General features: G+C 37.5%; 3 protein-coding genes across 5 annotated transcripts; all 3 read left to right on the forward strand.

Moving 5' to 3' along the window:
• Window positions 1-232: 232 nt before the first annotated feature.
• Window positions 233-31306, forward strand: LOC139970768 (CAAX prenyl protease 2-like). Of its 2 annotated transcripts, none has more exons than XM_071976737.1 (9): window positions 233-387; window positions 10460-10565; window positions 11362-11442; window positions 18682-18742; window positions 22637-22707; window positions 23337-23445; window positions 23980-24051; window positions 25518-25580; window positions 25820-31306. In XM_071976737.1, the coding sequence occupies exons 1-9, from the start codon at window positions 233-235 to the stop codon at window positions 26035-26037; spliced, it is 936 nt and encodes a 311-aa protein (XP_071832838.1). In that variant the 3' UTR covers window positions 26038-31306. The 2 variants fall into 2 exon arrangements, with proteins under 2 accessions (XP_071832838.1, XP_071832839.1); XM_071976738.1 differs by lacking the exon at window positions 233-387 and adding an exon at window positions 6906-7158.
• A 9388-nt stretch (window positions 31307-40694) lies between these two features.
• LOC139971099 (cyclin-dependent kinase 2 homolog) lies at window positions 40695-46157 on the forward strand. Its single transcript, XM_071977298.1, has 3 exons — window positions 40695-41763; window positions 42318-42468; window positions 43238-46157. Exons 1-3 carry the CDS (start codon window positions 41269-41271, stop codon window positions 43822-43824), a joined length of 1233 nt encoding a protein of 410 aa, XP_071833399.1. The 5' UTR covers window positions 40695-41268; the 3' UTR covers window positions 43825-46157.
• Window positions 46158-46876: 719 nt separating this feature from the next.
• LOC139971804 (carbohydrate sulfotransferase 15-like) lies at window positions 46877-55248 on the forward strand. Of its 2 annotated transcripts, none has more exons than XM_071978547.1 (8): window positions 46877-47586; window positions 48500-48835; window positions 50686-50884; window positions 51514-51615; window positions 52312-52456; window positions 53012-53180; window positions 53994-54062; window positions 54553-54765. In XM_071978547.1, exons 1-8 carry the CDS (start codon window positions 47578-47580, stop codon window positions 54628-54630), a joined length of 1107 nt encoding a protein of 368 aa, XP_071834648.1. In that variant the 5' UTR covers window positions 46877-47577; the 3' UTR covers window positions 54631-54765. The 2 variants fall into 2 exon arrangements, with proteins under 2 accessions (XP_071834648.1, XP_071834647.1); XM_071978546.1 differs by having other exon boundaries at window positions 46882-47586; window positions 53918-54062; window positions 54553-55248.
• Window positions 55249-56562: the final 1314 nt, after the last annotated feature.

The following is a 56562-nucleotide window of genomic DNA, read 5'->3' on the forward strand; positions in this document are numbered from 1 at the left end:
CTCTGTCGTGTGCGATTGGCAATCTGCAGGGGTTCTGGAAGAGCCTGGCGACTGATCAGAGAGCCAAGATAGTGAGGGGCAGTGCCATTTATAATATAATATTTTATTAATATTATTATTAATTATTAATATAGAGACTTGAATTCGATCCTTGCGGATTATAATACAATATGTAGCCGTTATATATTGGTCGTATACATTGCAGGACACTACGAAAACCGAGTCACTAAATATGCAGCACGCCATCACCATAGTGAACAAAATGGCGACGTCCATGAACCTCGTAAGATTCGATTGTACGGGTGTCTTTCGAGCTTGTTTTAGCTGCATTTTACTCGCTGCGGCTTACGTTGGGAGTCTTTACCTATGGCGAAGTGGGCTACCAAGGTATTATTAAAATATAGCGTCAAATTTTCTTTAAACTTGGAAAACCTTGGACTGTATATTTTACCACCAGCGCTAGTAACTTGTTACTTCTAAGTTATAGTGTTACTGTTACTAGGCCTAAACTGTTGTTATTTTGTTAACGATAATGTTATGAATATGATAGCCTAGAGTAGACCTTGCATATGCCCCATGAAGTAAGGTAACGCTTGACATGCCAAACGAGTAACGTTATTGAAGTCAGTGCGTTGATTTTGAATCAGGTTTCGTTAGCTGCTACACAGTCAAACACATTCTTTTATCCACAATTGCTTATCCTACAGAATCCAGGGTGTTCACAATCCCATCTTACAGTAAGGCTTACTACTACTACTACTACTAGTACTAGTAGTAGGATGGTGACTTCGAAGTTCGCCCACTTAAGACTTAAAACACCCCAAAACTAAATCTTCTGGTATAAATCATTTGAAAATATACTTCATATGGTGGGAGAATTTTGTTATAGTACGATACACGGCCAAACTTTCTTTCCTGCAAACTGTTTTCACGTTGTTTTCCAAGAAGATTCTTCGTGATTGTGGAACTGGTATTTCTTGCTAGAGTATTGCGAATTTCGGCCATGCAACCTACAGTGTGGCGCTGGTAAAAATTGGTGGCGCTGTTGCTCTTTCAGTAATTATAACAGACTTCATAGATCTTCGTCATTTTATTGACAAATATGTAAGTAATTTCTTGCACACGGGTCATTTTGGAGAGAAAATAACTGTAGCTTCGTACTTTTTGGTGAAATTTGGCTCTTCCTGTAGGTTTTCATGGTGAAAATCGTGTATTTCTTAGGGTGCCCGAACTTCGCAGTATGGCGAACCTCGCAATACTGACTATACTACTGGTACTACGCTAGCTCACATGTAGCCTCAATTTTACCTTGGTCAATTGCACATTGTCCTCTCATCTGTTGTATCTTTTAACAGGAAAGGTGCCAAAATTTAGCAAACTGGCTACCATAGTATTGTAATTAATGTTTTAAGTTCTCTCTGCTGAAATAGTAATTATTGTTATGTTTTCTAATATTGTGAGCCTTCCTCTTCCACACTGGAATATATGCATGAATGAACTGTGCTTACAACCAAAATGTCCAAATCAGTATTAAAACACTGATGCTAATATCCTTGATGAAAAGGTGAATTTAGGTATAGCCTCTGCCATGGATAAATTAATATTTTACACTCTTTCTGGCCTATATCTTGTAAGTTCCGTCCTGATGCAGTCACATGTGAAAGAAGCCTAACAGCTTATTACTTAATATTTAACCTTCATGTCAGGTGGCTATCCAGTTTACATATTTAGCTTAGTTTGCATACTTTGCAATTTGGAAGACCATTCCATATGGAAAAACTGTGGATTTCTCGTTGGATGATACAACCCACTCGACTTTGGCAGGCCGGAGATCGAAACCACAACCTCCCATATGTAAGGTTTCATGATTGAGCTCTAATGCCACGGCCTTTGTCCACTCCGGCATAGCATATGTGCATCGTCCAACCCTCAATTCAACCATTCAATTCCATATCAGACAAATCTTTCACCAAGAATAGCTTTTTTAATATCGAAACCAGAGCTTCATCCTGATTTTTACATTTCATTTTCAAAAAAACAAGTTATTAAGGGAATTTAAAAATTTAAAAATTTTTGTGTGTGAATTTCACTCTCTGATATATATGGCAACTTCGTCTCGTCAAGTATTTTTTTTGTGCCTATTTCCTGTTGCAAACCTTTACCTTTTCAGTAGATTTTCTGACTTATCTATAATTAGCCACAGCCCCCTGGAATGCTAGCCTGACAGCTATACAGCAATGAGAGCACAGGTTCATGGAAAGGATGCATGCAAGTTATACAATAATATTACAGTACCATAGAAATGCTGTAACTTTCCTTTAAAACATGTTTGGTTTGCAGAGTATACTGTAAGCTATCTCTCATTGCTGAATTATTTGAATTTCATGCAGATGTACTCCAACATTTAATTTAAAGAAATCTTCAGTCATGTAAAGCAGCTTTTAAAAAGAAGTTCAGTCAAAAGTAATACCTCTGAGATATACACTCTTGCAGGTTTCAAACTTTTACATAGATGACTAAAGTTCAAACATGAAGGTTAAGCATCACTTGTGTTGGTTTTTAAATAGCTGTTGTAGGATACTGGTAGTCATTATAGATGTGTGCCTTGTAGTATACATCAGCTAATTGATGAAACAAATAGTTGTTCACAGTCTTTCAGCACGCTGCACACAACACGACCGATCGGGACCTGACGCAACTCGACTGCCGTGGTGTCGTGGAAAATCATTTTTAGTCGGGCAGTGTGGGTTCCAGATTACGACTGATCACAGTATTGCCAGTTCTAAGTTGTAAAAGCTTCAGTCAGGAAACTGAAAATGTTCTCACGACTGACAGTCATCCAGTGTGCATTGGGTCACGATTAAAGCTGCCCATCCCTAACAAATATAACCAATCACAGGAAAGAAATTTTGCATTTGACCTGAACGACCACCGATCCTTATAAATAGAAAGCAGTCATGTGGGCTTGTCAGTTGTTTGGTGTGTAGGGGTCAGTCATTGGAAAATTAGTCTTCACGACTTAAGGTTTTTCCACGAAACGACAGTCGAGTTGCATCACTTCATGGACAGTCAAGGAACTTGACTATTCACATAACTGTGTATATACTGTAACATTAGGCTTATATATGCAGTGCAATGCCTTCAGTAGTGTCTGGTTTTATATGTTGAAGGAGTACGGGAGCAGATTTTTGGGGTTCTTGTATCACTATTAAAGATGCTAATGGCATTTGCAGTGCAACATAATAACAAGCAGAAAATATGTTATGTTATGTATATATGCATACATGTCACAACAAAGTGGCTGAAATGTTGACTAGGTTTGTTTACTTAATAGCAAACAAACATAAACAATCAGCTTAGGCCTACCACATGTTTGAGTAGCAGATAGGTGCAGACTAACTTACTTTGCATACATACAAACATCAAAGTTAAAGAGCTCCTATTATGATGGACTCATAGCTTCTGAAATGTGGGTGAATTCTATATAAAGTGCAATGTTAATATGAAACTTACCTAGCCACTTTCAGAACTTTAATGTGTGTTGTGATTCGAACATCAAAGTGCAAAAGCAGTTGAATATTAATAAATGTTAATATCAGTAATTTTAGATATGCAACTTAGCAATTCAGGTATTCATTTCTCTTTCGACCACTCAAACCGGTGACTTGAGAAAGTTTACCACACTTTATGAGAGGACAACCCAAGGAGATGGAATATATTAAATAAGTATTGTAATGAAAGAAGTATATGCTCTGTCATCAGCAAGGAAGAACTTACTCCAACCCTGGCATTAAAGAAAAATGTTTTCCATTTTAATTGTATCAGTATTTCATGTTTGGAATTTCCTGCAAAGTCTGCGCGACATGATATGTTAAAATAACAGTAATTTGCACAATACTTGCCACAGGACTGAAGTATGATATATTTATTATACTACCATGTACAGGTACAGTAAGCCAGACTGTAGTGTATCTTTAATTGGGATCTGTTATGTCTGAAACCTACATGTTGTGACTGACACATGGATTTGCTGATTCAATTGAGCAGAAAGGTGTAATATTTGTGGCTAATTAAGAAATATATGCTTTGTAACATTCCAATTTTTTAAGCTGGATTTTACATCCTGTTGTGGCATTGACAAAGCTTTGTAGTACTTTGACCTGGTTGTATGACTTGAGGAAGTCTTAAAACATTTGTAATTATTTGAATACCCTTCAGGTTTTGGTTTCGATGATAATCGTAACGTATGCATTCATGATGGCGTATAATGTGTGTGTGAGTGCGTTTGTGACGCCCAGCTTGTAAACATGATATCTCAAGAAGAGAAGGTCAGACCAATTTCATATTTAGTGTGTAGAAGAACCACACTATGTACAAGAAGCATATTGTTTTTGGTAGAGGTCAAAGGTCATCAGAGGTCAAATCTTGAATCCCTTGTAAACATGTACACCCTGACTATACATTACGTCAGATTCATGAAGAAAACTGCTCATGTTACATCATCGAAACCACAATGCATTTTTGCATTCTGGTTAAAACTATGAGATCTGTGAACCATTTAGCTGTGCCAGATTACTGAGTCAAAAACTGTTTAGTTTTAAAAGGCAAGCAATTTTTCCTCTCACAAACTTAACATATTGTAAATAGTTTATGCCTCATAACATTAATAAATTTGTTTATTTGATCTTTCCTGGTATGATTTTGGTAAATTAAATTAACAGATTATGTTTTCTTGACCTCATCTTTCCTTTAATGAATTATGATCACAGTTTATTGTATAACCAGACTGTGATTAACTCCGAGTTGGTTTGAGTGCTACATTGCGACATAAATACATATATGCCAATTTAATCAGTGTAAAATGTTAACAAATTCAGGTTTTGCCATTGAAAGGAAAATAACTGTGATTTTTTCCCAGAAAGTTTGTCAGTTGCCCTAGCCTCTGGATGCATTTATGTATGGTGCATGTTAATATTATTACCAAAATAAAAATTTTTCCTCAAACACCAAGACTGCCCTTGAAAAAAAATATATTGTCGTAAACCACTGACAAGCATATCATGTAGAGGAATAGTCAAACTTTTGAATGGCTCTTGTCTTCATGTCAACCACATGTCTCTATTTCATTTTTACATGACAAATATAAGGTACTTCCAAAATCAAACACGTAGTCTTTATAAAAATTGTCCAATATAATGAAATAAAAGGTTTGAAAATATATTAATTAATCATTAAAATATTGTGTTGTATTTATATCTTCTCTCTCTTTCTCCCTCTCTCTCTGTCATATTTTCTGACATTCAGTTAATATAATATATTAATATAATAATAATCATAACCTATTAAATAGGCCTGCATATATATGTAGGCTTATTACATATTGATGAAACAAGTTGAATTCTGGGGTTTTCCCCTTGTGGATATTTGTATCAACTACTCCAAACATTTTGCTATTAAAGTAAGGTTGAACATCTCAAAATTCCCAGCTTTTTCAAATCAGGGCTTTGTTATGGCCAGATATTGTCATCGAGTCACTCAAATTAAAGCTGAAATTTGTCTTTCACTTGATATTTGTATATTTTGGTTTCATATTTCTCTTTCAATATTAACTTTTGATTGCAACATTTGCAACCATATTATGAATGCACTGAGGTCAAAATGCATTATAAGTACAAGGTACAAATCAGAACAAACCAAACACTATCAATTATTTAGTAAGATGTTCCTTTTAATGAGTCCAAAAGGATAGATTATGTTGATAAATATTTTGGTATAACTATTAAAACGAACAATAAAATTACTGTTTAACAAAGATTATAACATACAGAGATACTGTACCGCAACATGTTTAGTGGTTGCTGTACTCAAATTGAAATCAATAAAGTTCTGTTAAATGTTAATTTTTTTTATTAGTATGGATCTCAATTTCTGCCCGAAACTAAACATGTTTTCTTGCGCATAACAGCCTCATAGCCAGTGTGAATAATTAGCAAGTAACAATAAAATATGTTTTGGCTTTATCAGCAAAGTTGTTTACTAAAGATTCTATAGATCAGTACACCAAGTTGTTTGTTTATCTTCAGTAGACAGCATTCCTCTTCCTCTCTGTGTTGTAATTAATCGATAGAATTGTTTTTCTTGTACAGTGCTACACGAACACCTTTCATGCCACCAACTAAGGACTACACTGCTTTCATATTTAGTACTTGGTTGGTGGAACACAGCGTTTTGTATTTAATCCTGAGCTCACTCAGTCGAAGCCTGGTGTAGCAAAAAGGGGTCTTGATCTTTCAAATTTTGCAACACTTGCAGAAGGGATGAAATGAAAATTCTGGGACCACTTTCTATTGTAAGTGACCTTTTTGAACGTTTTTCACAGTCGTCCACATACCTTGTAAACATGATAAATGCTTAAGTATTAAAGCTTAGATGAATGTCATACTTGCAAAGTGGATCCAAATAGTGACTGAATTATCAATGAATTAACTTGATGCTAGATATATTACGGTCCACCCTTTAGCGCCAGACCCTTGTTGATCACTGAAAGTCAAGAATGGTCAAACACTTGAAATATTGGTTACTACTGTACTGTACTCAAAATGGAATATTAATATAAAATGTAGCAAGCAGTCATCATGTCCAGTGATTTCCTGTTTAATTTATAGCCAATAAATCTTATCTGAAATTATGGTTTCTATTTACATCTATAAATGGATTCATTACAAGATCATGTTACATTTATATATTGTGTAGACAGCTAGGATCTCGTTCCATAAGTTTCCTGGTTTCCACTTCTCTATAGATAGTAACCATAGCAGAAATGAAAAATAATGCCTTCTCCACTTCAAAAGGATAAGTATTTATAAAGCTGACATATATCAATTTCACATTTAAAACGATCATGGCAAGTTTAACGGGAAATATACTGACAATATATTAATAAGGCCTAAACACGCATGTATGAGTGTGTGTTTGTGAATCCTTTCAGGAGTTTGTTTAATGTGTTAATCCTGAGCTGTTTAATTGGTCTGTTTAAATGGCAGCCTCTGTGTGCTGTGTAAAGTTCTCATGTCAAGGAGTATTCCAAGCCTGCTTTTTCTGTTCACTGCTAACTGCTGTGTTCGTGGGAAGCCTTTACATATGGACTCCCTTACAAAGGTACATTGCCACTTTTTTATAGCTTATCTAAGCATAGCCTTTGTTAAGGCGTATTGGCCAAGTTTTCTTAGCCTAGTGGGCTGGGTCGATCCATACAATTCATCAAACTATGAGCGATTCGTTCCTGTGGTTGCGCTGGCCTCTACGCCTTTGGACAGGCGCTGTAATTTATTCACAAATGAAGAAACAAACCCAGCATGGTGAATGACGTAACACATATTGAAAACCGATGATAGTGTTCACACAATCACTTCTTCGTAAATGGTACTGTCAATTTTTAGGGTTATCTGCTTTAAAACTACAAGTTTACTATTTGAACATTCACATGTTGTGACAATTAGTACTTAATACAATTATGTTGTTACAAAGTTTAAAATTGTGCTTATCAAACATTAAGGTGTCAGTTACTGTGTTTAGATCAAACTAGTTCACATAGATATCTTGTGCTCACCTACGAATGGTAAGTTCCATTGCAGAAACGTACACAAAGTCGTAGTTCAACAAGTTTAATTCATTTGTGCTGTATGTTCTGTACGAATAATGTACACAATGTTCATGTATAATTATGCATTATGTATACCAGGGCAGAGATACGGCTCTGCAAAAGGGATCTGTATGTAATGTTCAACTCCCTAACAGTACACTAAGAGGACTAGGTGAGAAGCCTGATTAAAAACTTTTCGTCTTGAAGATGATGGTTGTAGCTGAGACGACTATTCCAACCGAACAGAAGTCTCAGTAATATCGATGTGGCTGGGAATTGAATAAAGTTTGTTTCAAACAAATAGTCCATCTGAATATTCATGTTGTATCTATTTTAGGAGAGCTCTGATTGGTTTTCAAAATTACTACCAAATTCGGTAGTAGAAATATATAGTGTGTGACTAATGAGATCTTCTGTCCAGAGTCTGTGAAGCGTATGTAGAAAGTAGCGGAAAATATAACAGCCGTAACATTTTCCTATTTTAATGTGAGGAGACTCATTCGCGTGGCTGAACAGATTCAGTCGAGTTTAATCTGAGCAGAGGGTAACATTACATCATGACAGCAGCCCTACTGAGTGTGTGGACCTCCTGCCCCCTCCCTCCCCCTCCCCCTCCCCTCCTTCCCCCTCCCATTACCTGTCTCCTCTCAACTGTTGCAATCTAGACGAACAAGTTGGTAACATTTTTAGTGATGTTCATCCTTTTGGTGAATGTTTGTTATAGTAGGGAGAGATCCTTTAATTAAGTTTTTACTTGTTGGAAAGAAATTTTTCCTTTGTAAGTTCATGTTTTTTAGGTGTATGTTTGTAGGTCAGAGGTCAGAAATGTGCATTACATGTAGCTTATTTTGTGTCCTTTTTTATTTTTATTATTATTTTATATATATTAATTACTTAATTAATTAAGTTATTTATTTATGTTCTATATGCACAGCAGATTCCAGCTATTCAGTAGGTTTATTTTTTTTACTTCCATTTATTTATTTATTTATTTTTTTACTCATTATTATATTTAATTTATTATATTTTGGTGGAAGGGGACTCATTAAACAATTTAAAATTTGTTGGATAATATTTTATTAGGGGAAGAGGATTCTAACCAAATAAAAAACTTCAATGCCTTCTTCTCTAATTCCTAGTGGCTAGTGCTTAGTTCATCTTTTAGGGGTAGGGGAGAGCATTTTAGTCTAGTGATTAGGGCATTATGGACTTGTGATCCAAGTATTACAGGTCTGAGTCCTGGCCAGATCTTTACTTTGTGTTCTGTAAGGTTACATGCATAGTAGATATGTTACTTTGTGTTCTATAAGGTTACTTGTACAGTAGATGTATTAAACTGAGTGTGCCAGATTATGGCAGCATCCTATGGACTGTCTTCATGGGGATGCTTACATGTGGCAGACTGTAGTGCCCGGGGAGGGGGGGGGGAGAAGGGGAACTGTTTAAATTGTGCACCATTTTGTATCACTGTGTGACAATTCACCAGTGACCTAGGGTCAATCATGTGAGAAGGTCCTGGCCTTATCTATCGGATTCTAAACTATAACAAGGTACAGCTGTGTAGTGCCAAGCCAATTTCCAGTACAGAGCATAAACTGTGCTAAAGTTGTTTTGTGTGTGGAATTACAGTAGTATAATTAGCTCAGTACTTTGGCAATTTGTGTTAGTAATACAATACCAAATCGAAGGACTCTCCCAGGCGCCAGCCAGTAAATAAACTCCAATTCAAAATGGAAGCCTATTGTTGTGAATTAAATAGAATAAATACTTGGCTTTGTAGTAATTTGAGAACTCTCCTGCGATGTACCTGTGAAGAACTCAACACACCTACCAAAATACATGATTTTTTTGTCTGTAGTCTGCTTTGTCATTCATATTAATATTCAATTTTTGTACCAGAAATAGCCATGACAAGGTTGAGTAAACTTAATTCTTTTTTGGTTGTTTTTATTGGTGCAAACAAATGTAAAACAGACCTTCGTGGTATAATTGTATCTCAACCAATTTTGAAACTGAATATATCATACTGCTTTTTATTTGATAGAAACTAGTGAGTGTTTAGTGGTTGTGACATGTCATCCTCAGTCATAAAGCATGTATTGCACTGTGACGATTTGTTGGGGGCTACATTAGGGTCAAACACATGTGTAACACTTGCTAAAATATTTAAAGTTTTATTAAAAATGGCCCTTATTCTATTGAAAATCCCTTATCCCTCCCTGCCACTCTTTTAGGTTGTACATATATAAATGGGCTGTGATGAATGATTTCATGGCAGGATATGCAAGGTACAGTGATTTCTTATTGGCATTCCCTCCCCTATCACCCCCTCCCCTCCCCCAAAAACATGAATGGTTAATATAGATGGCCATCAATTAGATAGATATAAGCTCATTTAATGAAGCTGAGAAATTGACATTCTAGAGTACTCTGGATCTTCTCGCATTCTGGCGAAAAGTTATTCTTGTAGCAGAGAAGCAAATCTCTCAAAACATATTTGTACTTCAAATTTTTGTATTTATGCACCAGTTATCACAGTAGAGAAGTTGTAGTGTATGCAGCGCTGTAGGTTTTTTTTTGTTTTGTACTGTACAGTACATATGTATGTAATTTGATATTTGCAGTGTGCAGTAATATTGTAGTGTGTAATTAAATTGAGGACAGTGAATAATACAGTAATGAATAGTACAATAATACAATGAATAATTTAATTGAGGACAATGAATATTCATACAGTAAGTCATCATATGGATCTTATTAAATATGTCAGATGTTATGATTATTCTCATTTTCTTAATTTTGTGCCTATTTTTCCAGAGACCATCCAGTGACCATCAAACAGAGAATTGTTAGTGTTCTAGCTGTGTCGATGATGTGCCCGTTTGCTTTGTTTTTTATAGCTGAGGATGCTACAGAATCTCAGGTAAACAAAAACAACATTAAAGATTAGTGAAGTTAGCAGATTAACTAAGTTAACAGATTAATAGCTAAAATATGAGATTATTTAAGTTAACAGATCAGCTAAATTAATTAACAGATTATTTAAAGTAAAGTTCTGATTATATATGTTTTTCAGTTACGTTGTCGTTCCCCTAAATTTTAACTGTATGCTACCAAGTCGCAAATTCTGTGCAATATTCTGTTGCGTCCTTTCTTTTGTTTTTCGTATAAACAAAGAGTCTAGCTTTGGAATTGAGTAGGCTCATTGTAAATGCAAGTCAAGCAGTCTTCTAGTAGGTTACAAATGGAATGTGTTCAACTCATTGACACATTCCAAGACCATGGGACTGTGTCTCTTCTTTTCTAGTTCATTCAATCACACACTCTGCAGACGTATCTGAATGTTTGAGTGCAATATTGACGTAGCCGACAATTTCTACCGTGCTTATTTTATAAATTGCTCGTAAGAGCAGAAAATTGTCATCCAGGGATGTCTATTGATGTCCTCATCCCAGGAGTACAAGATTTCTGCTGTCATACTACCGTGCTGGTACGTAATTAAATACGCAACCGAGCAGAAAATTGTAGCGACAAAAAGAAACAGGAACACGTCATCTTTGCACGGTAATGTTTAGTAACGTGCAGACTCGACAAGCCTGCGCGAACCAATAAACTGTCTCTTAAGGCTGTATTGGAATTTAGGAAGTGTAAAAGTATTTGTAATTTGATTTTTCTTTTCCCAGTCTTGTCACTTGTTGGTTATTTTTTTTTATTCCCAGGGTTATTCCATGTGGCAATATCTGGGCTTGAGAAGAGAAGCAATCATACCAGCTGCAGTACTACCACTTTTAGTTACAATGGTAAGTGAGACAGTTGGGGGGGGGGGGGGGAAACAGCACCATTTTTCTTTAATTTGCTCCAAATGTGTTCAATTATGCTGAATACTGTGAAAAATTCTCTATGTACAGTAAGTATGTAGGTTAAATCACGGCATCTTCACTCCGGTTCTCATTTGGTGATACATACATGTACAGCCTCCTGTGGAAGTGTTTACAGATCTTTCGGTGGTCTTAGTTCTGGTCCCTCTAATGCCTGTATGTAAATCACCGATCTTACAGATTAGTTCAGATTCACCTTTCAGAAAACTCTATTTGCAGGCCTGGTCTGTCAGTCTGCTTTTCAAATGTGTAAGTGCTGCTGATGAGTGCTGAATGATTGCCAAGTCAATATAAATACTTAGAAATATCAATTAAAGTCAAGATGGGTCAAAGGTGATACTACTGTAGCTCAAAACCTGAAGTATGTGTGGAAGAAACACCCCCCAAATCTTTCAAGAATACAACCATTAGCATACCCAGCACTAACCCTACAGACCACTCTATATACTATCAAAAATCCCATGCTCCTCCCCTAAATGACATTTCAAAAAATGACTTCTTAAAGCCTTCATCTCATGACAAAATTTTGCATTTGCAAGCACAAATATCCTCATATTTCTCATTAGCTGTGACTTGTGATGGGAATATTTACCCCCCCCCCTGGCCCTTCCCTCCCCTCTCTCCTTCACCTTTGTTGACTGGTGACCATATAGTGTGACTAGCCGGCATTCACTTCCTTTCCTTGTCGTGAGGCAATCTGTGATAGCAACAAAACCTTAAAAGACTAAAAATTGTAAAGCATGACTTTAAAGCCTATCTGTTGCCTATTACAATACAGTGCATTGATTGCCTACATTAAGAGGAGGCCTAAGCTGACAACCGAGTTTTGCACAAACAATTTAAATTACTAAGTTTCAATTGTCTTAGTCCTCACCTTTTCTTTCATTCAGTCAGATTCTCTCCTCAGCAGTAAAAAATCCACAAAAAGAATCATCAGTGTTGACCCCAGACTAGATTATTTATTTAAAGTTGCTTACACTTTACAAATATGCTTTATTCTGACAAAACTGGAGAGTCTTGAATTATAAAACAACTTTTACATCTAAGAAAAGGGAAAATGCTTTGTTGAAGACAGCAAAATGCTTTTGAAGGTGGAACATTAGTAAAATACCTTTTGACTTTCTAGCATAAATTTGGGGTCAATCCTTGTGACTTTTAAATGACATTCTTGTCAGATAAGGGTTGGGGAATTGTCAGAGTCATAAAGTTTTTTTTTTTTTGCTCTGTGTAAATATTTTAGCCCGTCTCCTTGGAAAGAGACTGAGTTCTCAGTAAACAATTATGTTAAAAGCTTCAAAATAGGTTATGAAGAATGAAAGGGGGAAAAAAAATTAAGTGGTTTAACCTTCTCAATGTTAATGATCTTTATGAAATAATCAGAGATCTTTATGAAATAATTTAGTACCTCGTAATCATCTTAGAGCAGATAGCAACTTAAGCCAATTATCAGCTTGAAGAGCCTGAGAAGATTACCAGTTCAAAGGAAACTTGAACTCCCTGCAGAAGTCGCTCTTAAACTGGTCACACGGGGAAACTAATGATTCTTTTATTGCACGTGTAGTTTATATCCCTGAAAGCTGAGCGTAAATCATCTCTGGCGCATTTATACGACAGGAATTAACATAGCTGTGGACTTTTTACAACATCCGCTTGGTGCCGGCCGATAAAGCAGTATCTTACATTTGATCCATGTTAGCTGTCAGTCTCGTCTGAGAAGTAAAGATCGGATTAACAGTTTACAATAACGTGAACAGACTTTGTAAACTTCACTACGCCAAGGCTCATCCTCCCCAATCGTCGTCATTCTTCCCAGCCGAAAATACCCAGACTTTTTGTCTTGCAATGTGTCTGCAAGTAGCAACATGGCAGACAAGAGACTTCCTCCTCAAGAGAAATGGAGTAGTTTGAAATATTGGAGGGACCTTCCAAGGTGGCAAGCTTCATACCCAGTGGGGTGATAGATATCTTTTCTAGCTTGGGAATGTCGTGAACAATTTATCATCTTTTTACACTCGGAGTAACATTAACACTAGACTATGTCAGTATGATGTGACAACCAATAAACTTAGAAAAACACTTACTGATAGCTTCTATTGCCCTCAGTATCAGACACTCATAAATTATTTGTATTCTCCAAGAAAATTTCCCTCCTCGCCCCCCAACCCCCTTTCACAAAAAAAACTGATATAACTGAGCATAACATTACACACAAATTGTACAAAGATGTATTTTCTCCTCCCTCTGCCCCTTTCACTTGTTCCCAGAATTTAAGTAGGTACCTCCAACTTTGTTGAGCCCTTCAGATGTTAAGGCGTTATCTTCTTGAAATGCCTTTGGGAGCGTCAGTCTGAGGTACAGTAGGCATATATGTTAAGAAGTCTAATGTTTGAAGCAAAAAGAATCTTCACTTGTGTCTGCCACTACAAGGTAACACTGTGTCTGCCACTACAGGATAACACTGTCAGCCACTTTGATAACTGTGTCTGCCACAACAAGATAACACTGTCTGCCATTATGATAACACAGTGTCTGCCAATACATGATGACCCTGTCTGCCACCACATGGTTACACTGCCTGCCACTGTGACAAAAATGTGTCTGCCACCACATGATAACACTGCCACTGCCATAGGGTGTCTGCCACTACATGACAACACTGTCTGCCACTAAATGATAACACTGCCTGCCACAATGATAGCAATGTGCCTGCCATTATGATAACATTATGTCTGCCAATACATGATAGCACTGCCTGCCAATACATGATAACACTGTCTGCCACTATGATAACACTCTTCCACTACATGATAAACACTGTATCTGCCACTACATGATAAACACTGTATCTACCACTACGTGATAATGTGTCTGCCACTACATGATAACAATGTGTCTGCCACTACATGATAAACACTGTATCTGCCACTACATGATAAACACTGTATCTACCACTACGTGATAACAATGTGTCTGCCACTACATGATAACAATGTGTCTGCCACTACATGATAACAACGTGTCTGCCACTACATGATAACAATGTGTCTGCCACTACATGATAACAATGTGTCTGCCACTGATCATGATAACAATGTCTGCTACTATGATAACAATGTGTCTTTCAATAGATGGTAACACTATCTGCCATGACATGATAACAATGTGTCTGTCGATACATGATAACAATGTCTGCCACTATGATAACACTGGATATATTTTTCATTAGGTTATGAAATAGGTTACAAAGGTTGTTTCTTGCTGTTTATATTTCTTCACCCTTTGTGATCGTTTTAAGGTACAAAGAATTAGCAACCCACTTGTTATATGCTGCTGAAAATGTCAATGAGGGATTCTGTACGTGTTCACGGTGTTCATTTTTCTAATAAAGGTATGACTATAATGATACCTACAGTATAGGTCACCTTTACTAATAAATTAAAAAAGAATTCTATCAGTCTTATCCTATGAATTCACCCAATTGGAAAATTATGATTCTATCCCCCCCCCCCCTACTTGTACTTTACATTTCACTTAACACACTTACAGTCACTTAACTGACTACAGTTTCAATCCAGCTATTTCAATGCACTAGGGAATTTTGTTTCTACAAACTCGTTAGCCAATGATGAATTTCAAATTGGTGTTCACTCCTTTGCAAGTGTTGTATTCTTTGCACTCTACGATAATATCAATTAGATTCATTCACTCTCTGCTGACCCACACTTAATTAACTGGTTCGAACGTCTCTGTTGACCTAATATTTTTAAAGCGAAGTACAATCTAGTTTCAAAGGAATCAAAGTGGTACATATATATTCTTCTATGATTATTGAGTGAATGTTGCCATGGATGTAAGAAACACAATCCTGAGGTGACCATGCAAATAAACAATCTCCTTCAATATAAATGTAATGAAAGTCAGGTTTGTAACTGTATAAACTCTTGTTTGTTATTACTATAAATTTAAGAATGCTGTTAAACCTCTTCTAAACATCGCTTGAGGCAGGGAAAACGTTGCTTTGAGTACAGAAAGATGTTGTTGTGAGTATGAAAGGGAATCATTAGATTTAAAAAAATGCAAAAATATACAAAAACAACAACAACATTGTGTTGGAGTAAGATTTAAAAATGTGTTGCTTTTAGGGTTGAGGGAGTTAGGGGATGGGGGGTTGGGGGGAGGTGGGATGATACACAGACTTGTCAAACTATACACTACTTATTGTCATTCTGTATATTAAACATGGGACTTACAAACCTCTTTCCTTCCATTTTTATTCACTCTGTTTTGTTCAGATTTTTGTCCTTATTTATTGTTTTCTATAGTTGAATACAATTCTCACCTGCATCTGGAGAGTAAATCTGATATATCTGTTTTGGTACATCTGGGAAAATATTACCATAACGTTGTCTTATCTTACCATAACTATTAATAGAAGCCTAGTAATGGCATTGTAACCCGAGTTCATTTCTCGAGGCTTTCACTTTTAGGAAACGTGGAAGTTGCAATATTCATTCGGTACAGAGTTATATATGTATGATATGTCATCATATATCATATCCGTTTGACAGTTTAACTAGAAATTAAAATGGAGAGAAAGCCAAGCTTTTGAAAACCATTAGCTACAAAGGATAGCATACAGCACATACTAAGTCTGTACATACATTTCATGGAGAAACGTATGGTTTATCAAATTTAAGTGACAGGTAAACAAGCAAAGAAACATATCTAGAGGTTTGGAACAAAATTTTGAGACGGAGTCAATTTTTCATGTAGCGGAGTGGAATATATTCTTGCCCTTTCTTTTCTCGTTATGATATGCCATCAGTTTATCACTGAAAAGAAACTATATTTACGAAGCAGAAATATATGCGCAATGTTTAATACATAATGGACATGCTCGCGATGTGTCTCAGGCTACTGTAGATCTACTCTCACGACTTTGTCAACCTTGTCATTCAGTGACAATCACTTCACTCAATAGATGTTTGCATTGACATTGATGAGTGTAATTTCCATTATTTTCCATCTCTAATTATCTTCGTCTTGACGCTGTAATGATTACAGCCAGGGAGCAGAGCAAAGAAAAGTACTCACAGTTTTTATTGAACTTAAACAAAAGATGCTTCCTTTCTATAGACTGAAAGGCCTATTGTTCCCCATTCATGACTCTCTCCCATTATTGAAAGATTATTACCAAGTTGCTTCTCTCAATAATCTTGGAAAAAAATTTGTGATGGTAATATCAGTTTCCATGGAAACTAAAGATTTCATTCATTGTGTGTGTGTACAGTATGTATATGAGAAGTGACTTAATGATGTTATGTAAAGCTATCGTATGCAAGTTCACAACAGTGTGGATGTTGCATCACAGTTAGAAAGATGTAAATATATTGTGCGACAGTTAGAAAAATGTAAATGTATTGTGCGACAGTTAGAATATTTAGTTATTATCCTTAGTGTTTTGTGTCATCTAATTCACTTATTTCCTTGTGTATGTGATGGTTTGTCCGGGAATAATTATTAGTGTTCAAAGTTTTTGTAGTCAGTTTTAACCTTGGCTCTGAATTTTTTTTTGGCTATAAAATACATTTTCCTGTGTAAAAAACATACATCTTTGGACTTGTGTAGCAATATGACCATTTTGCATCGCATTTTGCAATGCGATACCGGACTTATTATTCCCAGAGGGAGAGGGGGGGGTTTGTTTTCCAGTATTTAATATATATACCTGATGTTATCTATTCTTTTAGCTAACAAAATTGCCTGACAAAATTGCTTGGTCCATTCCAGCAGAGGATGAAGTAAGATTATGCAACTCTATAGAAACTGGTATGACAATATATAGTGTTTATCAGTCTACAACTTGTATAGCTGCAACACAATGAAACTGTTAAAGTGTTTATATTAAAAGATAGGGAGTCTCCAGGGTTACGAACAAATGAATGAAGTCCTCAGCGTTAGAAGCAATTGAGTCTGCAGTCTTAGAAATGTCACAGGTTCATCAGTTTTAACTGAAACAAACTATTTGGGCTTGAATACATCAAACATTTAATCAACTGTTTTCATATAAATATGAAACTCTGAAACGGGTGTCAGAATTTTCAACTCTGAAAAATGACTAACTATTAAAACTAAGCTGAAGTTAAATCTAAGAACCAAACTAAGCAATTCTGCTTTCTTGACATGTGTGTGTCTGCTTCCAGGCATATGTGTGTCTGCTTTCCAGGCATGTGTCTGACTGCTTTATTGACATGTTTGTGTCTGCTTTCCTGATGTAGGTGTGTCTGCTTTCCAGGCATGTGTCTGACTGCTTTATTGACATGTGTGTGTCTGCTTCCCTGATGTATGTGTGTCTGATTTCCAGGCATGTGTGTCTGCTTTTGTGATGTGTGTGTCTGCTTTCCTGACATGTGTCTGACTGCTTTATTGACATGTGTTTGTCTGCTTTCCTGATGTATGTGTGTCTGATTTCCTGACATGTGTGTGTCTGCTTCCAGGCATGTGTGTGTCTGATTTGGTGATATATGTGTGTCTGCTTTCCTGACGTATGTGTGTCTGCTTTTAAGGCATATGTGTCTGCTTTCCTGACATGTGTGTCAGCTTCCCGACATATGTGTGTCTGCTTTCCAGGCATACTGTATGTGTGTCTTCTTTCCAGGCATATGTGTGTCTGCTTTCTTAACATATGTGTGTCTGGGGCACTTTACTTGATACCTTGAAAACAACACATGAACTTTCCATTCATAGTTTGAACAATGGAATTTGTTAATGAGACTGTACTGTTTTACTGATTGCTATAACTGCACTTTACCTTTACAGTGAGTGTGGTTGGGTACGATTGATCAACGTTGAGTACTGTACCTTACTGTATCTTGTGGTCACTTCCACTGACTAATCTAAAAGTTTAAGAAAACAATAATGATTCCTATCAGTTTTGCCAATCCTTTTATGAGTATGTTATAGTACAAAGGATGTGAGTGAATTTAATCATAAATCATATTCAGGAAGCTTTGGGGAAAAACGGATATAATCAGCTTCTGCTTTACACACAAAGGTCTACTATCGTTATATGTGAGCAAACATTAGACCGTGTAAATTAAATTCACAATTTGACATAATTTTGTTAACATCCTCTTTCTTTCTGTCCATCTGCTCTGCTAGATTCTATTTCTTGGGCCTCTGTACATGACTTACTTGGATTACTGGAACGAATCAGACACAGGTAAGGGTAATTTAATAACGTAAGGCAGTTAGCTATGTTTACATTCCAACATTCTCAGCCACTCAAACTTGCTGATCAATATGAGCCCTCTATGAATGCAAATCTACACTTGATATCAGAAGCAATAAATTGGTTGTTAGATGTACCTCCTCCTTCCACCCTACACCCCCCCCCCTCCCCATCCCCTCATCATACCTATTATGTTTCCAGGGAGCAAATTAGATTTTCTTTATTCCAATCATTTCACGAATATAATCAGGTACTTATTTGTATATACAATAATGTAACTTTGGTTACAATAATGTACAGGACAAATTAATTCTCAATCTGCAACTTAGTATTATAATTTGAATCGACTAATCACATCAATTAAAAGCAAGATATCATTTTCATGGGACGTATTGCTTTGTTTTTACATCCACTAGCAGTTGTTGGCTCATTATTATCAGGTCGTAGTCGTCATTATTTCGTCATTATCCTACCTCAACTTTTCAATCCCTCTGACATTTAATATCAGCCGTGAAGGGCCTTTTGCTGACTCTCGTCCATAATTTGTAACTTTCTTGTCAAAATTTTGATATCGTAAATGTCAAATCTTTTTGTAGCAAGCAAATATGTTAGGAGAAAAACATAAAGATGAAAATAATGCCAAGTGGAAAAGTGCTGATTTACCATTCATGAACCAAAGATTTAATATATGTCACTTTGGCAATTAAGGGTTGTAAAAGTAGTTTGTCTGTCTGGCCTTACTGGAGATGGATATTAAACATCGCTCTTTCTGCCTTTGAGGGATTCTTGTTTGTTTTCTGCCTCTGAGGGAGTCTTTTTTCTTTCCTTTTCTGTTCCTCACAGAGGCTCTCCCACCAGTAAATTCAAATATTGATTTATTAGTAAGTGGAACTACTGTATTGTCTGAATTACTGGGAAGCTTCATATATATAAATAACCTACTGCTTTTCTTCTGGTGTCTTTTTATGATTTAACCTTGCTCGAGAATTTCTTCAGATCATCAGTGGCAAGGAAGAAGAGCAGAGTTTTCCATACAATGTTAAGCAGTGTTCTTCACTGGAGTCAATTGCTTGCAATCGAGTCAGACTCAAGTCACATATTTCTTGATTTGTGACTTGACTTGACTTGTGATGAAATAACTTTTGACTCGCCTTTTGTCTTTGACTTGACAAAAACTGACTTGTTTACAACACTGCCATTTTGACCATCATAAATAGACCATAAGTAGTAATCCACAAATTGCCACATTTTGCTGAAAGTGATTACAAATGTCCGATTAGGTTTCGTCAATTTTTTTTAAGGGAAACCCCCCTTTGATTGTTTTCACTATAATATTAACCACATGCAGCTGTTAGCAAAGAAGGAAACTTGTTCAACAACAAGACAGCCTTTAAGACAATGAAACCTCTATCATCCAGTGATAGATTTCATTTTGCAAGTTTCTTATCATCTCGTTATAAAAAATGTTTTAATGGACCACTTGCAGGATTTCTCTTGTTTGTTTAGTGGAGATTGGACAATGTTTTGAGTTTAAATGCAGTAAAGATGTCTTTTAAATCTCTTTGATCCTGCCAGCTATAGGCAATTGACTCATTGTTGAGAGCATTGTGGTCAAGGCAGTGGACTTGTGATCTAAGGCTTGCAGGTTCGAGTCCTGGCCAGATCATTACATTGTGTCCTTGGTATTATCGTATTATCAAGGTAGAAAACTTGTTATAACTTCTACTTTTTAAAACACTGGTAAACTGCCAAACTGAAAGCTATCACAGTGCAGAAGAGAAGATCTCAATATAGCATTTGCTGACGACTTCACTTTTGTGAGAAATATATGTTTGCCTTTAGACGTTTTCGATCCAGTTTTGTTTATATTAAAAGGAAAACATTGGTTTGTTTGTTCCAAATCATTAACATCTGAATTAACACTGCATGTGTTATCCTTCACTTTATCTATAAAGGGACCTTTGTTCTTCTCCCTCTCTCACCTTCTGATCCCTCCATCTCCCTACCTCCCCCCCCCTCACCCCTCCTTCTGCCCATACACTGTTAGGATTCACTTTGTCTGGTCCTACAGTGTAAAGTGTTGCGTTTCTAGTGACAATCCCCTTTGCTTTGTTTGTTTCCTGTAACCGAATTCAACACAATACTACAGTATATCAATGCAATATAATATTTATACATTCCTATGCATATTGTACATTACTGCCTCATATCTTCCTATATGGATTTTTGACATTGAGATTGTTGCCTAGCAACAGAAAACTAGTTTTTCTAGTATAAGCAGCTTGCATTCATTTTGGACATCTTCTGATGAAGATTGCTGCTGTTTAGTTCATGGTGTTAGTTGCTATGAAGAAGATGCTATGTTTAATAGTTGGATGAGTTGGTTGCCGTACTTACTGATGAAGATGACGTGGGTTATGAAATCTTTATATCCATCACGTCACAAATTACCTTGTTATGCAAATTAGCCTAGGGAATAATTGGTGCAAATTCTTCAATATTGTTGACTGATAGCCTTTTATGAATGACAGGATGAGCATAGGCTCTAGTTTTTTTCATAATTTATTAACAAGTAACTATTAAAGTTGTAGCCTATTTTTTTGCTACAGTGGGAACAAAGTTAATAAAGCCCAATACACTTGAAAATGTCCTCTTTGAACCTCTTTGAATCTTTCAGTATTGTTTCATATACAGTATCCTTTCAGTGGTAAAAGATGCAGCAACCAATCCTACATCTCCTTATGGCTTATTATTAGCCTACAGTAATCCATATTAAACCACTGGTCATATGCTTCATTGGTGAAGATATCCCTTTACCCCCACTTGCAAGTAGTATACCCACCCCCCCCCCACCTCTGCCCCCACCATTGTATGAGAAACAAATTCATAAAACCCAGTGGGAAATAATTCATCAGGTGTCTCTAGCTACACAAAAATGACAAAATGTTAACACAAGGTTATTCCCTGTTATGTACAGAACTATATATAAATTATGTAATGGCATACATAATGTAGTATAATCGTTTGGGCATTTCATAACGGAAATGTAATACGGCGTGCTGAGCTATCTTTCCACATGTGAACCTTATTTGTATTACTACTGTACCATCTTAATGTATCTGTTGGAAGTATTTTCTTTACTTTAAATTATTCTTCCATCTGTGCAGTGGACTTATGGTAAATTGCCATTAAAATCATTATAAGTTGAATACAACAGTGGCATTATCTTTGATACTGCCTCCTCATCCTCCTCCTCATCTTTTGACGATAGCTTAATAGCAGTTGTAGTTAAATAAAGGGTACTTATATCCATTCATTAAAATGATGTGAGTCACCAGGAAATTGAGAGAAACTTCGTCAAGACAACCATTTCACGGTAGTGACTAGCAGTTTAACTGTACTAAGTTCATGGAGTCTCAGGTTTCAGCTAGTGGTGTTTCATCACGTTTATTAAAATCACTTGTTAACCTTTTTTGTTTTCAATTTTAAGATAAATTAAAACTGTTGAAAAATCTAGACAATATGTGGCTATCACTGTTTGCATTTCTGGTCCTCAAATGTTGTTGTTGTTATGATATTTGAGTTTGAGTGGAAAAACTTTATCAGAGGCAATTGGAATCAATGATTACTACTGTACTGTCAATTCAAAGGTTTTGCAGGCCTAAAACAAACCTGGAAAGTTGCATCATTTTGTCGTCAAACAAACTTGTAATCAGTGATTGATACAAAGATTGATTTGAGGTGGGAGGCCTTGCCTCCTTCCCCCCCCCCCCCACCAGCCTCAGCCATTTTGGGCCCGCCACTGGTATGTCCTGGGATTAAATATGTGTAATGTTGTGACTTTACTCAAATGTTCTTGTTTTTTGTCCTTTCCTCTTTTCAAAGTTTGTCAGGGTAAAAAGTTCCGTGTGACTCCCAGTACAGTTCATATACTATGGCTAAGAAACTACATAGTGGTAAGTTAAAAAAAATGCTATGAATGCTATTTAATGCAATAACATGTTTATTACAGTGTATCAAATCTACTGTGAAAATTTGTAATATTCATAATTAATAGATGCTCAAGATAGACACAGAATCTTGGTAATTGTTGGTTCTCATTGTAACTATGTGAAGGCAGATGGGAGGGGTGGAGAAAGGCAGAAGGAGGGGGAAGGGAAGATGGGTATGGGGAAGGACAGATGGGAGGAGAAGGACAGGTGGGAGGGGTAGAGAAGGGCAGATGGGAGGGGTAGAGAAGGGCAGATGCGAGGGATGCAGAAGAGCAGATGTGAGGAGAAGGGCTGATGAGGGGTGGAGAATGGCAGATGGTGGAGATGGAGAAGGGTAGGAGGGAGAAGGGCAGATGGGAGGAAAAGGGCTGATGGGAGGGGTGGAGAAGGGTAGATGGGAGGAGGGAGAAGGACAGATGGGTATGGGGAAGGACAAATGGGAGGAGATGGGAAGATAGGTGGGGGGGAAGGGTAGATGGGAGGGGAAAAGACCAATGGGAGGGGGAATGGCAGATGGTAGTGAGAGGGGGAGGGGATGATTACCTTACTGTTTGTTCATAAGTTGATACATCTTCACTGAAATCTCATTTCAGGCACCATTCACTGAAGAATTTGTATTTAGAGCTTGTATGTTGCCTTTGTTGACTCCGTGCCTTGGAACCACCTCCAGTATATTTATTTGTCCTCTCTTCTTTGGTGTAGGTAAGTCTCATCCACTACTGGCTTCCTGTCTGTCCATGTTTATGGGAGAGGATGAAGGGTGGAGGTGGATTTTTTGGAGGGGGAGAAGTAAAAGACATTTTCTATCAAAATAATACATGGCTCGAAATGAGTTTATGTGTTGAAAACTAGATTCACCTTCACCTGTATGTAGTTGATGAACCTGTTTGGGACCAAGTTCGTTCCATTATGAAGGCTGGTCAAATGTACCAAATGAGTCATTCCTCTGTCAAATGTAAATGCGAATAGGATTACTCACCTTTCTCTGCAAAACCGTAGCAGACTTGTTCTATATGATTATTGCTTGTTAAAACTAATGTATTTTCACTTTGTATCTGTTTAACTTGTGTTAATTCTGTAAACTGCACAACAAAATATACTTGATGCATTGTTGGTTTAGTATGCATGCGGTCTTGATTGTGAAATATCCAGGAGGGAAGGGGAGGTGGGATGGGGGAATTTACTTTCATAATTGAGGATGTATCTTATGGTTTTTGTGATTTTTTTTTTCCTCAGCTCATATTCACCATGTTTCAGAAAAACTCAGATTTAGAAAGAGAGGAGATGAATCCATTTGGTTACCTGCAAGTAAGTTCATGAACTGCCTGGTTCTGATTGCTTATCTGCCCAAGTGACATGGGTATATTAGGTTATCTGGCCAAGTCACATGGGTATATTAGGTTATCTGGCCAAGTCACATGGGTATATTAGGTTATCTGGCCAAGTGACATGGGTATATTAGGTTATCTGGCCAAGTCACATGGGCTTATTAGGTTATCTGGCCAAGTGACATGGGTACATTAGGTTATCTGGCCAAGTCACATGGGTATATTAGGTTATCTGGCCAAGTCACATGGGTTTATTAGGTTATCTGTCCAAGTCACATGGGTTTATTAGGTTATCTGTCTGTCCAAGTCACATGGGTTTATTAGGTTATCTGTCCAAGTCACATGGGTTTATTAGGTTATCTGTCCAACTCTGATATTTGATGCTTATTGTTGTTTCTCCTATGGTAACATCCTGTCTTGAATGCTACAAAGTGACAGCTTTATATGTAACTAAAGTAGTTTTAAAAACCTGTGGCTTCTTTGAGTTTCCTTGTTATGTGTTTTCCAGGAAAATAATCGTTTTCGTGACGAATTTCCTGTGTCAAGTGACGTTAGTCCATAGGTAGAAAATCTCTAAAACATAGCTTTGAGTCTGTAAACTCCTTTGTGACTCATGAAGCAAGGTTGGGAATATCAGCAGTGTGCCACCCTTTAATTATAGAACCATGAAACCATAAAGCCTGACAGAGAAGTAATTAAAAGACTGAAGTTTCAGTTAAGTCAGCCGGGTCTTTGTGAAGGGTCTTTCGATCTCGCTGAAGTATGGACCTGTGATCTGGGTCTTTGTGAAGAGTCTTTGGATCTCGCTGAAGTATGGACCTGTGATCTGGGTCTTTGTGAAGGGTCTTTGGATCTAGCTTAAGTATGGACCTGTGATCCGTGTATTTTTGAAGGGTCTGTGGATATTGCTAAAGTATGAACCTGTGATCCAGGCCTGTGTGAAGGGCCTTTGGATCTCGCTGAAGTATGGACCTGTGATCTGGGTCTTTGTGAAGGGTCTTTGGATCTCTTTAAGTATGGACCTGTGATCCGAGTCTTTGTGGAGGGTCTTTGGATCTTGCTAAACTATGGACTTGTTATCAGGGTCTTTGTGAAGGGTCTTTGGATCTCACTTAGTATGGACCTGTGATCCTGGTATTTGCGAAGGGTCTGTGGATATTGCTAAAGTATGGACCTGTGATCTGGGTCTCTCTGAAGGGTCTTTGAATATTGCTAAAGTATGGACCTGTGATCCAGGTCTTTGTGAAGGGTCTCTGGATCTTGCTATGGTATGGACCTGTGATCCTACTGTAGTATGACTCTCCCACTTTGTTTGGCCTTATGGTGACTGGCACCAATGCGACTGGTTGTTTGAAGGTTGCATTGATATAAAGTTACTTCTGTTTGTCTGATTACATCATTTGATTTTTTAACTTGACATTATTATCCTACTTAATTTCCTTCCAGTATTTCAGTTTTTCTACACGTCCATCTTTGGTGCCTATTCAGCGTTTCTCTTCATACGTACTGGTGAGTATTCAGACTCCAGGTAACCTCCACTTTCCTCTAATCTTGCTTTAATAAAGTAACTGGCAGTTCTTCCAAGACTCTTCACACATACCAGTGAGTATTGTTGATTTAGGTAAACCCGCCTGGTCACCAAATTTTGACTAATAAGTTGTCCTCTATTTGGTTCCAAGTATAACAGTAACTGAAATGCCTTTATGTTACGATTTTGACGATTAGATTTGATCCGTACTTTTCCTCAGGTCACCTTATTGGGCCGTTTCTCTCTCACGCATTCTGCAACATAATGGGCTTTCCTGAATTGGAGATGATACCACAGTACCCTCCAAACCAGCGTGCAATAATATGGACCCTCTTGGTATTAGGGCTGGTCATGTGCGTGGCCCTGCTCGCCCCCGTCACCAACCCAGATTACTACGAGAGTCTCTTTTACGTAGATCAACAGCTTGTCAAAGTCTGACGGGCTCACCGTTTCTCTCTGAGGGATAAATTCATTGATGCAATAGATGTGTTTTCATTGGCAGATGTGGGAGTTGGGAATGTGTTGTATCTCTAATACCGCATCGCCATTCTATTTTATTACTAAATGCAAGCAGCAGTTGGCAATGGCCACATTAGTCTCTACTCCTCTGCCAGTATGATCAAATCCAATTGGAAATTTGTTGCTTCGTTAAATAATCAACTCAAGAGTTAGGAAGCCAACCAGTGATTCATTTGTCGGTGGCCATTCTGCGACATGCAGAAAAAACATAGCTTATCTCAGACCACCTCCATTTGCCAAGTGTGTGGAGTGTTACAAGATAGGCATGAGATGCTTTTTTGCTTGTATCCAATCCCCAAAATATTTTATTACGTACCCTGAAATAAACCCTTTACCCTGAAATGTATTTCTTTATAAATTAATATTCGTGCGTACCTGAAAGAGAACTTCAGATTTAATATAGTACATTGAACTTCCGACCATGATATTCGCAGATTTTTTCTGCAACATAAAAAATTACTCTTTAGCATTGTGTTTGTTTTTAGGACAAAATATAACAGTATTTAGGAATGACAGACAAAACAATTGTACTTTAGAATAATCAAAGATGATATTTGTGAAATGTGAAATTATAGCAACAAAATAACAGTATTTAGGAATGACAGACAAAAAATTGTACTCGAGAATGTTCAAAGATGATATTTTGTGAAATGTGAAATTAAAAAAAAAAAATCAAAGATGGCTGGATGTTGGAAGATAATTTAGGCTACAAAAAAAGGTTTTGAGCTGTGGAAAGTAAAGGAATTAAGCTGCTCAATGAAGAGGGAATTGATATTTTTTTGCAAATGGGGTTATGCAGAAGGAAATTGTACTGTTTAATGAATGTATGGTGAATTGAGCATAAAAATAGTAAGGTTTTGTTTGTCACTGAATCACTAAACAAACTTTACTCATATAAAGAGTGAAATGCTTTGGTGATCTTGTAAATATAAATAAATGTGAATTTATAAGACAGATAGAAGGAAAGCTGCATAATTAGTACTTATTAAATATCAAACATAGGTAATAATTAAGAGGACAATTCATGTTTATTGTATGCATATTCATGAGTATTCCTGCCTGTTCTTTATAACTGTTTTTGTTTTGCAAACTTTTTGCGTTCAGTGGAACTCAAGTCTCTTTGGTTTATGTTTTTTGCTTATGATTTATTTTTTTCAGGGTGTATTTTTCTTTTGCAAACCAGTTGTCTGTTTTGTAATTATGTTTCATTAAGGACAAGTTTCTTCAGGTTGTCTGTTGCAAAGTTTTTTGAAAATCAGTTTTGCATCTTATAATATCACAGCTACCTGGATGGTATGAGATATAAAATGACAACCTTAAACTTTATTCATCCAATTTCATATGATCTGGAACTCTCACTCCACAGTAGTAAAATGTACCCACCATGGAGGGTCATGTGATTCATTTAATCCTTTGTCAGTTCAAAAAGATTTGCCTTCCGTAGACACAGAACATTACAATAACAGGTCTTTAAGGCAAAACTGAGAATAATTTCTTAAGTTTGGATGATATTAATATTTGTAAAGTCTCATGAAAAGCTTGATCTGCAATGTACCCTGGCTACTATTGGAACATCCACTTTCAGAGTCCTATAGATTGTATACCAGTGGTCACTGGTATGATGGTACATGCTTTGTTTCATGCAAAAACTTGTAGGCTGTTTCTCATATCTATGTACATTTGTGTACAGTCCTGATAAGCTGCGTGTGTTGCAGCTGCAGTTCGGTTGTTTGAAAGAAAATACTCAAAATGGCAAATATTAAATTGAAAATTGTGGTAAACATTGGAAAAATGTACCAACTAGCATGGCTTGTGGCATGTGGTTGCTTTGAGATCAGAACATTAGTTGTTGCTCACAGCATATTTAAAGTTATTATTGATTGATTGTTGTTATAAATGTTCTTGCAGTTTAGTCAGTTAACTTTCTTAAGTGGGAGATATTGTCTGGGATGGGATGGTTTGGAGAGGGAGATATTGGCTGGGATCGGATGATTGGGAGTGAGGTGTTTCTGACCAGAGGCGAGACTCCTCTGCTGATTCATTTAATATTCATCTGTGAAAGTGTTTCATTTTTAATGATCGAAAGATTAATAAGGCTTTCTTTTAGTTCTGTTGATTTTTTATTAATATTTATGCATTGATTTGTTACCACCACATTTTAGATCTGTTTGTATTTATTTTTCCCCTTTATTTGGGGGGGGGGCAGGAGGGGGTGGGGATGTTGAAGGTATAGAAACCCTTGAATAGAATATGGTTGTTGATGTGTGGTTTAGTTTCATCGTGTAGTGAACGGTTTCATTCGGGTGAACTCATACCTACTTTACTTTAGCAAGTAATTCTATGCATTTATATATTTTTGACCTCATTGAATCTCCTGTAAACTTTGAACTCCTATTCTGTGTGCTAGAAATAGTGCTATCTGGTTTTAAGACGACTAGTTTTAGTTTCGATACTTTTTGGCATTTTCGTCTTTTTAAATTGATTCTAAATTATTGAATTCTGGTAACTTAATTTATTCTCAAAGAGTTGTATGTTAAGTACTGAGTGAGCAGAACATAGTTGGAAGAACATTTTGGTTGTGATTTTGGGTTGTCAAATAACCTAAAGGGAATATATATGTAGGCTGATGTTTCCAATGGATGTACAATATTGTGTATTAGTATGTTATACAACAGTCTGTCAGATATTCACTGGGTTTACAATTCCAAAACTGAAAAGTCATAAATATGCCCTTCATTAATATTAGGAAATACTTTAATGTAGGTACTTGATTATCAGATTCCAGCTGATAAAGTTTGTGATGACTTCCTGTTTGTAATTAAATCAAATCCCCATCCACCCCAATGGGATTGGGTGGTACAAAGGTAATAGACCATTTACATTAAGTATATGATCATCACAGGGGTGGAATGGCCTACCACTGTACCATCTTGGACCCAGTGCATCACTGTGTTCCAAGCCTCACAGGTGCTGCAAAATTGAGGTACAGAAGGTGCCATTTTAACTCTTTTGAAAAGATGTTAGCTTTATTCAGGGCACCAAATGGACCACTTGTTTCAAGGCCCAGCACCGCCAGTGTGGATCATTGAGCTTAAAACTAAAAGGCTCAGTTCCCTCCTGGAGCATTCCTTGTGACTCCTATTGAGGTATAGTGCCACCTGTGTTACCTCCATTTCTAACCATCTGGGTTGTAGGCTAAACTAGAAAAAAGTTGTTAAATTGATGTATTCATAATTGTTTTGTTATTTAGAAGGTTTGTGAGGATCATTGAAGTTCTCTCATTTGGAAAGTTTACATGGTTGCATCATTTGAAAAGTCAAAATGGGACACCAGCCTCATGGATCAGTGTGTAGAGAAATTAAAGGCATCAGTCATGCCTTCAATATGCTAGAAATTCAAAGAATGGTCATTCATGTATAAATTTCAACGAGCATTTGACAGTTGCTTTCAAAAATGTTTTCGTCACCAGGATTATTTATTGTCCTATTAAACTCTTAGTGGTTTGGAACAATTAAGAGGGTCAGTACCATGACGTATGTATGTTTGAAAAATCTTAGCAGTTTTTAGGAAACTCTTTAGGACATTTTAGCATTAGGACATGTTGAAGAAAAAAATTGTTTTTCTACCCAGAAATCCTATTATGAGATTGATTTCCATGGTTTTGGTATTACTAGCAACAGTTTGCTGTAGGAGAATGTTTTTTTTGTTGTTGATCATTTATGCTTTCACATCCAACTCTGTAAACATTTTCAATAATTCATAGTAGGAAGAAGTTAACCACTCAACCATTGTCATCAGTGATCCTTCTCATAGTGATTTTGTGAGATGAGTGTAGGTTAACCGGTTAGTTAGTAACAATATAAGTTATACTAATTCTTAATATCCACTATTCCTTTCTACAGAATAGGCATGGCATTGTATAGAATCCAACAATGATGCCCCCTGCCCTTCCACCAAACCCCCCTCAAGTTGTAGAAATAATTTTGACTGCTCACCAAGTCTTTGCCCTCGTCAGCATGCCTTACATATACAAAGGCAGCTATGCCATTGAAGCTGATTCTTAAAAGTAGATTTGTTTCGGAAGCTTCCTAGGGCATTGTTTAGCATTAACAACAAATTGCTTTCTTTGATATACATCTTGTTACATTTTGAAAAGCAAAACTGTGGATGCTTTTAGTGAACTATAAGTGCTGTAAAATATTTCTTTTTACTTTCTTATTGAACCAGTGTCTATTTTTAGAGGTGGAGTGACTTTTCAAATTGTCAATTTCTTTTAATTTCCACAAATGAAATGAGAGAGCTTCTAATATTTATTGCTGATACATTACAAATAGCTGTCATTTTAAATCAAGAACAAATTGGATTCTAATTATGTCAGTCTTCTTTGGGCTTGCAATTTAGTGGTGCCAGGAAAATATGAGATAAAGCTTAATATACTGAAGGAAAACAAAGACTTAAAATTTTTTTTTTAGCCCGATGACATAATTGTCCCGGGATCTGACCTAACTTCCAGTGCCTCGGACCGAATCTAATAGAGCCATAATTTACTCATAATTTAGCAACGTTTGAGTGATATCAAAAAACAATAATTCTAGGAATGTTAGTTTGAGCAGCTGTAATCATATTTGGGTCACTTCTTGCAATATTTGGACAGATGGCTGCAACTCAGTGGCATCAAAGTTGCCAAAATGATGCCATTGTCAATATACTACATCAGTCATTAAATTAAAGCACCAATGTGTAGGTGTGTGGTGTTGTCGATAGATGGCGCAAGTCCAGAATGTGTAATGCCACATTATTTAAAGTTCTCAGATTTACATCCCATGATTTTGGAACATTTCGACTGTTCCAAATAATTCTCTTTCAATGATTTTTATTTAAACCTGTAATATATATTGATGAAGACATTTTGTCACCATTGTGTACATTTTTTTTTTTCTCACACATTACAGTAATTTGTGTTATATGTAAAGTGCCTTTTGTATGGAAAACATTTGTATGCTCTTACCAGGAATCATGAATTAACTTGATAGCAAAACAGACATTCATCGAAATGACATCTCAGGAATGTCACTAAAGAATTGATTTTCAAAGTTGATTTTTCTCTTTGTTCACTGTGAAATAATATAAATAGGTGATGTATTGAAAAGTAATAAACTTGTCAGAAATTTTAATATTTTTAATGGTAGCCAGATTTTGTTGCAGTCTGTTTCATTCTTTGTATTCACTTGCATTTGAATTCACTTGTTGTGCATACTTAACAAGAGTTGACGCCATATACATACCTGTGAGCCATAAGAAGAATGCTAGGAGCCCATCGTCCTTGACTTACAGTGATCTTGTTATATTCTCGGCTTTTCTAAACTCATCTCCAACTAGCTTTTCAGTTCTGCAGGATATCTTTGATAAAATTCTTACTGAAGGAAGTGGAAATGTTAAACATTGAACACAATTTGTACATTATAATCTAGCTCCTTGCTCAACGAAAAGCACGCAAATGAAAACACTTGTGTTCCATGTGACTCATGTAGCACTGTTAACTGTCAGGAACTGTTAATTATAACAGTTACATTAATGTTAACATAACATTAAAATAATATACACTCATTTACCAGTGTTTCAATCTCTTTCTTACTCTAAAAAGACTGCATGTAACCCCCCCCCCCCCCCTTCCAACCAGTCCCCATCATTTATGTTATTTTTCTCAATAGACATAAAATGTAGGTTCACTATGGTTGCATTTTTACAATAAATATAATTTCAATGTATATATACAAAGAGAAAGGAAGTAGTCTAAAACACCTTAATAAGCTTAAAGAGTAGACCCACTCCCCAAAAAGTAAGAAAAAAAATAAAATCAATGGATTAATACACACTTTACTTTTCTTAGCATGGAAGGCTTTATAGTATCAAAGCAAGCAGATTTATTCGGTTTCAAGCTAGACATAGCAATTATATACTTCACTTTCATTTGTTGGAGAATGGAGACGTAAAAATGGGTCAAAGGATTAGCGTACTTCAGATAGTGATCAGCAGTTGTACTGTGTGAATATTGGCAGCAAGAGAAGGATCAATGTTTACGAGAGAAATCGTTGAATGCATGTTTTGAATTATTGCCAAATTTCAATGTATCAAGAATAGCAGACTTATTTTTTGTTTGTTCAGTATACCATTGGTAATTGACCAAGTATTTTTGATATCATTCTTGAAGTTATTGAACTTATCAAAAAAATACTGCTTAATAGAAATATGAAGAGCATGATTCAAATTTTGCGATAAGCACGAAACTTATCAGAATTATTGTTTGTAGGACTTCTTAAGAAAGATTGATAAAACCGAGTTTGTACATTTAATCGACTGTAAGATACCATTCGTTATCCACGGTTGACGCTTCTTACGACGTTTTGAAGTACTGATGTATATATCAATGGAAAACACTCGTAAATCTTTTGAAAAACTGAAGTGCATTTATCATAAGCGTAATTCACATCACTAACTGAATATATAAAATTCCAGTTAGGAGTTAATGAAATGATCAATATTTTCAGTGGTGAGGAAGGTACTTTTGAGTGGGGGGGCTGAAGACTGATGGCCGGCCTGGGGGAGGGGTCTAAGGGGAGGGGGTGTCCCCCTCCCCTTTGGAATTTTTTGCATTTCCAGGTAGCCTCAGATACAATTTGGTGCAATATAGCACACTTCAACACCCACTCCAATTTGTAAACTTAATTTTGTATTTTCACCAGGCCTTAGATGCAATTTGGTGCTCCAAATGAGATTTTTTTTCTCATTTGGAAATGAAAAAGGGGTTTTCTGACTTGCGAAGCGGGGGGGGCGAAATGATACTTCCGCCCCTCCACATTTTTCACTGGGGGGGCTGGCGCCCCCCCAGCCCCCCCGGTTCCTACGCCCTTGAATATTTTTAATAGAATAACGTCTAGTATCACAACCGTTGTCATCTTTTCTTTGTCAAGAGAAGTTCTCAAGAAAATAAGGAAGTGGTTACATCTGTAACTAATAAACCAGAAGTGTAATTATACTAGCAGGTTTACTGTTTGTAAATATATTGCCAATTCAAGAGGCAGAACTTCCACTATTCGAGTAGGCCGACTTAGTAATTGTGGAAGAAGTTGTTGGGAAATACAGTTTTCATAAAATCAGATGGTCGACTCTTGAGTATAGGTCTATATTAAATTCACCTATATATAACCCTTGTTTTCACAAGAAATTTGATTCAATATATATAACACGTATATAGTCATTGAAAGAAGAAACTGAAACATTATGCAGGTCTGTAAACAACACAGAAAATGCTGAATGCAATTCTATAAAAGAAATACTTTCGTCCTCTAAGTTGAAGGACTGCTGGCGCCCTTTTCAGCTCTTTACCACTTTTTACTTATTCGCGATTATTGACTTTTTTATTGCGCTCTCATCTACCTACCCAGATAACATCATGCTAGCGGTCCACCGGCGGCCCGCCAGCTGCACCACTGGCGGTCCACCGGCGGGGAAAGCCGGCGGAACGCCAGAGATTTGGCCGGCTTTAATCCGGCGGTCCGCCGGCGACTACGCCAGAAGACCGCCGGAGAAACGCCAGCGTACCGCCGGTGTACCGCCAGTGTTTCACAAGCAGACCGCCGAAGAAACGCCAGCGTACCGCCGGTGTACCGCCAGTGTTCCACCAGTAGACCGCCAGAGAGACGCCAGCGTACCGCCGAAGAAACGCCAGCGTTCCGCCGGTGTACCGCCAGTGTTCCACCGGCAGACCGCCGAAGAAACTCCAGCGTACCGCCGGTGTTCCACCAGTAGACCGCCAAAGAAACGCCAGCGTACCGCTGGTGTACCGTCAGTGTTCCACCAGCAGACCGCCGAAGAAACGCCAGTTTTCCGCCGGTGTACTACCAGCAGACCGCCGGAGAAACGCAAGCTTACCACCGGAGTACCGCTGAATTTCTGTCAGAGAGAGCCACTGGCTATCCACTATCTAATATCCAGTGTTCTGGCGACCTGCTAGCCCAAATCTGGTATTTCGCCAGCAACCCGCTAGGCAGAGATCTTCACATGAATTGCTAACCATATCTGTGTTCCGGTAGAAAACTGTCCGTCAAATATCTGGTTTTGTCCCAGCACATTGTCAAGGGAATGCTAGCAAGAGTGCCAGCTTGTTTGGGGTGTACTACTAGAACAGAGCTATTGGTCTACCTGCAGATTTTACTGAATTACACATGCGGTTACATATGAAGAAATAATGACTAACACAGTGAAATTAGTTGCTATCATTTTATTACGCCTATAAATTACAAAGCGAGAAAATGAGTTCCAGCGTTAAATATTGCAACAGCACTAAAGAAATTCACTCGTCAACTGTTTGTGGTGAAGTTTGAGATTTTCGCCCTCCCTCACAATCTGATGCATCCTTCAGAAATCTAACTACCGCCGCCTGAATATCAGATGAAGTCGATTGTGCAGTTCCTCCGTACAGCTTCTGTTAATACAAAACACATTACACAAAACATTACATAAAAGATTGCATTCTACACAAGCAATAAAATGAAGCCAATAATGGGTTACCCGATACTCATAGCTAGGACAGTTACTACTGTTCATGTTCCACAACCATGCATCAGTTACTACTGTAACTGCTCGTAACACAGTAACATGTGTTACAGGTGGCAAGTTTTTTGTAAATGCAAATTTAAAAAAAAAAAAAAATTAATTATAAAATTTAATATACTACATTTTTTTTTTTTTTAATTACTGCAAATTTTCACCTGTCTGACTCTTAGTTCAACGTGTCACAGCTTTTTGATAATTACTGTGCCAACTGTAACACTAGCTATGAGTATCGGCTGGGGTCTCACATTATGATCACAATTGGTTAAACTACATTATTCACATTTTCACACATTTACCATTTTTTCAGTGATATACAAAATATTTCCTTTGCATTTGACAGTCACCTTCTTTCATTTTATACTGAACACATGCATTACTGTTGCAAATCCAGGTCCCATCAATTGGGAAAGAAAGTGACAATGGACTGGTCAATAAAATCATATGGTGAATTAACTTTAAAATCAATGCTGAATGCTGCTTTTCAACTGCATCTGAAACAACACATCTTACATCAAAATATATTTGTAGTAACTTATTTAAATGACCAGAATTCAATGTATATTAAAGCAAGAATTCTCGTTGATGGGGTTTTGCATTGAAAAGCTGGCCGATCCATGAGTCAAATGCACAATCCCCTCCCCACAACTCAAGGTTCTCTTCACTGCTGCTGAAAACAAAAATGACACATATAAACTCACTTTCAATTATGTATTTCATACATGCAGCTTCGAAAAGGCTGTTTTCCCAGTGGTACATGTCCAGTTCAGTGTGGTAGCAACTGCATTTGCCAATAAATCACCCATGATTCTTTTAACGCACTCCTTCAACGTGTTGCCACCAAGAATTGATAGTCTTCTCTTCTTGAAACAACAAAAAGAAAGAAAAGTTAATCAGAAACCATTCAATAATTATTATACAAACAGAAATATTCAAGTAATTCTATTTCATCCAAACTTTGGCATCTTTTGCTAATTTCTTATCAATATTTAAAGAGGAACTAGCAATGCAGTGCTGCAATGTTCCTTTCTGGGTCCAGTCAAAAACAAGATTGATTTAACAGCCCACTTTTGTAGAATGCACCGCAATGTAAAATCATTTCTGGCCAAACTCTTGTTACCTAAATGCTTTCATATCTGTTACTACCTTAGAGTTTTAATTTTCTCCCAGGAAAAGGAAATTAGCCCCTCAGGAAATATTTTATTTTGTACAGACCACTGACACAATAAAACCTGACTTGGCTTCAAATTTATAATGATAAACTAACATTACACTCTGGAAAACTGTTTTCTGATTACTTTCCTTACACTTTTAAACTGACTTACCAAATATCTTTCCAAAGCCTTGTTTGTTTCAATAGAGTCATCCAGGTTATTAAATTCCTCCAAAGATCCCACAGGAATAGTAACGCGCTGGCTTCTAACTTAGTTCCTGAAATCCTGATCTGGAAAAATTGATAAATTGTGATTTAATCTGCTGACTCCATCTTCCTCAAAAAACAACAACAGCAGCATACTTTGGTGTTTCCATACTTCAAATTAAAGTTAACAGTAAATAAGTTCACAACAACATATTGTGCAGGAGAGGAATGGCTATCTGTGGCTCCTTTATATACTTATAATCCTTTCACTCTTAACTTCAACTGTGTCATCATGCAGCTCAAAGTTGTTATCATTATTGCATGTTTCTTGTAAAACAGTGTTGACATGCCCATCAACCTCATTTTGTATTTTCCTTGTTTAGTTCGCCAGGGATTTCACATGAGTCATTTTTTCCCTGTTAATCTACTGCAAAAAAAGAACCAAAAACAATAATCTAGAGCTCTTCATTCTGTATCCATTACTTACAATGGGCATTAACCCTTGGATTATTATTTTTTTTTGGGGGGGGGGGGAGAACTATTATATAAGGTCAAATTTACATCATCAAATACAGACAAATCATGTTATTCGTTACTCTGTCTGCAGAGCTTTTTAAACAGAAAAACATACCCTCCTGCTTGCCGAAAGTTGTATCTACTTTCATTGCCATTTAATTCATCTGGGAATACAATAGAGGGGCAAATTGAACCTAAACTACCTCCACTAACTATGCTTTCAATGATTTATTGCCAAGGAATTTAAACAGTTCTCCCCGCAGCACTTTAAACTTTGAACCCTTTAGAGTAACTTTCCATAGAGTTAAATAGTGGCACGCAGTACAGACATAGCACAGAGGCAGTTCAGCTATTGGGCAAATATACTTTACTTTAACTGAGGATCACTTCAATGTAGGCAGTTATTTTCTTGGAAATCATGTGCAGAATGATTCATTAGAAACTGAGCACATGGAATAGACCCAATGCAAATATTTCAAATTGACAGTAGCTAACACAAAAAAGCAACAAAAAGAGATAAGGCAGCCACAATTTTTTTAGAAGCCTAGAGGCTAGATATGAAATATTTTTCATTATCGTGTTGGTTGGTATCACCAAGAGCGTAGGAACCGGGGGGAATGGGGGCGCCAGCCCCCAAGTGAAAACTGTGGAGGGGCGGAAGTATCATTCCGCCCTCCCCCCCCCCCTGGCTTCGCAAGTCAGAAAACCCCTTTTTCATTCCCAAATGAGAAAAAAATCTCACTTGGAGCACCAAATTGCATCTAAGGCCAGGTGAAAATACAAAATTAAGTTTACAAAATTGAGTGGGTGTTGAAGTGTGCCATATTGCACCCTCCCCCCAGGCCGGCCATCAGTCTCTTAAGCCCCCCACTCAAAAGTACCTTCCTATGCTACTGGGTATCACTATACTCCACATGAGTACTCATAAACTATGATGACGATGACCTATTGTTCTCCAAAATGCTTAATATGTCACAAAAACTTTGAAGCCTAAGCACTAAACATGAAATCCAAAAAGATTTAGGCTAACCACCAACCCATTCCTGATATTTAAAAACAACCATACTTATATTATTATTAATAAGGTTTTAACATTGAGTCTTTACCTTCTTAACTAGCCTAGGCCTAGCTATAAACAAATAAAACAGCACATTATTGCTTAAAAGTTATGGATGACCATGATTTTTCAATACTGTAACATACCAAATGATTTAAAACTAGGCCTAGGCCCCTAGTACTAGTGTACTACCACTACTAGTAGTAACTAGTAGTAGTACTGTACTACTAGTAGAGTAATATATATTTCAGAATATGATATTTAAAATTAGGAGGAAGCCTTCCATAGTCATCTAGTAATATTTACAGTATTAACCTTCTGCAGATAACAGTTTTCTTCTAATACAGTCAGCAAACAAATGTTTCGGCATAACATTGCATAACCTAGCTATTATACAAACAACGGTCATTAGTTTACCTTTATGTGTGATCGTTATTGCTCAGCCTAACACAATTAACACCTACAAATGTAGGCTAGGTGTAATTCATACACCGCGAAAGGCTTCTCATTAAGCGATACATTGTAGCCTAACGCTAGATTACGTCTAAGTTTATTTAAAAAATAGTCACTTCAAATACTTGCGAAATCAAATGTACAACTGTCAACCCTTAGTAAGAAAAAATAGGTACATACCTCTTAAGCAAATTTGTATCTGCAGACTGCAAGTACTTTCAAAACAATTGATCAGGATATCCAACATCGAAAGAGTTGTAACGGATTACGAAAGCGACCGCTTTTCAAACTAGCTGCTATATCTGAGGACACTGAGCATTGCGGTTTAGCGATTGGATGCCAGTTATACTAGGCTCGTTCGATCAGTGAAAAATGTTTTCTGAACTGTTTTCTCTCAACTACGCTAAATTGTTGATTAATAAATACTTCTTGGGATAGTTGAAATTTATTAAGGTATTTGAATATCGCTTATAACGTTATTGCTAATATTTATTTCAGAATTTGAATTTGTTGAAAATATTATTTTGTAAGTGTTCCTGTGGTTAAGGGTATTACCCGTCCATTTTGCCCAAATGCTTGCCAAGATTTCTTCATGTGGTATCCGTCAGACTCGTTCGATCAGTATTTTTTTCCCCTTCAAATATTATGTAGTGTATGATAATACATATAACATTGGATGGTAAGCAAAATTTAACTACTTTGAGTTAGCTCAATCTTTAATTACCCTATATAGTTATTGGCGAATATAGGTTTTAGGAAAATATTATTCTGTTAATTGTGCCAGTTTGGTAAGGTAACTTCCCGCCAATTCTGCACAAAAGCTATCCAATATTTCCTCCGGCGGTACTCCGGCGGTAATGCTGTCGACATTCCGCTGGACTTACAAGCCAGCTGTAATATCTATCGGTCCGTTAGCGGACCACCAGCCGTTGCCTAATAACGTATAAGCCCATGCAGTCGCACCTAAACCTGGCCTATAATACTACACAAAATCCAAGTATTCTTAATTTTTCTCTCCACAGGAACAAATATATACAAAAAGCACGGGTAAATTAGTTTAATAGAAACTCATCTTTAACTAAACTTTCACATAGAGACTTAATATTTTGGACAGACCCGATGGCCAATGTGTATGTGAACTTGTGTAAATTGCTGAGTGACTTTCATAACATAATATTTGCGGGAAATTTTCTACGGCGTTACGCTGTCGGTCTGCTGTTGGAATTCTGCTAGGTTTTTCCAAGCAACAATGTCTATCGGTCCGTTGGCGGACCCCCAGCGTGAAACCACCGGCTCGTTTACGACGTTGATACGCTGTTGGTCCGCTGTCGGCAATACACTGGGTTTTTTCCAAGCAGCAATGTCTATCGGTCCGTTGGTGGACCTCCAGCGTGTAACCGCCGGCTTTTTAACGACGTCGATACGCTGTTGGTCCGCTGTCGGCAATACGCTGGGTTTTTCCAAGCAGCAATGTCTATCGGTCCGTTGGCGGACCTCCAGCGTGTAACCGCCGGCTTTTTTACGACGTCGATACGCTGTTGGTCCGCTGTCGGCAATACGCTGGGTTTTTCCAAGCAGCAATGTCTATCGGTCCGTTGGCGGACCTCCAGCGTTTTACCGCCAGCGTTTTTACGCCAGCGGACCGCCAGTGTGATGCGTACTGGGTATTGACATTTGTCACATTTTGTTGATGTAATTTGGCGATGACACCTATTTATTCTTCGTTTATCTGCAAATTAGCCAGGCCCGGAAAGGGTCATTTCCGGCGATCTAGGGAGCACCTTTACTCAAAAAAATTCTGTCCGCTACGCGCCAACCTGTGGTGGCGCTCCGCTTAGATAGTGTCGAAAGCGCCCCTACAGACCATTCTCGCCCCTCCTGACCAATACCCCTAGCTCCGCCACTGGCTGAGAGGGGTTTTTTTTCGAATAAAAAGATATGTTCCGCTCCCTGTCCTATTATCTCTATGATTCCCTGAAAGTTTGTAATACTCGAGTTGTACTATTTAAGGGGGCCATTTGGTCGCCAAACCATGTTTCGCAGAAGACGACGATGGAGAGTTCATGGTTGGAAAGAAAGAAAATCAGAAATAGAATTAAAGTAAGTTGTTGAAACTCTGACTGTTGAGGTGAACATTTCAGATCACAATGCAAAGATTGAAGAAAATATCATGATGTTACGTATTTCGTTACATGTGTTACATGAAATATGAGACACTACTTATGAAGATAAACGCAACAGTTGCATCAGCTCAGTATTGCGTAAGCGCAGTCTCAACGGGATCGTACTTTGGATCGTACACATCACGTAACTTCACATCACGTGAATAATCTCGAAAAGAACGGTTGTTGTGAAAATGTATAACATGTTAAGACGAGAAAAAAAAGTTCATCATTTTGTTGGAAACAAATTGTGCAAAGTTTTTGTGAGTGCGCGCCAACGTGAGCTGAATTGTTGTACTTTGTCCAAATTTCTGTAATAGGGAATTACATCAAGCTCTTCTGTCATCATGTTATTACCATTTGGCGTTCCATACAATTATCCTGGATTGCTGTCATGTGTACCTTGCAAAAGTCCTAATCACATACAACAACACAATGCCCTGAGGCTGCGGATTACATAGGTTAGGCTAGTAATCAATATGAAGCGTTGTAACGGTCTACCAGTATGTTTACCTAACGATAGTACGTCATATGAATAGCGGTTAATTTGAATGATTCAACAAGCCTAAGTGTACACACTATACGGTGGCTCTAACAACTCCACATTTACTGTAGGCCTATGTACTAATATATAATCGACGGAGTGTAGTTATTGCTATGCAAACACAACGACATGCTGTGCACTCGGTAAAAGCATTATTTTTGCAAGAAAACTGAAGATTTCATTTTCATATTTACTTACATTTGTGCCTGTATTCACAATTAAATTTAAAATAAATCACGAGTCGCCAGCCATGAACTGTGAAAAATCGTAGTCGATTGGATCATATGGATTAAAATACTAACTAGGTTAGGCCTGTAGATTTTCAACAACACTTTGCTAGACCTAGGGTAGCTTAAATTTATCAACCTAGGTTATAGTATTGGACACGGTTTTCTTGTGGAGTTTTCACCATTGCATGAAAGATTGACAATCACTGTGGTTCAAAATGCCTCAATCGGATTACGTCCCTCTGGAGAGATTATGTGCTGGCTATTTCGGCAAGGAATTGAAGGTTCAAGAAAAAGGTGCCGTTGGGAAAGTTCGACATGCTAAAGTCGTTACCTTCCAGAGTTTAGCTAAAACCAAACTGGCAGCAGAGTCATTAAGACAAGACATTAAATATCGCCAACTGGAACACAAGAACGTATTGAAGTTTAAAGACGCTTTTGATATAGTCGAGAGTGGACGGATATATCTCTGTACAGTTTGGTCACACTATGAAAAAGAACAAACAGAACTTTTGAATGACTTTATAATTAATAGGAAGGAATCTTTAGGCATTGAAGAGAGCAAAGCTTTAATGGTTCAACTTGTTGAAGGTGTGTCCTTCTTGCACGTTAATGCCTTATCACATAACGCATTGACTCCATTTAGTGTCCTTATACTCAAAAGCAGTTCTGGGGAGGCAGTTGTCAAGATTACAGATTATGGGCTCACACAGGCAAGTATCATGTTTGGCAAATTCCTTATTTTCTGTGACCATTTTATCATTTCAGTTTCCAATGTATTTATCTTTTCATTTTCTAAGTAAGAGCCACATTTATGCAAACACAATTGAGCACCCTGTTTATACAACGTATGCCTGGGAATGAAACAAGGTCAAGAAAAGGAAATAATTTGGTGAGCAATATCTCTTCGAAATTAGTTAGGAAAAAAAACTATTGAGGAGACTGGAAAAGCTCAGTCTAAAAGAGCTATGAAATTTTTGGTGTTTGCTGTTTTCCAAGTCTTTGTAATTACTAGAAGGTTTTAATCATGGCATAAAGCATCAACTGAGACTGAGAGACTGACAAGCAATGCTTTTGTTTGTAATGCAATGATGTTCAACACAATTTTTAATAATCAATAGTGTTTAAATCAAACTGAATCTGTATAGATATTAGGCTACATGGAGAACTGCTGATTTGTTGAGTAATATAACCTGGTAATGACCAAATATGATATCTTTGATTTATCGTCGTGGTTAACAAATTATATTGTGTTAACATATCATAGGTTTGCGGCAGACCATACGATGAAAACTACCGTCCTGATGGCGGTCGTATTAGAAGCATGCTCTACCATCTACCACCAGAGGCTTTCGGAAGAAGTTGGGACAGATGCTGCAAGAATTACACCAACACAGCTGCTGATGTGTTTATGTTAGGTAAGACTTCCACTATGAGAGATTACAAGGAGTGTTGCTAGACAAGTTCTGAAGGAATGAATCCTGCACCTACTATGGAGACACGATGATGAGCAAGACAGGTGCATGAGAAGGAGGTGTTGGGATGGATGGATGGGGGGGGGGGGAAAGGGCCATGACATACAAGTGAAGGACCTAAGCGAGAAAGAAGATTCTCTTTATAAATGACTTTGTCTTTGTCAAAAGAGTATTACTTACCGCTGCACAAACAATCGTTATTTATAATACTTGAAGGCAGTTTTTTCATCTTGCACGGTCTTTCATCTGTAAATTAGAATTTGGAACTCCTGGAAAAATTAAGTCAAAGATTCTACCTCAATCACTGTCGCAGTTTCACTGGTGTGTCAGTATATATGGGTACACACAGGAATGCAGATACTAAGAGAGTAAACAATGAGGATGTTAGGAGAGTGGGACTGTAGGGGATCAAGAATTGGCATCATGCAGGTTTGTTTACTCCCCTGCTCCCCCGATCCCTGATCCCATTGAAGAAAACATGTTTGTCGATCTATCGATGAACTTTAGCAGATAATTTTTGGCAGACCCCAAAAAGCCATCTTCAACAATATTCCAGTTTCAGCAGAGCCATTTTTTTTATATACTAACAACAAGTTTGCTGATATTATTTTTCCTTCCATTTGTATCTTATCTCTCAGTCTAGGAATAAAAAATTTGAGATCTTCATTGAGTTGCATCTCTTTTTCAATTTCTTCAATTTTTTTTATTAAAGGTTTGTTGTTCATTGCTATCGCCGAGCAAACTCTACTACCTCCCGAACCAAAGACTGAGAGCAACGCCAAAGCAAACGACCCAGAGAACCCCATTGTAGCACCTTTTCTGCAATATCCTGGATACGCTCCGATACCTTTGGGCAAATTCCTCCACGGAAATTCCAGTATCGATGTAGATCAACAGCTCTACCGACAGAGTAGCCCCGCCCTACGAAGTCTCGTCCGAAGGATGCTACAATTGATCCCTGGAAAACGCCCACCAACATCCAGCGTCGCCCAAATATTGGCCAGTATACGCCTCGTCAGACGGACCGATAAAGCAGGTAGTCAAAGCTCTCTTGCGGATACGTCCGTCGCCTCTTCGACGGGGAAACTCGGCAAGCGAAAACGCAGTTCATCTCTCCGTTACGATCCAACGGAAGCTCCGCCTAAGCGAAAATCCGCCGTGAATAGGTTACCGAGCCTCCGGGAGAAGACAGAGGGCGCCAAAGAGGTCGGGAGCGCGTTAGTCAGAAGAGCATCAGTGAGGATGAAAACTACTCGGAATTTCATAATGAGGAAGGGATCAGTGAAAATATCGGATTAGATGTCTGGTATCATGGTATACTTATAGGTACTGTCTGAGATCAACTTTTGAGGTGTGCGATTCAGCTACATTTGCCACGAAGGGACCATGAAGAAAATTGTTATTTTGGGCTGAACTATAGGGAGCATTGTCTGTTCTCATCCAAAGCATTACCCATCTCTCTTGCTGATAAATAATGAAGGAATAGTTAGGCTGATATGGGGAGGCAATGGTCTTTACTGGTGTTACTCCATTGACATGGATAAAATGCAATAAGAGTTCCTTTAATTTGTATCAGCAAAAAGAGAGACTTTATTAACGACACAATATTATAAGTCATTTCAAGTTTTATAACCGGATAGTTCACAAGTTGAGAGCAGAGTTGAATTTCCCTCACCTCTTTGCAGACTTTACTTACGTAGTTACATCACTGTATTCACTACTTGTATTCCAATCAGCCTAGTCGGGTAGTGCAAGTGGCCCACATAATCTGTGTCTTTCTGTAAGGGTAAGGGAGCTGTTGAATTTCAAATGGAAAACATGAACATTTTTGCATGCTGTTTAGGTACATAGTGGCATTACAAATTACTGTGCAATTTTGATATTTGAAATGCATATCATACTGAGCACTACTAGCTGTACTTCTGTACAAAGACCTGTGCCTGGTGCAGGTGTGATATAGACTACATTCCGTAAATAATAATAATGCTTGTTCACTGTAGCTTATTTTTACCAAACAAATAATTATATATAGGTACCACATTAACAATTTGAGAGGGAAAAAAAAAATTGGGGCCAATTTTGTCATTTTAATCTCAGGAAACAGATTGTTTGTATAAATTCAATTTTCCTTTAAAAGTTTTACTAGAGAAGTTTAAAATTATTTGTATATTGATTAGAAGCAGGTCTGCTCGAACTCTTTACTGTTTTTTTTTTTTGGCCAAAATACTTGTGAATCTGAACAGGAGTGATTAAACCATAAATCTTTTTTCAGATACAGATCAAATAAGGTGAAACTGAAGCGAATTGCCTTTCGAGAAATCACTGAAAATAACTGAGCTCAATCAGCAAGCCAAATGTAATTAGTCTGATTCTGTTCCAAAGTGACCACAGGATTTGACCATGGGATTCTGATAATGTGCCTCATTTATCCTGAAGGGGGTGGGGGGAGGTGGAAGACAAGAATTTAAAAGAAAAAAAATCAAGGATTGCTGTTGTATAAGTAGTTTTATTATTGCAATATTCTTCTGAAATGAAAGATATCAGAACGAGAAATCATTAAAATATTTTTAAGAATGAAATAGATAGTACTAACCGTTTTTCAATTAACAAAAGAAATCTTACAAAATTGAACTTTACATAACTTTATCGTGTTCACATGTTTTTCCAATAGTACAAAACAAATAGAGTGGGTGGGCGAACTACCCTTACGATGTATACGTTAAATATTCATATTTATGCTGCTTAGTTAATGATTCATAAACTTAGAATCTGAGGAATAATCATCGATGAAGAGAAACTTCCGGCACCAGCCGACGAAAAAAAGGTACTCCATGTATATATACAATGCGGTGAAACCATTATGGAATGAGTATAGCTATAGAAAATGAAACTATTTCATAAAATGGTAAACATTTCTTGCATTTTTCTAAATTTATATTAGATGGTTCTCTGTTGAATGCATCACTATATTCTTCACATCTGCTTATGTCAGATAATGGCCTTCATCAAGAATTTGTTGTCTTGAGTTACATTGACCTGTATATACCAATGCCAACTGTCGTAAAATATAAAATGTCTGATATAATTTAGAGAACTCAAACGTAACCAACTAACACTTATAAGGAGGGTGGGAAAGTAATGTTAATTGAGAGAGTTATGAGTAATCACCTGTTTGGGACAGATTTGTAATGCAAAGGGCCAGATACCAATGAGGATTTTTATTATTATTTTTAACGCCTTTATTAACTTTGTTTTCGTCTACAAATTTTTCTAGGGGCATCAACATTTATGGACGTGCTGTAGGCGGATCAAACATTTTGAGGACAGATGGGTATGGCTGTGGGGTCGTTACAACAACGTGACTCCCATGTGGGGTTGGGGGGTCCTTTAAGAAACCAAATTGTGCACTCCGATGCATATAATTAGTTCTAATCGCAAGGTTGTGCTAATCAATACTTTAGAATTTGAAAGGAAAAAAACAACTATGACTTAACGTTTCACCTCGATCATTCAAGTTATCATCTTGTTTGCGTGTATATACTGATATATTATTAGATTCTTCTACAACTGTTGTTAGCTTGCTATTTTTTGTGTGTATATTTTGGAACAATTTTTTTCTACATTTTATCGAAGTTTCAGTGTGGTTTGTCATATTTTGTTTTCTTCTCGATTCTCAATTTTCCTCAAATGATATTTATAATTGAATTCCCTGCCCAAAAAATTGGTTCACTGATGTATCGTTGGAGGGGGGAGGGCGGGGGGGGGGCAGGACGTTTTCTCTAGCTTGTGATTTCTTTTCCCGTGATGTGTGCTTTACCAAGGTGTATTTTTTGTGCTTCTAAAACTCCCCTACCACGCAAAGAAAACAAGGATATACATTCCAATGAGATTTCAGAGAAAGTTCTCCTTTGTGCTGGCTTAAACATCTTTACTCGAGAGAACCAAGCTACTATCTGAAATACAGTGTATTTACAGGGCCTCATCTTCCTGGATCCTCACCAAGACTCACCCTTAGAAACCATTAATCACCCTCGCCCATTCAGAAATACCATAGTATCTACGCCTCTGATATTCCCATGTACTACTGGGTGACGACACCTCTAGTCCGCTAACCATCCCTTTCCCATCCCGACACCGCTAGGTCTAAACAATATCGTAGCATGTATGCGTAGGAGCCCGATTTGATTTGGGGGGGGGGGGGCTGTAACTACTTGCCCGAAAAATATAACCAAACTTTCGCGCGCTTGGCACCCCTCCCCCCCCCCTCCACGTGCCTCCTACGCCTATACATGTATGTATATATACCTATATTATAGACCTATATTACTCATCGTGATAGTTTTCATTCTGGAAGACCCCTAAATGAAAAATCTGTTCTTTGTTTCCTAAACTGCCCACTCCTCCGGGCCCATTTCTTATAGCAAAGCGACAGCTAACGAGTTATTTGGGTCACAGTTGTCCGACTGTCCCGTTACGTCATCAATTGGATATGACACATTGTCTCTCTTCGTGTTAAATTACCCTCCAAAGTCGATTTCCCGGCGTTGATTTGCTAACTAGAGAGGTTGCAAGAACCAAGTTTACTCTCACTGCATAAGTAAACACTTAATAGATGAATAGGCAGGTGCATTATTGTACAATGGTAAATAATAGTTCTCTGGTCGATGTACTGTACAAATGTATTGGGCTATGGTTGTACGTGTTTACCGTACAGCTTGATTCCACGCTACCAAACTAATACAGGCCTATACTCGTACATGCTCATTGTTTTGTATATTAGGACTAATTAGGTGTTCTGGGATCGAAACTGGCGATTTATTTCAACTTACTCGACGTGACAAGTTCTCTATGTTTTACTCAAGACTTATGTAATTTTAGAGAACGGTGTCTTTGAAGTTACCAACGAGACAGCCTAACGGAATTGCGTTATACTGTCAGGATTTAAACTGTTCCACAGGTTTGCTTCGAGAGACTGTGTTTCTGACGTCATCCCGTAATAACCCGGTGAATTGTGGTTTTAATTAACCAGGCCAGCGAAACCGTCGAAGAATCATGAAAAGGGTAAGAAATGTCAATTTTCTGATTTTTGTTCAAATGCGTTAAATGACATCAGGTATCCGTTCATCTGGGGTTATAGCTCCATATAATGGCAATTTTCCTCTTGTTAATGCTTTGAAGAAATATTCTAATGAATTGCGTAATCATAATTTACGTCAGAAAGTTACAAATCCCTGTTACAGTAGCCAGGAAATCTTAACAAAGTTAACAAGAGAGAAGACTGACCACAACAGAAGATAATTGGACTGCACATCTTCATATTCGTAAATTACCATGTATATTGGATGGCATGCAAAGATAGCCTACCCGAAATTACGTTTTCGAATGTCAGCCTCTCTCACCGTTAATGTAAGCAGGTCAGAGGTTGTGGACCATAACTTTCTTTTTGTACCAAAACTACATATCCGCAGGGGTACTTTTTTCCGTCTTTGGTGGGAGAGAGGTGGGACCGAGCTAAAAAGATTTTGTTCGATTAATAATTTCTCAAAATTCTTCACTGTAAAAGGAATACATAATTTTTCAAATTAAGTATATCTTAAATCCGAACATGCAAACATATTCAGACACAAAAGTTGCATTAAAAGAGGTTCACTGCCACAAGGAAACATCACCCATAATGAATTGAACGAGCAAAAGATATATATTGCAAGTTGTTTTGCTTCATTATAGCTTCACATCAAATGTTAAATTAATAGCTTCATATCAAATGTTGAATTTATAGTGTTATAAAGAAATGAGTTTTCCAAGTTAAATAAGACAGACCATGGAGAGAAGTAATGCATAGAGTTGCTGATCCTTACAGCCGCACATGAGCTTACAACTCTTACGTAGCCCTGTAGGCCTACTTTATTTCGATTTTCTTAAATTAAAATTGTACCTTAATGATTTTGTTATTCTCTAACATATTTCATTTCAGAAACATATCATTCTGATTCTTGCTACTGCTACCCTTCTTGCCATTTCATACATATCTACCAAACTGCGCATGCTTCAGACACCCGTTGCGAATAGAGGGCAGTATTCTAATCAGGAGATAACGACAGGGAAATCCACAGATGGAATGCTCGGAACGACATTGGTTCCCATGATCACTAATTCGACAAAAAATGAGCGAATAAATTACCACGAATCTGAGCATACAGAAGAGAGACTCGAATTAAACGAGAATGTCCTAAGAAGTGAAGATGGAGGGATATCTCTAGCTTGGGACCAACATGGGAACATTGAAACATTTTATGGATGGTACCCACAGGTAAGTTGATTTTCATGAATAGACATACATATTGAACATATAAAAGCAACGTGATTACTGGCATGATCTAATCAATTCCGTTTAGGCCACGCAGTTAAATAGTTGCAAAATGATTTTCATGCGAACATTATGAAATGTTTCTTCTAGCCACGAAAGTTGTAATTAGCGGACAATTGACATTAAAAAAGACACAAAACCAGCTATCTATAGGTTGTAAGGACCAACAACCCTCCCCATGGGCGGCGATCGTGGGGGGGGGGGGGACGGGGGGACATGTCCCCCCAATATTTTAGGTGGGGGGATATAGTATCTAATATCCCCCCAATATTTGGTGGCATAGTTTTTTTAAGCATATGTTTTGTATTTTTTTATGATATCGCTAGTAATTTCAAAATAGAAAATGCTTAGATGCAACTTACAAGGCCTGGGAAGTGCCATTTCCAGCGATCTGGGAGGCATTTTCGGCCAAAATTTTCTTTTGCGCTTCGCGCCAACTCATGGTGGCGCTACGCTTAGAAAGTCTGGGTACAAGCTTTGCCCCTCCCTTGGCAAATTCCTCGCAAAGCGCCTGTCTAACCGTGCCACAATTTGTTACTATATATGACCGAAAGTAGTTTTTACTTTTTTTCTCGAAATGAATAGCTAGACGGACCGCATCCGTAATGAAATTTGGTTTGCATCTTGTGTATGAGTGTATGTACGTACAATCATTAATGATCCACATCGATATGGGTTCACTGGGTTTCCATTTTGGCCTGTTTCCTACAAGATTTCTAACCGTAGGTGCGTACCCAAGAGGCGGGGGGGGGGGGTGAAGGGTGGAGACCGCCCTCCCCCTCGAGCATATTTTTTGGGTATTTTCTATGATATCGAAGCTTTATAGTAGCCGTTATAAGAGGTTTTAATATTTGTACACCAATAATTTAACTGTGTCTGAATTTTCGAAAATTCCTTGACCAACATTCTTCATCATACTTCCCTCTACTCGTGCAATTTTGACCGGTCTGTTAGGGGTTGAGGGGGGGGGGTTCTATATTGGTTATTCAAATTCTGAACAAATAATGGGCTTAAAACCTTGAAAAGTGGGGCTGACGGGTATTGTGGGGCGTTACGCAGAATTACCTACAAAAGCAATGATCCACAAGAGATGCAATGAGGTCGAACATGATGTGTGACTGGTGACAATCTTGAAAAAAGGTTATGAATGAAAAAAAAACTATTAGGAAAAACTTGGTTCTCAGGCAAAAGTGTACATTTGGTTGGTCATTTTCAAGCCCGAGAAGTGCCATTTACGGTGATCTGGGGGGCTATCAAAACCAGAAATTTTCTTGTACGCTGCGCGCCAACCAATGGTGGCGCTCCGCTTTGATAGTAATTCGCCTGCATCCAAGCAAATGCCCCCCCCCCTCAATATTTGAAACAGATCGCCGCCCCTGACCCTCCCCTCCCCCGTTATATCCCTGGTTCAAATTGTCACGTTATTGTGGTATCATGTACGTGACTCTTATAGGAAAGATAAAGATACATGAAAACATAACCTGTTTCTTATTCCACATGATCGCATCACAAGAAAATGAAATGCGTTTGTCAATGAAAAACTAAATTTGTGCTGTACTTGATTAAGTAGGAACAAACAAGTAGCTACTAGATTGAGTGTTATCCGATTATGTATGAATATATATGAATTATTGCTATGATTTGGTCAGAATAATCTGAAGCTACAACCCAGCTCAAAAATGCACCCTGAAGCAGGGATATAACTCTTACAGCCAGTTGCATTTCTGTGGTGTAAATCATATTTTAATTTTAATTTTTTAATCAAACCAATGCGTTCTCTTTCACCTCGACAGGAGTTACAAAATGAACTTTTGTCTCGATATAAAAATCCCTGTTATATGATAGACGGTAAGCTTTACTGTCTTCCGTACTTCTTTCTTGCTGGGATGCCGAAGTGTGGTACCACAGACATCTGGTCCAAGATTTCCCAGCATCCTCAGGTGGCGGCAGCTCAAAAAGAACCTCATTGGTGGACAAGAGGAATGATCAAAGGTAAACATGGCATATTTGTAAATAATAAATATGGGTGGTCACATTCTTGGTTTAAGAGGAATGTGGCTGCGATTGGGGGTAGTTTGAAATAGGGGGAATGCCATACAAAGCCCGGTAGAGAGGGGGTGGGGGTGGCGATTATACAAGTGCCGAAGTTATATAGCCGTAATGGACTGCGACTGTTAATTCTTACCATGTATTTCCCACAGGTATTCTTGTACATTGAACGCCATAGAACGCACGTTAGATTACATCGCGTGATATGGCATGTTATCATTTTTCGATGTGTCTTGTTGTGTTATACTCAAAGGGTTGTGTTATAGGTTTAGAGCGCAAAATGTTCCATAAATGATGTTTGAACACATGTACTGTATAGGTAAAATGTAAACTACTGCACTATAAGATACTTCTCTTTAGTACTATAACAAGTAACCTGTAATATATATGACCGTCTTTCATCAGGAAAGTTATTCCCCTCACTCCCTTACATCCATCCCCCTCCCACCTCCCACCCTTCCAGAATCCATATCATATTTCCCTGTTAAGTATTGGTAACGATCCTGGTCCTTCTGTTCGTGTTATTGATAATATGTCCTTTTCTGTTTTTTCTTTTCTGTTTCTCTATATAGGGTCTTTGAAGTTAAGAGGTTATATGTATCAACGCACAATAAACATACGTAAAGAACTCGTGAGAGCAAGATACGATAAGAAAGCGACCAAGATGATTGTTGGTGAGTTGATATAATAATAATTCATATTTTCTGGGTAAAGGATAGTGCAGGGAGCTGCTAATAGCTTCCTACGGATTGTGTAAGTAACGTCCGTTACCTTTAAATTATTCCCTTACCGCTTGTGTAACAGAGTATCAGAAAGTTATGTGGTATTGGTCAGAAGTATTAAGCTTCAAACTAGAAGTTATTTCAGTGTGTATGAAGTTGGGTGTTGGTGGGGTGTGGTGGCGGTGGGGTGTGAGGACGCAATTGCAATAAACAAAGTGGTATATGTAAATGCCAGTAACTAATGTTTCTCCCTCCTCAAAGAGTGAATTCGAATCGTCTTAAACAGAGCCAGGTGCTTCTCTTGTGTATGTTTACCCACGGATGCTCAATTTATGTAAATAAGTCCAGATAAGAATTGGCCTAAGTATTGCAAAACACTCAACTTGCAGGGGAGGGAGTGGGGAGGGGAGGGGAGGGAGGAGGGGAGAGAGGAGTTGAATCAAGCAATAAACTTCTCTGTGTCAGAAAAGAACAAGGAAGTTGCACAGCAGTAAAAGAGGTTTGACAATAGTAACTTAAGTAGTAATCTTCTATATCATATTTCATTTGTAAATCATTCTGAACTTCAAAAGAATACAGACAAAGAAAGGCGGTCCCCAGATCCAAATGAAAGGCTCTTATCGTTTACCGAACATATATTTGCTGTAGGTGATGGTTCTGCGTCTACATTCTGGGAAAATCTGTTATGGAATAAACTACCAAGTATGGACAAAACTCCCAGCACTATGAAGATCATCGCCAGTATTTTACCAAACGCCAAATTCATTGTATCTCTCCGAGAACCATCGAATAGGTAAATTAGTTTCTATGGCTGATTAAAAAGGACCATGTTCTAAATATCCTGTTGAAATTGAATGCAGTTCCTATGTATCTCCGAGATAACAACATTTGAAATTGACATGTTTTGCACCAAACGTGAATTTGAGGCAAAAGTTTTTTTCTTCTGAGAAGCTGATTTCAATTGTGTATCGTTTACGAAACTGTTTACTCGCATAGTATCCTATTGTAGAACATGTTTAAATCACAATTGATGTTTCGAGATAGAAAAGGCAACCGCTTCAAACTACTGTCTTCAAATTCAATAGTAAAAGACAAAATTGGTTTTACGTGTTATGAGGACAACATGAATGTCTCAGCTTAGCTGGTCCTCTTGAAATGACCCATATCGGTGACGTCATACACGTGGCAACACTGACTCACTATCCCTTTGTTTTTAACGCGTGGGAAAAGTCTCTGATGTTGCCATTTATACACTTACGACATTTGATCTTACCATTTTACTAACACAATTCTACTGCGTCCAACTATTTTATGTTTCTCTCTCTATCCGCGTCCCTTGTAATAACAGAATGTACTCTGAGTATCTGGCCTTTCAGCCCACAAGCAAGAAATCTGTGACTGAATATGAACAGATGGTTCATGAGGGGATATCCTTACTTAGAGAATGTTTTAACCGGAGCACCCAAAGAGAATGTATCTTTGAGAGACAAAAGAGACCGAAGGACTACCCTTTTACGGTGAGTATATACTTATCAGTAGAATGATTTGCATATGTTCGCTGGGTCTCGAAATATGATCTCATATTTACAGTTTATGACGTATATCCGCATGTGACCTCAGGCCAGTATAGACAGGAAGTCTGAGTAAGAGGGAATACCAGCAACTTATGGAGGGGCGCTTACAATTTACAACATACTACTCGTGTCCTATAACTTGTTTAACATGGATGCATGGTGGCAGATATGAGAGTGGGGGGGGGGGTAGTGCAAAGTAGTATGCTCGTTGGGGGCAGCATCCCCCCCTGTGTGACTTGTGTGTAGTGACTTATATATGATGACTTATATATGATGACTTAAATATAATTATTATGCTCAGTTGGAATATGCATTATGCCCAACTAGCATATAGGCTCTCTGTGACGTTATCAGTGACGTAAGCAGACCTTTTCGTCGGTGCCAACAGGGAGGTGTTAACGATCAAAACGTGTACGAGAGGGGGGGGGGGGCGGGCCGGTGGTCCTTGCGGCTCTATACTGGGCTGGTTACGCTAATAACTCAATTACTAAGACCTTTAGATCAACTTGTGTCCTCATCTTCTCCCAAGTAGATCTATCTGAACTATTCTGTCTTGGCATTAGTCTCCTTTTCAATCGTAATTGTGATGTTACTTATTATCTGCCAGAATAACATATAGCAATACACGATGTTATTTCACCGAAGCAAAGAAAAAGCTCTGATTTTTCGATTTATTTCAGAGAATTCGATTAAGTTTCTATTCTGTCTTCGTGGAAGAGTTTCTCAAATATTTCTCTCGCGACCAATTATTTCTAGTTCGCATGGAAGATTGGCAAACATCTTGTAAACAAATTCTACCGCAAATATACAAATTTCTGGAATTGGGTGAGTCATAACAGAAAAATATGTATTCTAAAATGACCTACTGTATTTGATATATATAGCTGCAGTTTACGCTTAATCTATCCACCAAATACTCGAGCCTGAAAGCATAATATATAACCTAGGTAACATGTAAGGATAATACGCTAGCATAACACGTAAACACAAACAGTACACAGAATTTGTGGGACACAAAATATACTCCATTTAATAACACTTTCCGCAACTGGAGGTAAGTCACTTTTATTTCTACATACAAAGGGGTGTCTAGTATGGCGTAACTATTACGTGGCGTAGTATAAAACTTACACAAAGTTCCAACCCAACACAATATGTATAGTTAATAAAGTAGCCTAGTTTGAGAATTCCGTAATAACTACAACCATATGAAATCATGAATATGCATAATTGCAGTTAAATATGAAATATAATTACTGGCAAATTTGCAAGGAATGTTTTTAAGTTAATTTATTTACCTACAATCTTCCTTCAGATCCTCTTCCAAAGTCTTCGATATTCCCGATATGTCGACAGCTCAGTCGCCATACCAACCAACATAGCTACAGAATAGTTGGTGCTCAACCTTACAGGATTAAGCAAGTTATCAGGAATTTCGTCGCCCCATTTAATGAAGAATTGGCTAATATCATGCAGGATAATCGGTTTCTTTGGGACGATGTCGAGTAACCGATCCCAATCTGACGGCATTGCTTATTTATAACTGCTTTGATTCTTCGGTCCTCCTAGTGCTCCTTGCAAGGTTGGGGGAAGGCTGGTGAGGAGAGGTTGATTTCCATGTATTTTCATTTTTGTTTGAACGTGGACAAAGTCCTATTCAAACCAAAAAATAATCTATCAGGTTGTCACCGATAGGACGCCACCACATTCATCAATCATAAAGAGGGCAGTGCCCGATTAGAGAGTCATGTATACGGGCTCTGTTAGACGTTACGCGAATGAACGATTTTGATGTAGCGAGCCAATGAAACGTCTAAGATATAGCGGCGGTTTAAGCATTACGTGAGTTCGGGCGGAAAACGGGAGCCGGAACTTCACACATATATCCTACCGACATGATTACTAATGTCATCCGTATGAGATAAGATTTGTCCGGAAACCATAGATTTGTTAACAAAAACATATTTACTTTGTTTTATATATATATATATATATATATATATATATATATATATATATATATATATATATATATATATATATATATATATATATATATATATATATATATATATATATATACAGTCAAGGCGTTGCAGTGTTCGAGTGCGTATTGGCTATTAATGCGTCACATGAGTAAATATATTTTCATGTTCATATATAACCACAGACAGCATTATATGTCACGTGAACAACCCCAGCCAGCTATACGTGTCACGTGACCAACCCAGTGTGAACACGGGCTCTGTTTGAAAATGACGATATCCCTTAAAAATGTGTATAATTGCAACCGATGGCGTATATACGATCACATAGTAACCAGGACATCTTAAATTGAGAATCCCAAATGCCTTTGGGACCCAGGCCAGACCCGGCTCCTGTAATTGATAAATTTGTGAACAATGTAGTGACGTCATTCCTTATGGGCGGTTATCCTTCTTGCCGCGACATGTATAGTACTATAGGTTTATCGTCTGTTGGAAGTACTCGATGTACATATATCAGTGCATGGTTGGAACTATTTTAGTTAAGACTTACGTTTAGAATGGAGACAATATCCTACTCCCACCCCATCACCGCCCAAATGTGTTTGAAGCAGCATTGTACATATTATCTATTATCATAAATAAAAAAATGAAAAAACAGCTCATGATCTGAATGATATTAAAATTTCGTTTCAAATAATTTTCTTTTGCTCGTTTTGAGATCTTAGTTATCTATGAGCTTCTTTTGAGCTGCTCTTCTAATTTTTATGTTTTTCGATTTATTTGGATGTTTCATATATTACCGGTTTTGATTAAATAAAATGAGCTAAAACCTAAAATCATCAGCAGTCCAAGAAATTGTAAAATAAGTTTATTACTATATCTGGTAAAATTTCTGTTCGAATTATCATTCATAATTTTTTTTCCTTCAAATTTCCGAGCTTGAATTTTAAATTTAATTTTAAAATCAATTTTTTCGGACGCTTACTTCTTCCTTCCGGGTATCCCTCTTCCCACAGAATATTTCATATGTCACGTGACCCTCCTTTGAACGATGTTACTTTTCTGAAGTGTTCAGTAAATATAGTTTACTTCTCACTGTTTGACATACAAATGACCTTATGTGAAGTTATTTGAAAATTTTGAAACAGCACATAATTCCTATTAATTTTCAGGCCTTCATCGATTTGAATCGAGTCGACAAATTATAGCAGCGCCCTCATTTTATAGGAACTTGAAAGATGACCCAAATTGTGTTGGACTGATGATGACAAAACGCACCCTATGCGTTCACTATGTTATCCTAAGAGTCTTAAGAAAGACAAATAGATCAAAACAGA

This window comes from Apostichopus japonicus, chromosome 8 (assembly GCF_037975245.1).
Source record: "Apostichopus japonicus isolate 1M-3 chromosome 8, ASM3797524v1, whole genome shotgun sequence".
NCBI classification, from domain to species: Eukaryota; Metazoa; Echinodermata; class Holothuroidea; order Aspidochirotida; family Stichopodidae; genus Apostichopus; species Apostichopus japonicus.

What these genes read in the sequence shown, in the direction of transcription:
- LOC139970768 (XM_071976737.1), top strand. Translation starts at nt 233, where the DNA reads ATGCAGCACGCCATCACCATAGTGAACAAAATGGCGACGTCCATGAAC. An exon ending in CTGGAACGAATCAGACACAG is followed by an intron (nt 18,743 to 22,636) that starts GTAAGGGTAATT and finishes CTCTTTTCAAAG; the next exon opens with TTTGTCAGGGTAAAAAGTTC. An exon ending in TCCTCTCTTCTTTGGTGTAG is followed by an intron (nt 23,446 to 23,979) that starts GTAAGTCTCATC and finishes TTTTTTCCTCAG; the next exon opens with CTCATATTCACCATGTTTCA.
- LOC139971099 (XM_071977298.1), top strand. Translation starts at nt 41,269, where the DNA reads ATGCCTCAATCGGATTACGTCCCTCTGGAGAGATTATGTGCTGGCTAT. An exon ending in CAGATTATGGGCTCACACAG is followed by an intron (nt 41,764 to 42,317) that starts GCAAGTATCATG and finishes AACATATCATAG; the next exon opens with GTTTGCGGCAGACCATACGA. An exon ending in TGCTGATGTGTTTATGTTAG is followed by an intron (nt 42,469 to 43,237) that starts GTAAGACTTCCA and finishes TTTTTATTAAAG; the next exon opens with GTTTGTTGTTCATTGCTATC.
- LOC139971804 (XM_071978546.1), top strand. An exon ending in TTTATGGATGGTACCCACAG is followed by an intron (nt 48,836 to 50,685) that starts GTAAGTTGATTT and finishes TCACCTCGACAG; the next exon opens with GAGTTACAAAATGAACTTTT. An exon ending in GACAAGAGGAATGATCAAAG is followed by an intron (nt 50,885 to 51,513) that starts GTAAACATGGCA and finishes TTCTCTATATAG; the next exon opens with GGTCTTTGAAGTTAAGAGGT.